Raw genomic sequence first — 72,089 nt, 5'->3', positions numbered from 1 at the left:
CAGGTACTGACAGTTACATACAAAGTAGGATGAGTTAGAATGTACAGGTACTGACAGTTACATACAAAGTAGGACGAGTTAGAATGTACAGGTACTGACAGTTACATACAAAGTAGGATGAGTTAGAATGTACAGGTACTGACAGTTACATACAAAGTAGGATGAGTTAGAATGTACAGGTACTGACAGTTACATACAAAGTAGGACGAGTTAGAATGTACAGGTACTGACAGTTACATACAAAGTAGGACGAGTTAGAATGTACAGGTACTGACAGTTACATACAAAGTAGGACGAGTTAGAATGTACAGGTACTGACAGTTACATACAAAGTAGAATTAAAAAGAATGTACAGGTACTGACAGTTACATACAAAGTAGGACGAGTTAGAATGTACAGGTACTGACAGTTAATACAAAGTAGGACGAGTTAGAATGTACAGGTACTGACAGTTACATACAAAGTAGGACGAGTTAGAATGTACAGGTACTGACAGTTACATACAAAGTAGGACATACTAAGTAGACAGACAAAGTAGGACGAGTTAGAATGTACAGGTACTGACAGTTACATACAAAGTAGGAGTACAGGTACTGACATACAAAGTAGGACGAGTTGAGTATAGGTACTGACAGTTACATACTAAGTAGGACGAGTTAGAATGTACAGGTACTGACAGTTACATACAAAGTAGGATGAGTTAGAATGTACAGGTACTGACAGGTACATACAAAGTAGGATGAGTTAGAATGTCACAAGCTTTAGCGAGTGACAATGAAAATTATTTCACGAGGTACAAAATGGTAGTGAGTTTAATATCCTATTTATTACCCATAATCGATCTTAATTAATACCACTCAACTCGTTTCATTGACGGTCCTGTAAGGTTGTAGTGTGCTAATTGATGACGTCATCGTGTGACGTCAAAAGTGTTACGTCCCACTTGGCGTTCTAGTGGGATGTACCAAGATATTTGTAACCATATGTGTAATAATATGTGGCTATAACTACCACACGCTGTTTCAGTCAACACATACAACATGGATATAAATATTACCACCCTCACCCATAAATTAGAAAAAATGAGGGTTACTATGCTGGTTTCAGATATAATGGAAAGTGTCTTTGACTGCCCTAGTTACACACCCTAATCATCATCCTGTTTTCAGTGGACCCCCCTCCCCATGTTTTAAACACAGTTGTAACTGGCACATTGACACTAGTTCAAACTACAGCAATTTACTGGCCAGATGATACACCATTTTATGACAACAAACACGGTCACATTTATCACCAGTGTCTCACTGCATGGTAGTGGTAACTGATGTTGAAAGTTGGGTGCATTTCGAACTTTGACCCAGTTAAATGCTATTTGGTAGACTCTTACCTTTAGTAACACCAAAATTCTGTAACTTGTATAATTATTATTTTGAGGACTCACAATTACAAATGGTTATGTTCACTCTTTTCTCGACAATTTTCTTTTTTTAAATGTATCTTTTTGTGGAGACATACATATGTAATAGGGGTTATGCAATGCTACATAGCTTTAAAAAAGGAAATAAATAAAATTGCTTTCTTTTCTGATATTTCAACATCTAAATCAAGTCTGATATTTCTTAATGCTTTAAATTTAGAAGTTTGTATTTGCCAATACCATCATTTTGGACGTAGGCAGTTCTGGTTGTCAGCTCATGATTTGTACTTACACCATATGAAGATATATTCTTTACGTACAACTAACAGTGACTTGTGATAAAGTGATATTTTAAAATTATTTTCTAACAGCACGGGCAAGTCTTCCAACATACGATGAGGTTAAACAAAGACCACAGAACCCACCACCGTATGACCGGTTGAGTGAAATGTGCCTTCCGGAAAGTAGTATCAGGTGTCCGTATGAACGGTCGAATGCAGCTAACCTTCCAGAAAGTAGTAGCAGCCATCTAGTCCTTCCTGCAATGCCACCTGAGTATGATCAGAGGGGAACATATCTTCCAGCAAGTTCTGCTAGTTGCCCAGCAACACCTGTTTACCTCCCACCAGCATCCTCTTCTACAGTTGTGTCTAGTCATAGGTAGATTGGTTTTCCTATTTTATTACTTAAAGGTCATCAAAGAATTAAATATTTCTGGTCATAAAAGCCTAACATCCTTACAGTCCATTGGGTCTAGGGTGCCCATTTTTTGTATGTGACCACCATTTCCTTGTTTCACTTATTCAGTTTAAAGTTTTTTTCATTTTGTTTTAACCTATAAAGTCAGTGGTAGAAAAGCATTTTATTTTAAACACTGTTTCTTTCTTTCACTTATCCATTTGAAGTTTTTTCACTTTGTTTTAACCTATAAAGTCAATGGTAGAAAAGCATTTTATTTTAAACACTGTTTCTTTCTTTCACTTATCCAGTTGAAGTTTTTTCACTTTGTTTTAACCTATAAAGTCAATGGTAGAAAAGCTCATTCTCTTGTATGTAACTCCTCAAATTAAAGTGTCAAATCTTTGATAAAAGTTCATGTACACTATTTTAATGAGTTAATGGTAGAATTATATATTCTGTTTTACCCATCAAGTTAATGGTAGAATTATATATTCTGTTTTACCCATCGAGTTAATGGTAGAATTATATATTCTGTTTTACCCATCGCGTCAGTGGTCAGATTACCCGGTAACCATATTATTCTTGTTTACCTCATCATCCTATTATTGGTAGAATTATATTTTTGTTGTTTCCAGTGTTAACATCAGTCTGATTGCTCATAAAGAAAGTGAACCGTCTCTATACACAGACCTGCCACCGCCCTACTCATCAAAGACCAGCATCATCTAGACACATTTCATCTCAGTTTGACGTCTGGTTGTGCAGCCTCCTGCAACTCAGAACAAAGACATCATCTTCATGTTTCATTTGCTACACTCACATCCGTACATCCAGAGTTAGGAGTTAAGAATCTATTGTTAAAAGTTCTTTTCTGTAAAAATCCAGTTTTACAAAATCATGAATTGTGTTCCACTTTGTCCTGTAGAATACTTTGTTGTAAAGTAGCTGTATGCTTAAGCCTTAAATGAAGTCAGATAGTTGTTAGTGATGTTTGCACTTGATTTTCCACCAAAGAGTTTAGGCTAGCTAAGATGGTGATTATTGACTATTGTTTAAAAAGTTCTGGTTTCTTGCTATCAAATCAACTCACAAGAAAAATATATACTTGTGTATTAAGTGTATTGTGCACTGGTATCTAATTTGAATCTAGTATGTGGAGCAACTGTGGATTTCAGTTCATTTTTAACATAATCGTCCACTGAACAATTATTATTATTGTTGGCTTTTTTACAGTTTTTGTATCACTGTTTGCCATTGGTTAAAAAACCTGTTTGAACAAAATGAATTATGTTAAGTAGTCTTCTCCTGGAGTATGAAAACATGGCTACTTTAAGAAGGTGACAGCATAATACAAGTCATAGTGTGTTCTGTGTTACTGGTAGACCTGTCTCAAACGTATCATAGTTGTCATATGAATTGCCGTAGTTCAGGGACTTTACTAATGGCCACTTGATAAAAATTATTGTTATCACCGGCCTCGGTGGTGTCATGGTTAAGCCATCGGACAGCAGTCTGATACTGACTCCCACCCAGAGCGAGTTTTAACGACTCATTGGGTAGGTGTAAGACCACTACACCATCTTCTCTCTCACTAACAAATAACAACTAACCCACTGTCCAGGACAGACAGCCCAGATAGCTGAGGTGACAGTGTGCCTGAACTTCAATTGGATATAAGCATGAAACTAAGTTGAAATGAAATGAAAATTATCAGTTGCAGGACTAATGTTTAGTTTGTATGTTTGACAACAGTTTGTTGCAGAAGTTACTGGAGTACAATTGTGGTGGGAGACTCAATATTGCCACTGGTGATCATCTTACCTGAAACAAACATATTTCAAAATTAACACCTTCTTAAGTTCGAGCCCTGGGTAAATTTCGAAGAATGGTATGGTGGGCTTTATATACAAGTGGCTGCTTTTCACAGGTAGCTACTTGATGTGGTTGGACTGTTGCATAGTGTGACATTTAGAAACAGTCATCAGATACCTGGCTGCTTAAAGCATTATATCTAGTTCACAAAGTTTGTCTGGGTTTTGTTTTGCATAAATTGCATTTTGAATGTCAAGAAAACTAGAAATGCATTGGATTTGTTAAAATTTATAATTTTAAAATCCCAAGCCTTTGAACTTAAATAAAACTTTTGGTCAAGCTTGTGCTTGGTATAGAGAAGAATTGCTTCCAAGAGATGTTTGTTTAATATAACATAATACTATATTAAGCATTAAATATATATGTGTAAATATAGAATGGATATATAACCAGTTCATATCATTGCATTTTAGTGCTATCATTAGTTAGTAATTTATTTAAGTCAGAACAGGCCAACCAGTGGTGAGAGGGTGCCTTTCAAATATTGTATTTAATACTCTATAGGGGTAGGGGGGTAGCTCCTGCCATAGCCCATATGGTATTATGGTGGGTGGATGTATTGTACAGCAGTATGTAACGTTTCTTTTTACTCAAAGGGTTATTTTGATTTATAAATGTTCAATGCTATGGCAATAATATATAATGTAGTTAGATATAGGTACACACATTAACACATACTGAACAGCATTATGTAACATGTTTTCACAAATGGTTATTATTATTATTTTGTTATGAAAATTATTTCATGAGGGACATAAACATGATACGAAATGGTAGTGAGTTTAATGTACTATTTATTACCCATAATCGATCTTAATTTATATCGTTCAACTCGTTTGATTGATGTTCCTGTAAGGTTGTAGTGTGCCAATCGATGACGTCATTGTGTGACGTCACGAAGTGTTACGTCCCACTTGGTGTTCTAGTGGGACGTATCACTTTGATATGTACCTAGATATTTTTAACCATATGGGTAATAAAAATAATAATTATACTGTTTTAAAGCAAAATGAATGATTGTGCAAACAAAATTTGCTTTTGTGTCATTTTTGTATTTTTTATTATTGAATAAATATAACAGCTACAAAACTTTGACAATTTGTGAAAGATTCTAAGTTTGTCTATATTCCTTATAGTGGTTGATCCAGGAGTCATTTGGAAAGAGTACAACTTTAAAAAAAAGGTACATGCAGTTACTTTACTACATAGAGAACAATATGTTAATGACATACATGTAGGTTACTGGCTTTTATGTAGTGAAGATAAGAATGGGAGGCTTGCCTATTTGAGTTCCCCATCTGTCCAGACACAAAACTCCAATAACCTACTTCAGTAACCTGTTATTATTGTTCTTATCCTGCAACTCAACACGAACAGTGAAGAAATCATCCTTATTTCTAACTCCAATAACCTACGTCATTAACCTGTTATTATTGTTCTTATCCTGCAACTCAACACGAACAGTGAAGAAATCATCCTTATTTCTAACTCTCAATATGCTCAAGCTAGTAATTTAACAAGCAAATGTTTTTGCAGTATGACACACAAAATACATGGCTTCACAACACAATGCTTTATTTCAATTGAAATTAACAATGTAAAATTAAATAACTAGTAGAATCAAACTAGTTGAGTCTGTCTTAGCTAAATACTGTGACGAGCGATGTGTTGGATGTAGCAGTTGAGGACTGCTTTAAACAATGATTATATGGAGAATAACCAATTAATGACGTACGATATCGGCCAATCTCATTAAAATTAGCTCCACTGGTTAATTACTATTACCTGTGGATCTAACAGCACCCCGTTGGAGCTCATGTCCAGTTGACCTTTCATTTGACCAATCAAAAACTTACTTGCAACATCATGCCAGTGATTTGAAAAGAATTTGAAAACATTTGGGATTATGCCGAGGGTATACGAAATGATTCAGGTGAATTACGAAGTATGCCGGAAAGTAATTTCAATATAAAATTTGTTTCAAGATGAAAAAAGACCTGTGATGGTATAGCCATAAAATCTATTTACACTAGTATACAATCAAGGGTTTGTTACTTCACTTTTCCACCTGTTTTTTAATGTTTAAATAGACCAATAAGTTCGCCTATTGCATAAATTCTCGCCTGGTATTTTTAGAATTTGTATGCTCCCCAATAACGCTATAATAGGCGAAGTGTAATTGGTCAATATTTAAAATGTTATTTATAGATGAAATGTCACCTGGACATGGGGAGTTCACGTAATGCTGTTAGATCTACTGGTAGACCAGTAGAGCTAATTTTAATCAGATTGGATATCAGGTTTATCCTTTGAAGGTAAGAATGGTAATTTCTCATTCGGCCTGAATAGGATAAAGTCAATATCCTACATTATTAACTAGTTTTTATCTTATCCTGCATTCCATAAAAAATAATATGGGGAAAAGCTATTATTTCAGCTATGTTGTACTATGACCTAGAGATCAAATGAGTGATTTTGTAATGTAGCTATGCTTCTTACGTAACAAGTCATATCCTGCTACTGTATGGATATGACTCTGCTTTATCCTTCATCATATTCTGTCAATATAAAGGATGGTTGCAGCATAAAATCGGATATGTGTTGCCGATTTTGTTTAATATGACCTGATTATTTCACGATGTAGCTCAATGACGGATTGCTCACCGGGGCTGGGACGGGTCATGTGAATGATCACCCTCTTTATGCTTGGGTTGTTCCCCATTAAAGGCCCATGACTGGAATCTCAAAGACCATGGTATGTACTACTGCCCTATCTGTGGGAAAGTGCATGTAACAGATTCCTTGGTGCTTTATCAGGAGTAGTCTATATGACAGCATAAATTCCCTCTCTCTCTTGACCCAGTGTTGACATGGTATGTACTGTCCTGTCTATGGGAAAGTCCATATAAAAGATCCGTGGTGCTTTATCACGAAGAGTAGCCCAAGTGGTGACAGCAGGTTTCTGTTCCCTGTCTGTCGTGACCCAATGTTGAAATAAGCAAACACGTATTTGTATACACCACATAGCCATAGTTCACAGTGAACTAATGTGTTGGTTAAACTCATATTCCTCTCCTTTTCATTGGAGGAATTCATTCATTAGTCTCCTTTTCATTGGAGGAATTCATTCATTAGTCTCCTTTTCATTGGAGGAATTCATTCATTGGTCTCCTTTTCATTGGAGGAATTCATTCATTGGTCTCCTTTTCATTGGAGGAATTCATTCATTAGTCTCCTTTTCATTGGAGGAATTCATTCATTAGTCTCCTTTTCATTGGAGGAATTCATTCATTGGTCTCCTTTTCATTGGAGGAATTCATTCATTGGTCTCCTTTTCATTTGAGGACATATATATTGGCAAACACAAATATCTGATATTCGTTTCAACCAACCAAACACATGGTCAACCATGTAATAAAAAAAGAGCTGTTTTTGTTTATAATAATTTTATTGTCATTTTTACTAAATTGGTCATAAAACTATGTTGAATGTTTTTGTTTTGTTACGGTGCCCAGGAGTGGGTGTCCTCCCCCCTCCCAACCCTCCCTTTGGATCAGCACAGTCCCAACAGTTTGAAGCTTGTTTTAAGTACAATATTGTGAGTGATTTGGAATTTTGTTTATTTGCTTATACAAATTCTTATAACACTAAATGTTACAGATATATCTGGGTGTTTTTTTACTTTATTCATATGAATCCTGCATGTATGACTTTATTAAATTTTTTTACAAAGATTTTGAAAATAGTGATATTAATTGCACATGGTGATGTCATTATTTTAGAAGGCATATTATTACCCACAAAAGGTAATACATTTTGTATAAACTTTGTATTTGTGACTTTTTACAACTAAAATTTGTGATAAAAGTATTACACTATGTATGCACCCTGCTTTTTACAACTAAAATTTGTGATAAAAGTATTACACTATGTATGTACCCTGCTTTTTACAACTAAAATGTGTGATAAAAGTATTACACTATGTATGCACCCTACTTTTTGTGTCTTTTTAATATCTTTACATTCTTAGATGCTTATACTGAAGATAAACTGTGCGATTTTTGTTTTTATTTGTCATACTTTTGATTGTGTTGGTTTACTATGCATATTAAAATATCAGTGGTAAGCATATTGAGAAAGATTTTACATAAGCGTGAAGGTTTTGTACAGTATTCTAGCATTTACTAAGATCTGATTGCTACTCAACAATTACCTCACAGATGTTATCTTAAAGATTGTAACTAATCTAAATAAACAGGGAACAGTGAATTTGTTTTTAGGGGATTTTGATAGAGATAACCAATGGACCACAGGTAATTTTAAAGTAAATTACAATTTGATGTCAGAGAACCAGATCTAGTTATGTCCAGACTGACACTATTTGGTGGACATAACCAGTCTATGATGATTTGATCAATTTAAAGCCAGGTAGCTCCAATAGCAACATTTCAATGTTATCCGCCAGATAGATGCTAACTGTGGAACAAGGACCTGTCTGGTCGTCCAGCAGAAGGGCTTTAAATGTCAGCCCTTGATATACTGTTCACTGTCCCCTCCTTATACATTACTATTATAATTTAGTAAATATTGCCATTATATTGTGTGTATATAGGAAAAGGCCTAGTATGTTGGAAAACTAGTGCCCAAACCTTTTGTAGTGTATTCAGTGTTTGTGCCCAGAATTTTAACCTATAATCCTGAGTGAAAAAAATTCAAATCAGCAAAGGTGTTCTCACATAAGTTTGCTGATGATTGTTTTGGTTCATACCCTGATGAACGTAAAATAAATAACAAACAATCCTTATAATTAAATTTAAAACATACTCACAAATGATAACGTTAAGTTTATATTTTATTTTAAATTATTTTTTGTCCATAAACAATAATGCTGCATAAGACAAAGTAAGATTATAAAATGACATCATCAGATATGACGTTCCCTGACAATATAATTTTTATGTTCATCAAGAAATGAATAAAACTCCCACTGCTGTGGCTGGACCAATGGGATGATGTTATATTGTAATGAATGTAACAGAAATTTAATTATATGTAGTTAATAAATTTTAGAGTGTAATATTAAAATATTTACAATTCCAGTTTCCAAACATTTTAAATAATACGTATATGTATTTATACCTTAAAAATTGTTTCAGTGATATTTGAACAAAAAGCCCCAATCTTCACAAATGAGTTCAGTTGATAACTGCTACAATTATCATTTACACCACATGCAATAAACAAGATGATTAATTCACTAGTAATAGGAGATAATAATCTACCTTTAATAAGTCCACTATTTGAAGTGTATGTAAAAGATATATATATATATATTTTGTAAATGTTTAATTGAGTTGATAAGTGTAACTAAATGTATTGTTGTGTTAAAGTTATTATAGAATAATTTTACTATCTGTATTTCTTATTCAGAGTAACCATTGGTTTTAGATATTTAAAGCAAAAACAATTAATTTTAATTGAACATGCAAAATATTCACATTTATCAATATTTTCTGAAGCACACATCCATACTCCCTTTTGGTACTGTCCCAAACAGTGTTCATTGACTGGTATAGTTTAGGCTTTTGTATGTGCTGTCCTGCCTGTGGGAAAGTGTATATAAAATATCCCTTGCTACTGGTGGGTTTCTTCTAAGACTATATATCACAATTAATAAATGTTTGACATTGAATAGCTGAATGTGCTCTAGTGGTGTCGCTAAACAAAACAAACTTTAACGTTTTTGTTTAAATGGCTGTTGTCAATATATTTCCATACCACGTCCTACATGTAAGATAGTGCTGTGTTTAGAACATATGAAAGCCATAACACTGTATTGGTGTATTTTATTTTTTACTTTTCTATGTTAATTTTATAAAGAATATAAAGTTGGACAATAAATCTGAAAATACTTGGTATGTGTTCTCTTGTTATGATTGTTTAAAGTGAAGCCAGGTCCAATCTGTAGTGTGACGACATTTCTGACTTTCACTTTTCACAGGGAGTTTATTCATGTACAAAAAATACTCGAAAAGAACTTTATTAACCTCAGGCCAAACAAAATAGATATCTGGTCTCTGGTCAGCGTGCTTGTTGATTTTCACTTTCACACGTCAAATTTTTTTAATTTTTTTTCCAGTGGTATGACGTCGATTTTTACCGGGCTTTTCGTACTGTGATGTAAAACTGCATTTGGAGCCAGAATGTCATTGCACATAAAGTAGGACGTGTATATACTATCCTGTCTGTCGGATGGTGCATATAAAAGATCCCATGCTGCTAATCGAAAAGAGTAGCCTATGAAGTGGCGACAGCGGGTTTCGTCTCTCAATATCTGTGTGGTCCTTTACCATATGTCTGACGCCATATAACCATAAATAAAATGTGTTGAGTGCGTCGTTAAATAAAACATTTCCTTCTGATTTCAATTTAAATATGCCCCTTATTTCGGTATCAAATATATCCACCTTTTCTGTGCAACCCATAAATGACTATCACTCTCCAGGACTACATTCCTCATAGTTTTTAGTGTACTCTGACGGTACACCACATTTTGGAGGTGTAGTACTCACCTTAAAGAAATTAGAAAACATATATTTGGACAACGAAATGTGTTGGAATCATTTATTGCAATATTTACGTGATACTGACTTTTATTCTAAATTTTAATTTTATCCTTCTGTGATATTAGTAATTTTTGCACAGGTCTTTACACTGTGTTTTTATGTAACTTTTGAATTTTTATGATGATGCTGATCACTTAATATTTGCATTTACCATAGTCTGACACCCAATAGCCAATGTATTTTTTCAAGGCTGGGGTGTTGTTGAACATTCATTCATTTGTACATTCATTCCTCCTAGTTTTTCATGAGGACTGCCACTCTCCAGGACAGTACATTCCACCTAGTTTGTCACCATGACTACCACTCTCCAGGACAGTACATTCCACCTAGTTTTTCATGATCACTGCCACTTTCCAGGACAGTACATTCCTCCAAGTTTGTCATGATGACTCCTCTCCAGGACAGTACATTCCTGCTAGTTTGTCATGATGACTACCACTTTCCAGGACAGTACATTACTTCTAGTTTGTCATGATGACTGCCACTCTCCAGGACAGTACATTCCTCCAAGTTTGTCATGATGACTACCACTCTCCAGGACAGTATACTACTTCTAGTTTGTCATGATGACTGCCACTCTCCAGGACAGTACATTCCTCCAAGTTTGTCATGATGACTGCCACTCTCCAGGACAGTACATTCCTCCTAGTTTGTTACAAGGACTGCCACTCTATAGGAAAGTACATTCCTCCTAGTTTCATACTTTGACTTAGTACGATTATGAATGTACACCCAGGATTGCCACTTCCCAGGACAAATATATACATCTGTAATAAGCCGAAACCACTCCAGATTCGTTCATGGGTAAGGTTGGGAATGTTGTAGCTATTACCTTGCTACCACGAGGGGCGGGACGTAGCCCAGTGGTAAACTGCTCGCTTGATGCGCGGTCAGTCTGGGATCAATTCCCATCGGTGGGCCCATTGAGCTATTTCTCGTCACAGCCAGTGCACCACAACTGGACATCAAAGGCCGTGGTATGTGCTATCCTGTCTGTGGGATGGTGCATATAAAAGATCCCTTAATGGCTACTAATGGAAAAATGTAACAAGTTTCCTCTCTATGATTAATAAATCTATATGCTCTTGTGGTGTCGTTAAACAAAACAAACTTTTTTGTTACCATGATTAATCTATGGTAATAAAATGTTATTAATTAAACCCCTATTTAAGAGTTTCAACAAACAAATACGCCAACAGTTAATTCTGAATAATAAATTTAAAAGTTCGAAAATGTAAAAATAACTTGTATTGCAATTCGCCATACAGACAAGTACACGACAGAAATACACAATTAGTGAAAACCGATTGTCGTCTGGTGTCTTCCGGGCATTAGTCTGGAATAGTCACAAATGATCCTCGTGTATTTCCGCTTAAATTTTACGAAAAATAGGGATCTATAAAATAATAGGCGGGGCTAAAGGAATGTGTACTTCCGGGTCAGCTAGTGCCCTCAAAACATGGCCGATTGTGGTGGTTGTTTACAAATTGTTCTGCTGTTTATTGCCATGAAAACCATCTTTGCGCAACAGCCGTTAACACCCCAGGTAGACGCAATTTTGTCTGCCGAGTTAGGTAATAACCGAGACGAGTTTGGAGCGTTGATGTTGTATACATACACAAAGCACAAAATCCGTCTTGTGGGTGCAAACTTCACAAATAAAACGGAAATATCCTTCACTACTGCACGTGTGGATGACTTGGCGAGAAAATCAGGTGATTGTGATGACTTGAAGAAAAGCAAATCTTTTTCTGTGGCTGTGCTCATACATTCTGATAATGTTTGTGATTTTGAAATTGAATTGGACGATTTGGACCCAGGAGAAAAATACTATTTTGTTTGTGTAAAAGAATATTTTATAACTACACCAGGAAAAAGTCATCATGCTCGATGGACACACCAGGGTATGGATTCGTGGAAATCGCTTGGGGTGAAACCTAGTGTTTCTGATGAAAGAACTTACTTACTCCCGTTAGCTGTGCAGGTGGTGGTTCTTGTTGTTTTGTTATGTCTCTCAGGACTGTTCAGTGGTCTCAATTTGGGTTTAATGGCACTTGATCAAACCGAATTAAAAATTATTGAAAAATGTGGATCATCTAAAGAGAAAAAATATGCAAAAGTTATTGGACCTCTTCGGAAAAGAGGAAATTTCTTACTGTGTACATTACTGTTGGGAAATGTTTTGGTTAACAACACACTTACAATTCTTTTAGATAACCTCTCCAATGGTGTCATAGCTGTGGTGTGCTCCACAACTGCCATTGTGATATTTGGTGAGATCGTTCCACAAGCCATCTGTTCACGTCACGGACTGGCTGTTGGGGCACGGACCATATGGTTGACTAGATTCTTCATGATCATTACCTTTCCAGTGTCATTTCCAATTAGCATGTTACTTGATAAAATTTTAGGAGAAGAGATAGGGCAAGTCTATAATAAAGAAAAACTCCAAGAACTTATTAGAATGACAGCAGATATTAACATTATTCAAAACGAAGAAGCAAACATCATAACGGGGGCTCTTGAGCTGTCGAACAAGGCATGTGTTGATATCATGACGAATATTGAAGATGTGTACATGTTGGATATCAACACGAACCTGGACTTTGAGACGATGTCGGAGATAATGGAACACGGCTATACACGCATCCCCGTGTATGATGGGGACAAAAGTCGAATCGTCAATCTCCTCAATATCAAAGACCTTGCACTGCTCGATCCAGATGACAACACGCCGCTGATGACGGTCTGCAAGTTTTACGACCACCGTCCGCTGTTTGTTGATGATGATGCAAAGTTGGATTTTATGTTGCAAGAATTCCTGCACGGTACATATTTTTCACATGTTCACTACAATGGCTTAGGACCCATTCAAAATAATCAACATTTTAAGAAGCATTGAAACCATACGTTAGCTTGAGGAGTGGGTTGATGTTAGCCTGCCTTTTCTAAAACAAATCATATTAAGGGCTCACCTCATTGCCAGATTAGCCAATTGCTAATTCATATATACCAATTGCTGATTTTATACAAGGCTTGGATTTAGCTCAGTCTGTTGAGTGCTTGCTCGAGGTGCTTGTGTCGCAGGATCGAACCACTGCTGTGGATCCTATGGGGTTTTCTTGTTCCAGCCAGTGTACCACAACTGGTCAAATGCCATGTTATGTATTTTTCTGTCTGTGGGAAAGTGCATATATATATATAAAAGATTTCTTGCTGCATTAAAGGAGAGGACAATTAAGGCATTTGGCCTGGTATGCATATTTAACGATATATAATGCACATTATTGCTTAATATCAACACGTATAATCGTATAGTTAATTAATAAAACGGTTAAATGTGACGGCTATTATATATAACGGGTGCAGCCATTTTGTACCATCTCAGTGAGTACGCCCTCTGGCGAGCTGGTGGTTACGTAATGCTTAACGCGTCACGTCAGGAATGAGCCTTAGAACTAGAGAAACACAATCTACCTGGTTTTTGCGGGATGATAAATAGTCATACATTGCAATGTTCTGTAATAATACACATCCCAGTAAGCCAGTAATAAGTATATCCAGTACTATATATATTATTATTCAATACAAAATAAAATACCATTGTCAAAGCGGCTACACAACAAGTCGAAACAATTAACAATGTTTTGCCCATGCATTAACCTACGTACTGAAATGATACACAGAGTGCTTTCTTAGTTAATGGGTCTATGCTGTTAGTTGCTTCTACCTATAATTCCTGATTGGCAGGTGTGTATTTGATTGGTAACCAGATGAGCCAGTTAATTGACGCTGTCTAGACACAAAAATACATACCGGTATTGTGGAATATTACCTGTCGCCCCTAAAATTGTAATGGACATGGTTTATTACTGTATTGATTAAGTAGACTTTTCCATCTAAAACCACAGAACTGACCAATTACGTAGTCCCAAAGAAAAAAAAATCATCACTTGGGTATCGTGGGTTGTCGTTTTTGCTCCAACGTAGCATATCAATAGGCCTAATAGTGTACATTTTTCCTTTGGATTATTAAACAGAGAAAAATACTATAACCCCATTTTGTTCCGTTAATGCAACTTGAAATATATTTAGTTAAATAGTTTATTATATTATTGCGTCATTTATGCTGTTTTACAAGTCAGGTTGATCAAAGAGAAGCGCCTTGTCGAAAATTACTGCTTTTGTTTACACTGTACATACAGGAGATGGTCAGGAGCTGACGTCACTTCGCCCCAAGCTATCCCACCGGACGTCACAAAAACGAAACAAAATGGCTGCCCCCAGTTAGCAGGAATAATCATGTTTTTTTATTAACTCTAAAATTACGCGTTTTTAATTTGCTAAAGTGTCAGTATGTGTTGGTGGTCCGGGTATGCATCTTTCCAACACATACGGCTCTTGTTGGAGTTGACCCTACCTTTAAGAAAAATGTAGCGGGTTTCCTCTAATGACTACATGTCAGAATTACCAAATGTTTGACAAAACAAACTTTTACTTTAATTTTTATACAAAGTGCCTAAAACATTTAGTCTTTGATTAATAAAATATTCTTTAAATTAACCACATTTTAATAATGTTCAAGGAATTATTCTTCATATCTGAAACTTGGCTAAGCAAAAATGTGTTCCAATGTACTGAATATTGCTTGTAAAGTCAACATAATTAGGCCTGATTTGAGCAGATGTAGATAACTAGGAACAGCCCCTTAAGACATAAGGTTTAAACATATTATGTTTATTATTAATATTAAGTATTCATGATAATTAATAATTATATTCTTCGTAAATTTACATTTAAATGTTACATTTTTCTTTGAATTCTTTGAATTCTTATTTGTTTGGATGACCGTATAAAAAAGATGTCAAAGGCACAATTTATTGAAACTAAATGATACATTTCTAATGGATAAAATTAGCTAAGATACATGTATGTAATTAAAACGGCTGAGTACTTTGCTAAAACATTGGGTACACTGGCATATATATATATATATATGTTATACAATGTAGGTGTATAATTTAAACTGAATGTACCTGTATGTATACCATACATGTATTTTTGCTAGTTATGAGAGTGTCGTTGATTTGAAAGTGTGTAGCCCCAGGGCACAATATTTCACGCGAACCGCCGTTCTGTTTGCGTGTCGGTTACGCAAAATTAAATTTACGCGAAGCGCAAATTGGTTACGTCATGACCTGTAAACGTTCAGAAACTAAAACTTGCAAACTTCACGATTACAGGAAGTTTATTCATCCAGACATACTACTACTAGTACTAGTATTCCGACAAATGTTTTAGGCTGAATTTTAGATACTTGATGCGCAGAAAACCAGTAAACTACATTATATTGCATCATTTGTATCTTGCGACCAGTCTAAACTTTTTTTTAAAGTTTTAAAGAAATGTGCTCAGACCGCTAGGGACGGCTAAATTATCTCCTGCTATTTTATCTCTTAAAGGTATATATGTAGATATAATATTGGATTGGCTATAATTTTGCATATATATTAAAAACAGTTTTAACGTAAACAGGAATCCAAAAGTGTCACAAAAATTGAAAAATACTCTAACATCGCAAAATGAGCTTTAAAAAACCCAAAACATTTGGAATGTCACTGTAGTATAGACGTACCATCGATAAAGTGAAAGTAGCATAGCCAAAGAGATAACAAAAAAGAAAAAACAAAAGCCTCCGAAAAGGCTCAGATCTACAGGCGTCCTGATTTTCAACTTTTTCACAGGGGGACGCCCCCCGAATATCTCCGCTCGGGCACGCCTTTGGCGTGCGTAATGCTACGAAAATTTCTGGCTACGCCCCTATATTTTATTTCAGTACTGGGGCTGATATTCAGTTCTTTTATAATATTGTTAACTTTAGCAAGCATTAAAGGTAGGGTCAACTCAAACAAGAGTCTTATGTGTTGGAAAGATGCATACCCGGACCACCAACACATACTGACACTTTAACAAATGAAAAACGCGTAATTTTAGAATTAATAAAAAAAAGAAGAAGATTATTCCTGCTAACTGGGGGCAGCCATTTTGTTTCATTTTTGAGATGTCCGGTAGTATAGCTTGGGGCGAAGTGACGTCAGCTCCGTCCATCTGCTCTATACACAGTGTAAACAAACGCTCTAATTTACTACAAGGTGCTTCGCTTTCATCAACCTGACTTGTAAAACAACATGAATGACTTGATTGTATAATAAACTATTTAACTAAATATATTTCAATTTGCATCAGTAAAACGAAATCAAGTTATAGTATTTTTCTTTTTTGAAAAATCAAAAAAGAAAAGAGAAAAAAAGCATATTATTAGGCCTATTGGTAGGGTACGTTCGAGCAAAAATGACCACTCAAGATACTCAAGTGATACTTTTCTTTTCTTTAAGACGACATAATTGGTCAGTTTTGTGATTTTAGATGGAAAAGTCTACTTAAGCAATGGTTTTACAGAATTACTTACAGTAATAACGCAGGGCGGCTGGTAATGTCCATTACGAATAGAGGGGTATCCGTGCGGTTATAACACAATACCCTGTGATCTTAAAAGAGACATGCCTTTTTAGTGCGTCTAGACACAGTGTTTGGGGACTGTCTAAATATACACCTGCCAATCAGGAACCACAGGTACTGGCCACGGAAAAAAAAGACCAATTAACTAAGAAAACACTCCGATTATTATTTCAGTACATGGGTTAATTTATTACAAAACAATAGTTATTTCAACACTTTGACAATGGTGGTTTATTTTGTAGTGAAAAATAATATATAATTGTTATTGGCTTACTGGGATGGCTATTATTACAGAAGTTGCTGAGAACATTGCGATGCATCTGCAAAAATCAGGTATGTTTTGTTTCTTCAGTTCGAAGACTAATTCCTGACGTGACACGTTAGGTATTACGTAACCACCAGCTCGCCAGAGGGCGTATTCATTAGGATGGTACAAAATGGCTGCGCCCATTATATATAATAGCCGTAACATTTAACCGTTTTATTAATTAACTATAAGATTATACTTGTTGATATTAAGCAATAATGTGCATTATATATCGTTGAATATGCATACCAGGCCAAATGCCTTAATTGTCCACTCCTTTAAAGCCATTTTATTTTTGGTCAAATGTTTGCTTTTGTATTTGTTTTAACTTTATGTTTCAGCTAAAAACTATGTATTTAAAATATAATTTCAACGTAATTTTGAGGTAACCGATCAGGTAACCCACGGGTTTCGCAAATATAATTCACGTAACCGAACAATTGGTTACCTAGGTAAAAACCACGTGAACCGACTTCCGGTTCCCTCAGATTTGGAAATATTGTCCCCTGTAGCCCTGTTGACCAGTATAAAGTGCTGTGCTGGTTAGTAAGTACTGACTCTTAATAAGGAGCTGGGCAAAAGAATACCGGCTCCGAGTATACAGTTGCACTGCTCCTAGGGGAAGCTGGACAAAAGAAAACCAGCCCCAATCTACACAATTGCACGGGTCTCCCCTGGATTGTCATGCCACGACCAGAAGCGGTCAGGCCCTTTTTAAGGGCCCTATGGGCAACCTAGGGAGACACCACAGCATCATAGAGGTCTAATTAACGAGCTACTCTCGATTCACTAATGTCAACCTTGGGAGACACCACGGCATCATAGAGGTCTAATTAACGAGCTACTCTCGATGCACTAATGTCAACCTAGGGAGACACCACGGCATCATAGAGGTCTAATTAACGAGCTACTCTCGATGCACTAATGTCAACCTAGGGAGACACCACGGCATCATAGAGGTCTAATTAACGAGCTACTCTCGATGCACTAATGTCAACCTAGGGAGACACCACGGCATCATAGAGGTCTAATTAACGAGCTACTCTCGATGCACTAATGTCAACCTAGGGAGACACCACGGCATCATAGAGGTCTAATTAACGAGCTACTCTCGATGCACTAATGTCAACCTAGGGAGACACCACAGCATCATAGAGGTCTAATTAACGAGCTACTCTCGATGCACTAATGTCAACCTAGGGAGACACCACAGCATCATAGAGGTCTAATTAACGAGCTACTCTCGATGCACTAATGTCAACCTAGGGAGACACCACAGCATCACAGAGGTCTAATTAACGAGCTACTCTCGATGCACTAATGTCAACCTAGGGAGACACCACAGCATCATAGAGGTCTAATTAACGAGCTACTCTCGATGCACTAATGTCAACCTAGGGAGACACCACAGCATCATAGAGGTCTAATTAACGAGCTACTCTCGATGCACTAATGTCAACCTAGGGAGACACCACAGCATCATAGAGGTCTAATTAACGAGCTACTCTCGATGCACTAATGTCAACCTAGGGAGACACCACAGCATCATAGAGGTCTAATTAACGAGCTACTCTCGATGCACTAATGTCAACCTAGGGAGACACCACAGCATCATAGAGGTCTAATTAACGAGCTACTCTCGATGCACTAATGTCAACCTGTGGAGACACCACAGCATCGTAGAGGTCTAATTAACGAGCTACTCTCGATTCACTGATGTCAAAACCTATACTAGCTCTGGAACTTTCTTTTTGACCAACCGTTCAAAATGGCGCCCAATTTCCTCAACCAAATTTGTGCACTTTTTCTCTTTACATAATACTTTGCGCCATTCAAAATTCCATAGCACCATCACCCCCACCCCCGCCTGCTACCGACCTTAGTCGGGCTGCTGGTGCTCCCTTGCACCTGCCAGTGCAGGTGGTCCCTCTTCCCCCCCCCCCCCCCCCCCCCCCCCCCACCTCTCCTGTCCTGAACGGAAGAGCCGGCCGGCTCTTGCGCCCAGGACTACAACAGCTTGTTCTGAATGTGCACTTAAAGCCCTATGACCTGACCTGACCTGTAAGTACTACCCATGTAGTACTCAGTACAACAATAGCCACTGGGAAGTTCCATGTCACATCACATACATGTTTAAATACAGGACTTCAATTGGCCACCATTTGGAGTGCTACAAGAGCTAGTTGTGAATGTGCATATTAAAACCTGTGACCTGACCACCAACTGTTTAGTTGCAAATGAGACCATACTTTTACACCTTAGCCTAAATAAATTGCTTTAGTTGCATACATTAAGTAGTACATTTGATAATTGATAACTAGCCGGGACCATGGGCAAGTGGATTTGTCAAACCCTGTAACATCAGTGTGCAATTTTGGTTAAAAAAAATTAAGTGTCATAAGGACATTCTGTAGAGCCCGCCGCCAACCCAGTGAGCCCTGCTGTGTGTTTCCAGTAGAACAGAAGATTCACTAAAAGTTTTGCATGAAACCATGGAAAAGATCCCTATTCAAGACTGTGGTTTCCCAGGATTTTGAGATATATGTTGACTGTGTCATTTCGATGAATCAGTGTAATTTGTACAAATACATTTTACGACTCATGTGGGCTCGTATGCTAGACAAGCTAGAGAGTCCTATATGATTTTTGTGAACCTTGGGCTCCCGAACTCTCCTCAAAATTACACACTGAACATGTAGTATTTATTTAAATGCATGGTCTTGTCCCCAAGTTCTGGATTACTACGTAAAAGCTACTAGTAACATTCTTAATCAAAACTGCAACATAAGATGAAAAAGGTGGGGTGTTTTCCTGGCTATTCAGTTTCAAAAAGTGAGATGTTTTGGGGGTTTTATTCACGGTTTTACCTGATATATAACACGAGTTTCCTAGGAATTAATTGCCCATGTACATGTAGTTTTCAGTGTGATGAATTATTAATATACAATGTATATATCTATATTTTTTTAATTATGCACACTGTGCTCCTACATTAATATTTTATTTCTCAGTCATTTTACTTTAGGTGCACTGTGCGTCTAGCTCAGAACGAAGTAGCTCAGTTGGTTCATTGCTTTGACTCAAATACTTGAGAGTCCTCACTTCAAATATCCCTAGTGGATTTATCTCTTACTTTTGGAACTGATTGATAATGAGGCTGGGTGTGTTGTATGCATAACTTAACATACAAGATAACTCAGTCTGGACGTGCAACAGTTCAATTGCCTATGGCCAACAGCGCTTGATGGACATAGCTTCAGTTGAGTGGAGAGCATATACATGTATATGTACGGTAGTACTATACGTAGTGTTGGTGAAAAACTGTCCTATCAGGAGCTACATGTATCTAGTAGAAACATCCCTATTCATTCAGTCAATAGAGCACACGACCCATACATAGTTTCTAGTCTGTCAATAGAGCACACGACCCATACATAGTTTCTAGTCTGTCAATAGAGCACACGACTCATACATAGTTTCTAGTCTGTCAATAGAGCACACGACCCATACATAGTTTCTAGTCTGTCAATAGAGCACACGACCCATACATAGTTTCTAGTCTGTCAATAGAGCACACGACCCATACATAGTTTCTAGTCTGTCAATAGAGCACACGACCCATACATAGTTTCTAGTCTGTCAATAGAGCACACGACCCATACATAGTTTCTAGTCTGTCAATAGAGCACACGACCCATACATAGTTTCTAGTCTGTCAATAGAGCACACGACCCATACATAGTTTCTAGTCTGTCAATAGAGCACACGACCCATACATAGTTTCTAGTCTGTCAATAGAGCACACGACCCATACATAGTTTCTAGTCTGTCAATAGAGCACACGACCCATACATAGTTTCTAGTCTGTCAATAGAGCACACGACCCATACATAGTTTCTAGTCTGTCAATAGAGCACACGACCCATACATAGTTTCTAGTCTGTCAATAGAGCACACGACCCATACATAGTTTCTAGTCTGTCAATAGAGCACACGACCCATACATAGTTTCTAGTCTGTCAATAGAGCACACGACCCATACATAGTTTCTAGTCTGTCAATAGAGCACACGACCCATACATAGTTTCTAGTCTGTCAATAGAGCACACGACCCATACATAGTTTCTAGTCTGTCAATAGAGCACACGACCCATACATAGTTTCTAGTCTGTCAATAGAGCACACACGACCCGTACATAGTTTCTAGTCTGTCAATAGAGCACACGACCCGTACATAGTTTCTAGTCTGTCAATAGAGCACACACGACCCATACATAGTTTCTAGTCTGTCAATAGAGCACACACGACCCATACATAGTTTCTAGTCTGTCAATAGAGCACACGACCCATACATAGTTTCTAGTCTGTCAATAGAGCACACGACCCATACATAGTTTCTAGTCTGTCAATAGAGCACACACGACCCATACATAGTTTCTAGTCTGTCAATAGAGCACACGACCCGTACATAGTTTCTAGTCTGTCAATAGAGCACACGACCCGTACATAGTTTCTAGTCTGTCAATAGAGCACACGACTCATACATAGTTTCTAGTCTCCAAAGTTGGGCTTCATTTGTACCATTTGTATTTGTTTGATGTGTAAATGTACTTGTATTTTGTGACACATTTCTCACTGAACCTAGTGCACAGATGTACATTGATTAGAATGGTTGATAAGATATTCCACCTGACTCCCTCTGTGGGTTTGGCTTTATTGATTTGCAGATCTAGCTGTGTGCTGCTGGGCCATATGTAACATATTGACTATATTGGATACCTCACAGTGTGCTCTGGAATTGACCATTCCTCCACCAGAGTGTGTGTTAGTGTGTTCCTGTTACAACAGATGATCACCTTATTTTCACACTAATCAATTTAGGAACATTTGCAAAATGATCTGGAAGTTAAGGGAGAATTTAGAGGGAGGAATTTCAGTATGGAAATCCAAGTCCTGAAGTGACTTAGTGGGGTTCCAGTAAAAAAAGAAGGGTTTAAATTGTTGAGAGAGAGAGAGAGAAAGAGAAAGTCAGAGAGAGAGAGAGAGAGAGTGTGTGTGTGTATTTAAGATAGGCTATAACCCAGTGGTAAAGCACTTGTCTGATGCGTAGTCAGTCTATGGTTGATCCCCGTTGATGTGCCCATTGAATTAGTTCTCATTAAAGTCGATGTACCATAACTGGTATATATCACAACGGAGGCAGTTTTACTTTTTGAATGCATCAGATAATGATATAAATTGTATGTTTCTCTGTAATTTGAAAGAAACAGTCATATTTGATCCGATATATGTTCCCCCAAAGATTCACTTGACTAAGATATACACTATACATTTTTGCATCACTAGTGTGAAATGGTAAATACCGGTACATAATGTTTACACATTTAATAACCTAACAAGTTATATTATTCAGTATCTTTCGAGATAAGCGTGCAAAATGCTGGAATGAATGCATGTAGTCAAGAACAGGACCCAATTCCCTTTCATTATTATATTATTACAATTTTAAAAAAAATATGAGACATCAAAATAATTTGAAAGTGACAAAAGGAGTTTATGTCCAATTATGGAGCCATTGAACAATTGCATAAAGTAAGATCTGACTATTTTTAAGCCTGCCCCAATTATGTTTTGTAATGATGACAATATTCACACATCTAAACTTGTGTAACAATTGTCTGCCACCCACTTCCTTCTTTTCCTGTCACTGGCATTAATAATACCAAATTATAAATTTAATATTAAATTTTCTGTTTTAATTCCAGTTATCTTTTTCTTTTCTGAATTTTATAAAGATAAAACTCTAGTCCCACTAGAGACTGTGCTTCCCCTCCAGATATTGTCCCAATGTCACAGGCCTATCGGCTATGGGCCTGTATCTTTAATATTTTTGGTGATAAATAGATGTATATAGAACAATCTTATTTTTAGAAACAAAACTGGCTGTGTTTTATTTTATGAAATTTTTTTTAATTTTCTTTTTTATAAAGTGCATAACTCTTGATCATACCCTCTCCTTACCCCATGACATTGTTTTTTTAACTCCCCTCCTAACTGTCTGTATGTTTTAATACTGAATACTGTTCATAATTGTTTTGGTGTCCAACTCAAGATTATAGCCAGTCACACAAAATATTCTCACGGACCAGTGGATTATTCTCACTGATTGCTATCAATTCTCACTTGCGTGTGACTTTATTTCATGAGTGGAAAATTATCTCTGACAGTTGGTTTAGTTTTCAAGACATTTTTTATTTCTCTGAGGGGTGGATAGATGTTTTATTATCATGACCAGTGTTTTATTCTCAGACATATCAGTGAGAGTGATTATTCACAGAATGTTTTATAATCTCTGACCAGTGGTTTATCTCAGACAATTTTATTCTAAACATTGCATTCTCTATGCTATTTTTATTTGGCAATAAAAGTGTGTACAGATTGGCGTGCTGCAAAAGATTGACACAATTTATTTAACTTTGGCTTAAGCAAGCCAATTGACTATATAAAAATCAATACTATTAGCTGGCTGGATCAATACTACTATTGTTAGGTGTTTAGTGAGACCCCAGTACGGTCCCGGATCGCCGACTCAGCTGATATTTATATAGCACCACCTCTCACTGGACGTGTGGGGCCAAATAGCCATTTGTCAGGGCTGGTTAATTCCCCTTTAGTTATTGTCAGTACTGGTGCTATGTGTGTTACTTGAATACAGAAAACAGATCACTTCCAAACATATGTGAAAAGTGTCACTTGTATTCTAGTGCTTTATTTTCTAGGTTGTTATTTACTTATCAAAGTTTTGTTTCAGATTAAACAAACCAGGAGTGTAAATTTGCACTTGTGAAAACGATAATTTTAAAAATAGCCATTGTTTGAGGAGAATGATAGGGATGACTGACATGATTCAGTGTCTCAATGTTACTGTAGATCCTGAAATTAATGCGTCCCTAACTTAATGCCAGTGACGGTCGACATGATTCAGTGTTTCAATGTTACTGTAGATCCTGAAATTAACACGTCCCTAACTTAATGCCAGTGACGGTCGACATGATTCAGTGTGTGGAATGATACTGTGTGATCCTGACATTAACATGTCCCTAACATAATGCCAGTGACGGTGATGATTCAGTGAAACAATGGTACTGTAGATACTGTGTGTAACGAGTCCCTAACTTAAACAGTGACGGTGACATGGGTCAGTGTCTGAGACATGATACTGTAGATCCTGACATTAACGCGTCCCTAACACATGAAAGTGACGGTCGACATGGATTCAGTGTGTGTGGGTGAGACATGAAACAGGTGTGGATTAACGCGTCCCTAACTGGGTGAGACATAAAACAGTGGTTCAGTGTCTCAATGATACTGTAGATCCTGAAATGAAAAGCGTCCCTAACTTATTGGGTGTGTGACGGTCGACATAAATTCAGGTGTCTCAATGTTACTGTAGATCCTGAAATTAATTGTCCCTAACTTAATGCCAGTGAAGGTCGACATGATTCAGTGTCTCAATGTTACTGTAATCCTGAAAGATAATGCGTCCCTAACTTAATGCCAGTGACGATCGACATGATTCAGTGTCTCGACCTGTTACTGTAGATCCTGACTAATTAACGCGTCCCTAAGGTAATGCCAGTGACGGTCGACATCGATTCACTGTCTCAATGATACTGTAGATCCTGAAATTAAAGCGTCTCAAAACTTAATGAAGTGACGATCGACATGATTCAGTGTCTCAATGTTACTGTAGATCCTGAAATTCATGCGTCCCTAACTTGATGCAATGGACGATCTTACATGATTCAGTTTATTCTCAATGTTACTGTAGATCCTGAAATTAATGCTGTCCAGTAACTTAATGCCAGTGACGATCGACATGATTAGTGTCTCAATGTCACTGACCAGTGGATCCTGAAATTAATGCGTCCCTAACTTAATGCCAGACACGGTCGACATGATTCACTGTCTCAATGATACTGTTTATCTCTGAAATTAAAGCGTCCCTAACTTAATGCAAGTGACGATCGACATGATTCAGTGTCTCAATGTTACTGTAGATCCTGAAATTAATGCGTCCCTAACTTAATGCCAGTGACGATCGACATGATTCAGTGTCTCAATGTTACTGTATTCTGAAATTAACGCGTTATTAACTTAATGACCAGTGACGGTCGACATGATTCAGTGTCTCAATGATACTGTAGATCCTGAAATAACACGTCCCTAACTTAATGCCAGTGACGGTCGACATGATTCAGTGTCTCAATGATACTGTAGATCCTGAATTTTAACGCGTCCCTAACATAATGCCAGTGACGGTCGACATGATTCAGTGTCTCAATGTTACTGTAGATACTGAAATTAATTGCGTCCCTAACTGAATGCCAGTGACGGTCGACATGATTCAGTGTCTCAATGATACTGTAGATCCTGACACCACGCGTCCCTAACATAATGCCAGTGACGGTCGACATGATTCCATTTCTCAATGTTACTGTAGATTGAAATTAACGCGTCCCTTTATGCCAGTGACAGTCGACGTGGTTCAGTGTCTCAATGATACTGTAGATCCTGAAATTAAAGCGTCCCTAACTTAATGCATAGTGACGTGTCGACTTGATTCAGTGTGCAATATACTGTAGATCCTGAAATTAATGCGTCCCTAACTTAATGCCAGTGACGATCGACAGGATGTCAGTGTCTCAATGTGAAACTGTAGATCCTGAAAATAATGCGTGTTTGAACTTAATGCCAGTGACGATCGACATGATTCAGTGTCTCAATGTTACTGTAGATCCTGAAATTAACGCGTCCCTAACTTAATGCCAGTGACGGTCGACATGATTCACTGTCTCAATGATACTGTAGATCCTGAAATTAACACGTCCCTAACTTAATGCCAGTGACGGTCGACATGATTCAGTGTCTCAATGATACTGTAGATCCTGACATTAACGCGTCCCTAACATAATGCCAGTGACGGTCGACATGATTCAGTGTCTCAATGTTACTGTAGATACTGAAATTAACGCGTCCCTAACTTAATGCCAGTGACGGTCGACGTGGTTCACTGTCTCAATGATACTGTAGATCCTGAAATTAAAGCGTCCCTAACTTAATGCAAGTGACGATCGACATGATTCAGTGTCTCAATGTTACTGTAGATCCTGAAATTAATGCGTCCCTAACTTAATGCCAGTGACGATCGACATGATTCAGTGTCTCAATGTTACTGTAGATCCTGAAATTAACGCGTCCCTAACTTAATGCCAGTGACGGTCGACATGATTCAGTGTCTCAATGATACTGTAGATCCTGAAATTAACACGTCCCTAACTTAATGCCAGTGACGGTCGACATGATTCAGTGTCTCAATGTTACTGTAGATCCTGAAATTAACGCGTCCCTAACTTAATGCCAGTGACGGTTGACAAACTAAAATGCGATATGAAATTAATTTGAAATTTTAACTTTCCTAACACTACATGTCTGCGTACTTTCGGTTAAATCCAAGTTACAGGTGTTTTCAATGAGATAAATTCAGTATTAGCACACATGTACTATTACAACTGGTTGCCAACAAAGTTGCAGGGAACTTGAACAGTAAAGACAAAGAAACGGTCGACTGCAATGTTATTGTGCTAAAACCTATTTACCTGTGATGGATTGTATCGTCTTTTGACAGGTTGACCAAAGACCCTGCAATTGTCACACATGGCTGGCAGCTTGCTGGGCTATTTGACAATTAGTCTGTCTCCTCTACGATGAATTGTGCTCCAGTTGTTTTATAAATGTATCAGAAATTTATTCACGTTTTCTTTTAATAACGTGTGACACCTAACTTGCTGGACTACAGTGAATTGTTTTCCAGTTATGTTTTATAAATATATTATTATTTTTTATTATTTTTATTTTTTTAATAACGTGGACACATACAAAACAGAAATAAATGCATGATATTGTTAATGCGAATAACATGAACTCTAATTTTTCGCATTAATATTATGATCACATTAATTTCAGGATCTACAGTACTCATTTATTATATACATATGTCATTTAATGTTATTTATTTCCAAAGCAAAAAATCCAGAAATAATTTTTTATACCGCAGCAGCAGTGTTTCTGCCAGGAAGAAATATTTGGGTATGGCGGTAGCCTATGGAATTGAATATTTACAATGGGTATGCTGGATGCACCTGCTGTCTCCCAGAAAGAAAATGGGTTAGGTTTAGGGTTAGGTTTAGAGTTAGGGTTAAGACAGTCATACAGTAATGATAAGTGTCATTAATTTTATCAAAAGGTTAACTTAAAAAAATAAAATCTGCAGAATGTTTGTGTATGGTGCCATACCCGTTTTACCGTCTGCGAGAAACCGTGGCAGGTACATTGTACAGGTATATTTTATTATTATGTATATTATACAGCAGTGATTGTGGGTCAGATATTGTCATCATCTGTTGATCCATCCTGCCTCTACCCCTCCCCTGCCCCCGCTCCCATGTGATTAACGTGTGTATTCCGCAGATATCTCTCACAGTGATTATTCAGTGACTCTATTGAAGGAAGATATGTTTAACGACTCACTCAGACGTTGTTATGGTGATGTGTTATAGGCCCTATACATGTCTAGTTAAGTGCCATACAGACAGTGAAGGAAAACACACTACCGCCACTCCATGTGCATCACAGGATCGAACCACCTCAGTGGATCCATTCAACTGATGGGTATTTTTTTCATTCCAACTAGAGCACCACATCTGGTCAACGGCTGTGGTATGTACTTTCCTGTCCTTTGGAAAGCTAGTGCATATAAAAGATCCCTTGCTGTTAATGGAAAAATGTAGTAGATTTCCTCTGATGACGAGTCAAAATTACCAAATATTTAACATTCTATAGCCGATGATTAATTAATCAATATTCTCTAAGACATAGCCCACGGGCTGATTAAACAGTGTGATACAGTTTAATTAAACTAACCTTCCTTTCTTGTTTTGTCTCCACACTCAGGCAACTCTCACATGGCGATCGTGCAGCGGCTGTGTAACGATGGTGACTGTGACCCCTACTATGATATCCTTGGCGTCATCACGCTTGAGGACGTCATTGAGGAAATCATTCAGACAGAAATCGTCGACGAGACAGATGTTCTGAGTAAGTTTGTATTTAATAAGTATCAGGTAAAAGTATTCATGACATGGTGTTTGAGGGATAGCACTGCTTTGGCAGCCAAACAGCGGCATACACGTGTACCGGGTAGGTGACACATTTAGAACATTCCACGGAATAGTCCCTTAAATTCTTTATTTTATTTTGCTGGAATCGGAACCGATTAATTGTTAGGTTATGCAGTGTTGACAGTATGTGTAAAAATAGGGTTGATTTTTTGTCTAGAACTGAATGACATATCATGTATGATGCCTCTATAATGAGGTTTAATCAGAGTTGCTTCCCTTTGCGGGTCCCTTGAAGCATAGAACAGTAGTAGAGTGCTGGCCTGACATGCAAATTGTTTAATAAAGCACGATTCACATGACTTAGTCCTTACCACTACACCCATCTAGGTGAGTATTCCACGACGGGTATGTCATTCATACACTGGAGAGACCTTACTGTGTTGAGAACAGGCAAACAAATCTTGTTGCACCCAAATTAGTAAGATGTGAAGCCCTGGAAATAACCACATATTAGACACCAAATACAGATGTAGCTCTAATTTAGTATACTGAGTAACTGGATCTTTTTATGGACAGCCAGGGAACAAAAAACCACACATTGAAAATATCAACAAATTCTATCGGATATATTCATTGTGACTAGTATAAAACTGTCAATTTATCAGGATATATATGTCTTCTATCATATTTTTCTATGTGTAGATACAAAACCAGTCTAGAGAGCAACCATGATCACTTGCCATCTTGAACATGTCACTGCTGTCTCGCTAATAGTGTAATATGTTATTAGCCAGTTGCAATTAAGTGCTCTATTGTTTAACTTTAAGCTGCAGTCATAGGGCCTATCTTGCAACTGCAAGCTGATAAAATATTAATCAGTATTAAAGAGACATTCCTGAGTTTGCTGCATTGTAAGATGTTTTCGACTGATAAAATATTTCTACGATTAAACTTACAGATTAAATATATTTTCATGTTTAGAATATCAGTGTCTGCATATTCAATGTGTTTCTGGTCATCTTAATATTTGTAAGCCCAAACTGGATTTTGTCTTCAAATAATTTCGTACATACGAAAAAACTATATTTGAGGAAATAAGATGAAATTTAACCTAGTACAAATATTAGAACGATCAGAAAATGTTTGATATGTAATTACAATCGTTAAAAAGTTTCTGTTAGTCAATAACATCTTAAAACGTGCAGCAAACTCGGGAATGTCCCTTTAACAAGCATTTCTATATTTGTTGTAAAATTAGAACATTTTTTTCTCATACCATTACCAGCAGGGATGGGAAAAAATAAAATTGTCAATCGGTCCCACTTGATGTCGTCACTACCGGGGGGGGGGGGGGGGGGGGGGGAGGAATTAAAAAAAAAAAAACATTTAAAAAAACGATATTTGCCAAATAGTTTTAAAAAAAAATCATAGTGATATTTGTATAGTTTTATCTTGAATCATGAACGCGAAACGATAAACATGAAAACATAAAAAAAAAAATATTAATCACATATGATCAGTGAAAACCCCCACAAATTGTATATATTTTACATAATAGAATAAATAATATAAAAAAGGAATAAAAGTTATGAATTTTAATTCCCATATATGTATAAAAAGTAAGAGTATTCAGTACTGTATCATGCAAATTAATAAAAGATGGCACTGTTGAAGCATTTGACAGCCTGAGCTAGCACATGTTTAGACAAAGAAAGTAATAACGTCACCACTGATTGGATGAAATTTGACCTCTACTGGCTCTTGAGATAACAGTACATGTAGCTGTTCTGCTCACTCCCACGTGTTAAAAAAAAGGTGGAAACCTTTTGTTAATTTTAAAATCCTTTATAATTATTGGATACACTACATTGAACAGTCAACAATAAATACATTTATAGATTATTTCATTACATTTTATGCTATTTTAAGCAGTTTGTATTGCACAAAAGCCTCTTGCTTCGGACTAGGACACTCGACCCGACAGAGCTCCGTACACAGGTGTTGACAGATGTTGATTGTAACCAGTTGCAAATTCTGGGTCCTTTGTTTTAATTGGAGTGTAATACCTTGATGGCTCTCTAAACCAAGAATGGTGCTATCGTTAATGTTTGTGTAATCTCTTGACCGACTCAGCGACTTTGACAAATGTCTAGCCTAGTGGCAGTCCATTGACACTACTGTAGGTCCGACTGCAGTGACTGGCGATATACTTTGGCAGACTTTAAAATCACAAACGTCTGAAACACCAGCCATATTGACCACTATTTATTTATTATTTTAAATCATGCACGAGATACCGATGTCTGGGCTGGCCGGTCCACTTGACCGATAGGAATTTGTTTCAATAATAGAAATGGACAGGTGCTTCGGACCGACAAGAATGACAAAAGTGGGACTGGCAAACACGTGTTTTTAAAAAATAATTTCGGTCTCAGAGATCGAGAATCGGTCCCAGACCGGGAAAAAAGGGCTTTTCCCCACCCCTGATTACCAGTATACTGGTCTACTGTTGATTGTATAGGGAATAGGATAATCAATATTTTTACAAACCAGATTTACTAAAACACAAAAATAAAAACACTCTTATTTTATATATCGCAGACCTCAAAATGACTTTAGTCCCAAAACAAATTAGTTTTTTAGATGAGAATATTTTCTGGTTATATGGTCTGCAAAGATGTCTTTCTTTTCCTTTTGTTCATATAGTTCTCTTTTGTTCATATAGTTCTCTTTGTTCATATAGTTCTGGGTTTCATCTGCTTGATTTTGACAACTAGATGATTGATAACAAATGTAATATAACTAACACAAATAAAGTACTTTTTGGAATATACCAGGTATTAAGTCTTATCAAGGGTCCACGGCAATAACTTATGATGTCCAAACAGAGTCAGTATTATAACGGTTGTGTATGTCACGGTCACAAAGACATACTAAATTAAAAACCTATTATTATGATAGGCCATTAAAATATATGTTGGTAAACTATGCTTTCTTAGGTGTAAATTTTCCATGATTGCAGATGAAAAAATATCATCTTAGTAAAAATGTGACATCACACGTTATTCCTGTGGACTGTTCATATGTATTCAGGTAATAGTTTCTTTGACCGTTAAGTAGATCGACTGTCTGTACACCTTGATCTTGGCTTAATGACCAGGTTATTGAATGACTAATTGCCAACGTTTAATTTCATAACCGTGTCTAGTGTGTCCCTGCTATTTTGTACCCGACACTTCTGTGATTTCAGCCGATAATCGGAAGAAGAAACCTCGCAAGCGACTGAAGCAGGATTACAGCGTGTTCAACCCGGACGAGGAAAGTGGGGCAAACATTTCTCCACAGCTAGCGCTGGCAGCTCTCCAGTTCTTGTCTACAGGTTGTTATATTTACATAGCAAAGGCTGTGGTATGTGCTATCCTGTCTGGGAAGGTCCATACAAAAATGAATTCCTGCTGATAGGAAATGTAGTTTTCTCTGCAGACTGGTGAGACAAGCCACTGTTTATGTCCAGCACCAGCACATGACCAGTTTGATGTTCTTGTCTTCATTTAAGAATTGAACGTGAAATATTTTGAGTTTCATGCTAGTATGAAACGCAAAACTGCTTTACACACTGTATGAATGGCGTAGCGCGTTAGCGCGAAGCCATTCATACTAAAAATATTTCACGTTCAATTCTTATAATTCCAAACACATAACCATGTTATTAATGTAAAGCTCTTTAAAATAAAAAGTGAACTCTATTTTCCGACTATTTACTATTTTATTAACACGAAATTCATACTCAACATTAGCGGAATCCCTATGGTGGTTCGGCTTTTTCCGTCAATAGCCGAATGAGAGAATGACAATGTTACAAATCATTAATACAGTTCATATTAATTTTTTGCATTAAATGTCAATACCAACTAAAAACATTTTGAATTCACTAGAAACATATAACGTAAGTAATTTTAATAACTTTTAACCTGTAATAAAAATGTCTGAAGCGACCTATTTTGTATGCTATAATTTATATGTGAAGCGGTTTGTGTATGAATATTTAACTACGAACTGTGGATGGGCGCCATTTTTTGATTACTGTCCAGATTTACCAATTATGACGTAGAAATTACAGTTATAAAATTTTGAGTGTGTGATAATTCCATGTGTTGATAGATTTGACATGGAGAAAGTGGTTTCAATGTTTCCGGAAATGGATGAAACAGGTGTGTCGCGACTTTCTGTGTTTACTGGCCTTGTAATAGAGGTATTTCACATTCCTATTGCGCATGCGCGCGAAGAGTAACGTCCCTTGACAAAATAGACTGAAACTAGTCTATTTACAAATTGGGGGGCGTGACAGACAGGTTGTTATGGGCAACTTGAGTAGCTTCGTAGGAGACTTTTAAACTTTGACAACTAACATGTACATATTTCGAATTAGATGGTATAATGGCCGTAGAAAACGGTCTGCTGAAATTTACAGCGGAATGGTTCAAATTAAAAAGCAGTGCAACAACTTGGACAAAGTCTCTGCGACTTGTATCCGAGGGTTTTGATAACGCCAGATTAAAAGACAATCTCGTAAAATGTATAAACAAAACATTTGACAGATTCCATAGGTTATGGCATCGACAGGTTATGGCATCGATCGATATATATATTTGAGAGAGAGAGAGAGAGAATGAATGAATGAATGAATGAATGTTTAACGACACCCCAGCACGAAAAATACATCGGCTATTGGGTGTCAAATTATGGTAATGCAAATAAATAAAGTGATGATCAACATCAATATAAAAATTCAAGGTTTAAACAAAAACAGTGTAAAGAACTGTGCAAAAATACAAATATCACAGAATTTTACGGACACCGAATTTTACTCTAAACTTCAATTTGTGCTGTATTGGCCATTCTCAAAGAGAATGTTACACCCCTGCACCACGGTGAGGTTACAGCACGCGCAGGGGTGAGAGAGAGAGAGAGAGAGAGAGAGAGAGAGTATATATATAAACATACACACACACACACACACATATATATATATATATATATATATATATATATATATATATATATACAGTCAAACCTGTCTTAAGCGGCCACACAAGGGAGTAGATAAACGTGGCCGCTTAAGACAGGTTGCCGCTGAGTACAGGTTGCCACATATATAGTCTTTAAAACATTTGTTGTTGTTTCTTGTTTTACCGTCTGTACTGCTAATTAACGGATGTGTGCTTCATAGTTGACTATAAATCAACTTTTGACATGTTGTCTCCTTCAAAAATAATGCAAATAGAATATATTAAATTAACCGTTTTCCACAAGTTTGTTTTCTTTTTCCATTTAATTATTTAATTCCCACTTCATGCGATGTATTGTTATAGTAAGTGAATCTACAAATGTCAAGCGTAACCTGCCCAGAGGCAATTAGATGCATGTCAGATTCATACTTCCTTAATTGATACACAGTGGACATGTCGGGACTGAATGGGTACTATTATTCCTGAAGGTGTGAAGATCGGTTATTTGCTGCACCTATCGCTGTTGTTAAAATATCCCTTTTATATAAGAGTAAAACTTTACTGTGGCCGCTTAATGCAGGTATTTTAGCGATTTGGGATCAGATTTAGGTGGCCGCTGGCCGCGTTAGACAGGTGACCGCTTATTACAGGTGCATTTACATTATAAATCGTTTGGGAGGAAAAAAGTGGCCGCTTAAGGCAAGTGACCGCCGAATACAGGTGGCCGCTAGGACAGGTTTGACTGTATATATATATATATATATCAGAAGGTGTTTTGTTGCATTTTTCTTAGTGTCTATCTAATTGGGAAAAGTTAAAAAAAAAAAGAAGATTTTTATGCTGTTACATGTATATCCATAAAGTGGGAATTTAAAAAAGGGGATTTGGGGGGGGGGGGGTTGAAGGTAGGTGCCGTTCTGTTTACCCATACACACGTTTTTATACAGTGTCAACATGAACGCATTGAGTATTATACAAAATATATTTATTTTCTTTACTGTTAATGTGTTTTCCACCATATCTAAGTATATAAAATACTAGACGGACCTGTGTAGGAACGTCCTGTACAGAGCCGTCATCACTCTATATATATTTATATATCATTATTATTATTATTATTTAAGGAGTGTCTGTTATTTCTTTTACGTTCATCGGGGTATGAACAAAATAAATCATCCGTAAATTTTGTGAATCGGCGAAGCCGTTCTCACATAAGTTTGCGGATGATTTTTTTGTTCATACCTAGATGAACGTAAAGTAATAACAGACAATACTTATAATTAAATTTGAAACATACTGAGTAATAATAACATTAAAAGTTCATATATATATATATATATATATATATATATATATTCTGTTATTGTCCGAAATATACATATATTTTCTGTATATACAAAATAGATATTTATTTTATTTTATTTACTGTTTACTACCATATCTAAGTAGAGAATACTAAACCGCCCTGTATAGGAACGTTCTGTACAGAGCTGTTCTGACTACATATATTTTTTATATATTTACACACGCACACGTTATATATTTTATTGAGTATAATCCGAAATATACATATATTGTCTTTATATACAAAATATATATTTATTTTCTTTACTGTTAATGTGTTTTCCACCATATCTAAGTATACTAGACCGCCCTGTGTAGGAACGTCCTGTACAGAACCGGTAAGGTTTTGGTCCCTTATGCGTTCACTGGCTTCCCTCCTACAAAATGTGCCGAACAAACCCTCGTACTTAGAGTAACATTAAAATCGTTTTCTACGTGAAACGATTACCCACAATCGTTTCCGATATCCATTGGCTGGATATCGATGGAAGGATAACGAATTTCCCGGACATATGCGGTTGGAACAGTTAATAATTGAACAATGGTCGTGGCCTCCCATTGCTTTTGCCCCCCAATTTGCAGATAGGTCTATTTTGGCGAGATCTCGCGAAATCTCGTGGTTTGCGTCCTCGAGTAACTCTGCAACGGGCACATGCGCAGTGGAATGTGAAATACCTCTATTGTGGAAGTGGCAACAGGATGGTTTTGGCATGTGTGACTTCAAGTGGTTCGACACAAGTATTCGTGAGATTTGACAGTGCCATGCTCATGTTTAGTTTTTGGAAAGTGGAACATTCTCTGTTGTAGCTTCGAATTGAAGCTTCGTTCCTGTGTCCCGACATGTACATGATATGCCTAGTTTCAAAACCCGACTCGTTTAAAGATTGCATCGCAGTGGCGCGCAAACTTAGAAACTATGTGTTGTGTACGTCATACTACAATGCCGTTGAATGCGCGTTACTGCTAATGGTTGGCATGAACTGACTGAATTTTGTTTTTGAAATCGCTTTTGTAAAATACCAAATTCCATTGGAATTATATACTTTTTTTGGATCGGCAAAATAGATTTTTAGCTGTGGGATTTTGAATTCACTATAAACATATAACGTAAGTAATTTCAATAACTTAACCTTTAATAAAAATGTCTGAAGCGACCTATTTTGTATGGTATAATTTATATGTGAAGATGTTTAGAAGTTTGACAGCAGACGATTACTGTTTGATGTCTAAAAATAGAATCAAGGAAATTCCTCGGGGATTCCTTTGTTGACATAATTCATAAAGTAATTCCGGCTATATAGCCAAAAATAGTGCTAAACTGAGATTCATGGTGCTATGAATGCCAGTTTTTATCATCACGTGATACGAATTTGACCAATCCAAGGGTTTATAATAAAGGGATTTTTAGAGATTGGAATTATTATGTAGAGTTTATGTGCGTAATAGATTCATGACCAGTTTGATGTTCTTATCTTCATTATGTAGAGTTTATGTGCGTAATAGATTCATGACCAGTTTGATGTTCTTGTCTTCATTATGTAGAGTTTATGTGCGTAATAGATTCATTTGAATGTTCTTATCTCAAGCAAATGTAAACATAGCAAAATATGGCAACTTGGAACTTGGTAGTGCATCTTTGATAAACATCAAATTAGTATTTTGAGTACTCAACCCGAGTTACATGTTATTAATATGAATGTTCTTGTGTCTTTATGACTTTTTATTTAGCATTATTATATTTAATAATATGTATGAGATGTGATTTGAATAGACTTGTTTATTTATGGGGTATTTATGATGGCTGTTTTTATTTTTGTATTTTTGTTTTTTGTTATATCTATTAATTTCCATATATTTACCTTTCTAACACACAATAGCCGATCTGTATGTTTGTGCTGGGGTGTCGTTAAACATATCATTCATTCATTCATCTATGAATTAAAACTTTAATAATTGATGTACATGTAAGTGAGACTTGTTAATTTTTGTAACTGGTTTTTAATCTATTTCTCCAGCTGTTGAGCCTTTCAGTGAGGAGTACATATCGCGGAGCGTGCTGAAGCGTTTGATCCGACAGAACATCGTCGTGTCACTACAGCCGACGGACACGCCCAACGACAAGAACTACATCTACAAGGATGGTGTGGAGGCAGACTACTTCGTTCTGATCCTACAAGGTACACACACTACTTCGTACTCATCCTACAAGGTACACTCACTACTTTGTGCTGATCCTACAAGGTACATTCACTACTTTGTACTCATCCTACAAGGTACATTCACTACTTCGTACTCATCCTACAAGGTACACACACTACTTCATACTGATCCTACAAGGTACACACACTACTTTGTGCTGATCCTACACGGTACACACACTACTTCGTACTCATCCTACAAGGTACACACACTACTTCGTACTCATCCTACATGGTACACTCACTACTTTGTGCTGATCCTACACGGTACACACACTACTTCGTACTCATCCTACAAGGTACACACACTACTTCGTACTCATCCTACACGGTACACTCACATACTTTGTGCTGATCCTACAAGGTACACACACTACTTCGTACTCATCCTACAAGGTACACGCACTACTTCGTACTGATCCTACAAGGTACACTCACTACTTTGTGCTGATCCTACAAGGTACACACATTACTTCGTACTCATCCTACAAGGTACACTCACTACTTTGTGCTGATCCTACAAGGTACATTCACTACTTTGTACTCATCCTACAAGGTACATTCACTACTTCGTACTCATCCTACAAGGTACACACACTACTTCATACTGATCCTACAAGGTACACACACTACTTTGTGCTGATCCTACACGGTACACACACTACTTCGTACTCATCCTACAAGGTACACACACTACTTCGTACTCATCCTACATGGTACACTCACTACTTTGTGCTGATCCTACACGGTACACACACTACTTCGTACTCATCCTACAAGGTACACACACTACTTCGTACTCATCCTACACGGTACACTCACATACTTTGTGCTGATCCTACAAGGTACACACACTACTTCGTACTCATCCTACAAGGTACACGCACTACTTCGTACTGATCCTACAAGGTACACTCACTACTTTGTGCTGATCCTACAAGGTACACACATTACTTCGTACTCATCCTACAAGGTACACACATTACTTCGTACTTATCCTACAAGGTACACTCACTACTTCGTACTCATCCTACAAGGTACACACATTACTTCGTACTTATCCTACAAGGTACACTCACTACTTCGTACTCATCCTACAAGGTACATACATTACTTCGTACTTATCCTACAAGGTACATTCACTACTTCGTACTCATCCTACAAGGTACACACATTACTTCGTACTTATCCTACAAGGTACACTCACTACTTCGTACTCATCCTACAAGGTACACACATTACTTCGTACTTATCCTACAAGGTACACTCACTACTTGTACTCATCCTACAAGGTACATGCACTGGCAAAATATTGATATTAGTACTTACAACGAGGAGAGTGAATATACACCTGGACCATCGCCTTGATGTTACTTTTGGCAAAGACTGTTTATTGTCATAATGTTACAACATGTTCATTATATAAAATATATTTGATTATTTACATGTACCTACCACTTTTGTTGTGTTATTAAGAAGAATGTTTTGTTACTAAGGATGACTAACTGTGATTTCTGGATGACTTTTGTTGTGTTATTAAGAAGAATGTTTTGTTACTTGGGATGACAAACTCTGATTTCTCGATGACTTTTGTTGTGTTATTAAGAAGAATGTTTTGTTACTTGGGATGACAAACTGTGATTTCTCGATGACTTTTGTTGTGTTATTAAGAAGAATGTTTTGTTACTAGGGATGACAAACTCTGATTTCTCGATGACTTTTGTTGTGTTATTAAGAAGAATGTTTTGTTACTAGGGATGACAAACTCTGATTTCTCGATGACTTTTGTTGTGTTATTAAGAAGAATGTTTTGTTACTTGGGATGACAAACTGTGATTTCTCGATGACTTTTGTTGTGTTATTAAGAAGAATGTTTTGTTACTAGGGATGACAAACTCTGATTTCTCGATGACTTTTGTTGTGTTATAAGAAGAATGTTTTGTTACTAGGGATGACAAACTCTGATTTCTCGATGACTTTTGTTGTGTTATTAAGAAGAATGTTTTGTTACTTGGGATGACAAACTGTGATTTCTCGATGACTTTTGTTGTGTTATTAAGAAGAATGTTTTTTTACTTGGGATGACAAACTGTGATTTCTCGATGACTTTTGTTGTGTTATTAAGAAGAATGTTTTGTTACTAGGGATGACAAACTCTGATTTCTCGATGACTTTTGTTGTGTTATTAAGAAGAATGTTTTTTTACTTGGGATGACAAACTGTGATTTCTCGATGACTTTTGTTGTGTTATTAAGAAGAATGTTTTGTTACTTGGGATGACAAACTGATTTCTCGATGACTTTTGTTGTGTTATTAAGAAGAATGTTTTGTTACTTGGGATGACAAACTGTGATTTCTCGATGACTTTTGTTGTGTTATTAAGAAGAATGTTTTGTTACTTGGGATGACAAACTGTGATTTTTGACTTTTGTTGTGTTATTAAGAAGAATGTTTTGTTACTTGGGATGACAAACTGATTTCTCGATGACTTTTGTTGTGTTATTAAGAAGAATGTTTTGTTACTAGGGATGACAAACTCTGATTTCTCGATGACTTTTGTTGTGTTATTAAGAAGAATGTTTTGTTACTTGGGATGACAAACTGATTTCTCGATGACTTTTGTTGTGTTATTAAGAAGAATGTTTTGTTACTTGGGATGACAAACTGTGATTTCTCGATGACTTTTGTTGTGTTATTAAGAAGAATGTTTTGTTACTAGGGATGACAAACTCTGATTTCTGGATGACTTTTGTTGTGTTATTAAGAAGAATGTTTTGTTACTAGGGATGACAAACTCTGATTTCTGGATGACTTTTGTTGTGTTATTAAGAAGAATGTTTTGTTACTAGGGATGACAAACTCTGATTTCTGGATGACTTTTGTTGTGTTATTAAGAAGAATGTTTTGTTACTTGGGATGACAAACTCTGATTTCTCGATGACTTTTCAAGACCTTGCAGATCTTTTTTTTCTTTCTTGCCTCAATACTTATTTCAATTGAGTAACTTTTCGTAAAATTTCCAGGTGGACATTACTGCTTTTTGGGGGGTTTTGTACAGTATGAAAGTAATAAATGTATGATTCATTACTGACAAAGGATTAATATTAGGTGTTATGAGCTTATTAGTAGGGGTGCAACGATACGGTCAAAACCGTATTGCGATATATTGCGATATAAGAAACCGTATTGCAATATGTATTGCAATATAGTTGATATTATTTAAATTTAATATTTATGGGGTTTTTTTTTTAAATGAAAGCAGAATGCATAAACTTATTAATGATCTTTATTAGTTTGAGCTGTCAGGCTAAACCCATCATCACAAACATGAAACACGTCAGCGTTTCTTTGATGGTCAATTGCTAAATAATTGTTGCACGCGTTTTTCGTGAATAAAACTTAACATAGCTAGTTTAAGTAATACTAAGTATATAAATCGAAATATTTGTAATATTGATTCCATCATAGACCTAAATGATTATATAAACCACGACATTTATTAGTAGCATAATGTTCTTCTTGGTCATTTTAATTTTTTAACAAAATACTAGTCTACTAGAACACCGGTATGACGATGTCAAACTCTTTTTAAATTGTCACATTTGGAAATCCTTGCTATCGGGCTTTTCCGTTGCTGCTCACTTGACACGGAAATGTACATATTGAATCGCAATATTTCGGCAGATCGACCGAACCAGAGGTTATTGGTCGAGGTGTTTTGAACGTTCGGCCGAAGTATTCTGAGTTCAGGGAAAAACAGCTAAGTGCGATTCTCACTTATTGGTTTATTTCTTTGAATATGATAGCCGTAGCCGTATTCCATTGTGAATGAACAATGAATGATAATGTGTAAGTAACAAAACATTTATTTGTAATTATCGTTAACTGGTTATTTTTATTGGACTTTTAACACGTTTTGTTTAGAAGTTAGAACCAAGTATAACCATATGCCAATAAGTAAGCCGACGACGCTTGACGTGGTTGTTACATTTCCTGTCATCACCAATTAATAAAATGATGGGTGTTTTCGTTTGTTTGTTTGTTTGTTTGCCTATTTCAAGTCAAATAAGATACACGGAAAAAGAGCGTGTAAAAATCGCGATACGCAAAACTACCGGGGTTCGTATCGAGCTGATCAATTATCGCGGTATACAGGTTTATCGTTGCAGCACTACTTATTAGTTTGAAACTTGAAGAAGCAAATACATCTTGCTAAGAAGGTACATGTAGGGACAGTTGTTTCTTTTGTATCAAGTTACTTTGAAACATGCTCTCCTGTGAGGGACAGTGTATTAATGGATAGTCTGATCACTTCGGGGTGCAGTCAGTACGTGGATGTACTATTTATATTATAAACCCATTGGTCAGATTATCATTCGTTATTTTTGGTAACACATACTAATAACACCTATATGTCACATAATGTGTGTTAACAATGACTGACTGTTCGTAGGTGATGACCTGGTCCCGATCTTAGGCAGCTAAACACTTACGGTAAGCTCAGGCTCATGTGTAGTATTCTCTGTATGTATGTCTTTGTTGCAGGCTCTGCCGAGGTGTTGGTGGGAAAGGAGAAGATGTTGTTTGTTGGAGGACCCTTCAGCTACTTCGGCGTCAACGTCCTTAAAAGTAAAATGTTATCTCTTTTGTTACCTGTATAATAAAATGATGAACTATGGGCAGTATGGTTTAAATCTATTTTACTGTGTACGTTGTATTCCCAATAACTAATATAAAGTGTTATTCCTACATTTGCTTTTAAGTAAGTGCAGCAAAATGTCTTACAGAATACATGTACCTACAGAATACATTCTAAACTGGTATCTGAACACAAGGCCGTCTGATACGTGACATGATTTTAATGTTTTCATTATGTACACTATACAGCAAATCACACAAATTAAGCCACTATTCAAGAAAAAATCATAAGAACTATGTTACATTTAAGAGAGATAAGTCTTGGTCATTTCTCTTTGTAGGAAAAAAGAAATTTTAATGCAAGATTTTCAGTAATGTTTATGAAATTGAAGTAGCCTTTATTGGAAATAAAAACATACGTTATGTCATCTACTGATATCTGACTACATTTGGCAGAATGGGTTTTGTCTGGTTTTAACTTTACTTTAGTATAAATTAACCTTTACTGATGTAGACCAGTCTTGTGAATGGCAATCCTCCTACAGGCTCGTTCAGAAGGATAAACCGTCCTGGGGAGTACCGGTCCTGTTAATGAAGCATCCAACACTGATTCATGTCTTGTACAGGGATACAATTTTTTGAATTGAATAACTGTTCTATTGTCATTCTGATTTAACCATTTCTTTTCCATCTGGGTTTTTTAATATAATGTTTAAGTGAAAATATGTTTACCGTATTTTCCTGTGTAGTATGCGCACTTTTCCCCCAGAAAATACAGGTTAAAAATGGGTGTGTGCACTATACATAGCAATAGAAAAAATATCTTTTAAAAATGTCCAGCGATCACCCATAAAAAATTGCTGATTGGTAGTTTACGGTACTTTACAGGTTATTGACAGTGTTCATTACAACGAAACGCCAAAACCCTCTTAAAAATCGCTTTTCACTTGTGATGGTTGTAATAAATGTGAAATAAATCTACAAAAGTATCCATACCTCGCCAAAAAGTGCACAAAAATGACAAGACTGGACCGTAAATATTTTTAATTTCCATGAGATTTAATTCGGCCATTTCCGGCAAACCGGAAATATACCACACTATTATAAATTTATAAATCTTGCGCATTCACGTTAGCCATGAGAACGAAATGTAATATGCTATATTTTTGTTTTCATATATTTATTAGTCATTTACAGTGTATGGGGTATATAACTTTGTTTTGATTTATGCACGTGTGAGTCTGTGACATGTAAGTACGCAAGTACTAGCCTATGTTTAATGTGACATGTAGGTCTATGTACTCAAATACCTAACTTAAGTTTGTTTCTTGGTTTCTTGAATATACCGCTTCTTTCGCTTTTCGTTAATTTTGGTGACAGGGAAAGCGGTACATCTTGCATTCACTGTCAATTTTGTGGTTTAAAAAAACGGTGCGCATTATATTGTGGTTCATGGTTATTTTCTTGGAATAAACGTTCAAAGTGGGGGGTGCGCATTATACACTGGTGCGCCTAATACATGGAAAAATACGATATTCCTTTCCATTTTTAATTGTAATGTTTTCAAAGTGAGAAATAATGTTACTACCGTACAGTGTAAAAACATGTGTTTGTAAAGTGTAGACATCACTGAGTCAGCCCTATCTCCACTAGGTCATGGGAAATAATGTTATTAAAACAAAATGTAAAACATTTGTTGTATTTGCAGACATCACTGAGGCAGCCCTGTCTCCACTAGGTCATGGGAAATAATGTTATTAAAACAAAGTGTAAAAGATCTCTTGTATTTGCAGACATCACCGAGGCAGCCCTGTCTCCACTAGGTCATGGGAAATAATGTTATTAAAACAAAGTGTAAAAGATCTGTTGTATTTGCAGACATCACCGAGTCGGCCCTGTCTCCACTCTGTCACGGAGCTAACGACACAGTGTACATGAAGCTAGAACCATACAAACCGGACTTCACCCTGCAGGCGACCACCTTCGTCCAGTTCCTGCGCATCCGACGTGTGCACTACATTGTGGCACGGAGGACCACGGTGATGGTGCACAAACAGGAGGAGCGTGAAGACGGGAAGCTGGAGGAACACTTCCAGAAGGAGTGGTGTCGCGCGACCTCCATCGTTGTCGGTAACGCAGGTACTGGCGTCGTCGACGGGCCCAGCGACAGGCAGCAGCACAAGACTGACGGTGACCAGACTGCATCTCACAGCGACTTCTTCATCGCCCAGAACAGGGAGAACACTGCATCCAAGACGGACAGTCTCGATGACAGAACGAAAGATGCCAATTCACACTGTGCAAGCACTGGCGTTAAGAAAGATGTAAAATTACACTGTGCCAGTGTTGATGACACCATGATGCAAGACATAACTTCACACAGTGCCAGCGCGGATGACAGGACAAACGATGTAACTAAGCACAGTGCTGGTAATGATCCTGTGAGGAAGGTTTGTGGGGTAGATGGTGCACAGATTGAGGTGGTTGTGCCCGATGTGATAGTGGTTTCTCCGAACCACAGCGAAGGTGAGAATGCCGATGAACAGACGCCACTTGTACACGGAGATGGGAATGAAGCGTTGGTCACCGATAAACCTGTCAGCTAGCACTAGGAAAGGAGTGTAGGCAGTATATCGTCATTGAATTTATGGGTAAATATCTCATCAGTACAGTGTATGAATAGATATCTTAGAGCCATAAGTCTCCTATAATAATGATCCTAAATATAGAAGCATGAAGTCATCCATGAAATGTAGGAATAAATCTTTAGGAGCCACGAATCACCCATAAAGAGGATGAACAAATACCAAGGACTCGTGAATTCCCTTTTAACTGTATGAACAAATATCTAGGAATCAAGAATCACCTGTTAATAGTATGAACAAATATCTAGGAATCAAGAATCACCTGTTAATAGTATGAACAAATATCTAGGAATCAAGAATCACCTGTTAATAGTATGAACAAATATCTAGGAATCAAGAATCACCTGTAAACAGTTTGAACAAATATCTAGGAATCAAGAATCACCTGTTAATAGTAGGAACAAATCTAGGTATCAAGAATCGCCTGTTAACAGTATGAACAATACCTAGGAATCATGAGTCGCCTGTTAACAGTATGAACAATACCTAGGAATCAGAGTCGTCTGTTAATAGTATGATCAATAAGTTGCCCATAAACAGTAGAAGCTGTGAGTCACCCAACAAGAATTTAAACAAATATTTAGGAGTCATGCATAGAAAAGTACCTAGTAGCTGTGAGTCGTTGTAATAAATATATAATATGAACAAACATCTAGGAGCCATGATTCACGTTAATGTATTTGTAACAACATTGAGGAGCAGTTTATCACCCATATAATGTGGGGATAACATCTAGGAGCCATGATTCACGTTAATGTATTTGTAACAAAATTGAGGAGCAGTTTATCACCCATATAATGTGGGGATAACATCTAGGAGCCATGATTCACGTTAATGTATTTGTAACAACATTGAGGAGCAGTTTATCACCCATATAATGTGGGGATATAAGAGTGATAATCCACCCATAAATCTATAAATGATAAGAACTATGTATGAGGTGTGTGTGTTTAATAATGTATACAGCAGCCAGGAGTCTCGTATAATAAGCAACCAATAACACGTACAAGAACCATCATGCTGGTCATGGGTCGCCCAATATGTGTAGGAGCCAGTATGTGTTAGAGCTCATTGTGTGTAGGAGCCAACATATTGGAGAACAGTTGCCTCAGGTGTGTGTGTGTGTGTCAGTCACGGAATATTGTTAATTAATGACTGGACCACTAAAAATAACTTGCACAGTTGTAAATTATTTTGCAGATATATACATCTTTGTTATGTTTTCAGGTTTGCTTTTAGTTCTTTGTTAACTCGAGAGATTTGGTTGCTTGGTCCATAATGTTTCGGACATGCATTTCTTAGGCCTGTGAAATGACAAATGTATTTTCATTTTCTCTCTTTGTTTGTCTATTACTATGTCTTTGTTTCACATATGATTTTTTTCACACTTTTTTCACAGTTCCACTAAGATCTATGTTTAAAATTCTGTTTCAGAATTCATTAAAGTGAAGTTTACGTTTCATAGCAGGATTTATCGGGGCATTCTGTGGTACCTGACATAGGTCCCTTCCCAAAAACAAGTAACACAGTGCTGATAAAAATTATTTTAATATTGGTGGATTGCATCATTCAGAGGTATACAAAACATCCCAGTTATGATTAAATTGAGCTAAGTTCCACAATACAATCAGACGTGGGATACCATCAGACGTGGAGTACCATCAGCTATTTGATACCATCGGACGTGGAGTACCATCAGATACGGGATACCATCAGACGTGGAGTACCATCAGCTATTTGATACCATCAGACGTGGGATACCATCAGCTATTTGATACCATCAGACGTGAGATACCATCAGACGTGGGGTACCATCAGACGCGGGATACCATCAGACGTGGTGGTGGGATCCTGACAAAACATCCTTAATAAATCCCTGCATGTTAAAGATCCTGTTTTGTTCTCAACTCGGAATCTGTTTGAATGATAGATTTTACATGTGAAACCATGTTCAACATGACTGAGTGTTTATTGTAAACCTTGTTTAATGACCGGACAGAGGTCGGACCTAGAGTTCTTGCTAGCAATAACCATAAACTGTTATTTAGTGATTGTTGTTTTGTTTAGATAGCTGAGTTATGCACAAAATTAGTCCATCCCCTTAATCTTTTGGCAGTGGTCTGCAGTTTACCAATGTTATCCCTCAATCATACATGGAAGATGTTGATTATTCCCCCTTGCATGCTCTCCCCACCCACCGAGTCCATTGTCCGACTCAGATTCTCTGTGTAGCCTAAGACTTGTAAAAGAAGAATCACTACAAGTAAGGCTTCAAGGGCTGTTCTTAATTAGCAACATTATGATGAGCATACACCCTTCTCAACCCCACACCCCTTCTTAAAAGCATACATAAAATTGTAGATTTTTTGTCATGAATGTTTTTAATCAACATTAATAACTAAGAGCTGTTCCTGGATTGATCACATATGGGGGGAGGGGGTGCAGGAAGAGACTAATTGTTTTATGCCTAGTGGGTCTGCTGTACATTGATATCTCTAGGCACGTATCTCTCGTTAATGAACTGGATGTAGCTCGGATGGTAGAGTGCTTGCCTCAGGTGCTGGGGTTGAAAGGCTGCATCCCCTGTTCTCTGCTGACTGAGCTTTCTCCCTCCACAACCGCTGCTCCATGATTGCTGTATCAAAGGCTGTGGTATGTGCTGTCTTGTCTGTGGAAAAATACATATAAAATAACCTTTTGCTGGTAATGAAAAAATGTTGGGTGTTTCCTCTGATGACTACGAGTCATAATTACCAAATGTTTGACATCCAATAGCTGCTGATTCACTATTCAATATGGTCTAATTTTAAACTTGTTTAAATGGCATTTTATTTTTTGATGGGCATACCAAAACATTTCTTCCTGACCCCCTCATGTCATCAGTTCTAAAACAGCCATATTAATAAAATAGAAATTTAATTATTTATTACTGAATCGGTGAAGACCTTACTATAAGGAGTGAGGCTGGTTATTTGATTGTTGAGGGATTCTCGTGTTTTATACGATATGTTGTGACAGCCATCTTCTGTGAGGCGAGCCCATTTTACAAACAGCAGGATTCATTGCTAGATTTTAGTTAGTTCCCTACTGGTCCAACAGAAGGCGACTGTAGGTTTCATCTCCATGCTTCTGTCTGTCTGTCTGTTTGCCCCACATATGGTTTTCAGTGTTTGTTTCATCTCCATGCTTCTGTCTGTCTGTCTGTTTGCCCCACATATGGTTTTCAGTGTTTCACAAAGCTTCAACATAATAAGCTAAAATGCTGTGTATAGCTTTATCATGTACAGTTACAAACCAAGTTTGATGTTCATGAGGATTTAACTATTTTTGACAAGAATTATGACCAGTTTACTTTTCACTTTCATGGGAATTTATTCAAGGGCCATAACTGTCACAAATGGAATTTATCCATGTTTGACACAGTTATGGCCCTTGAATTTAGCATATTTGTTTGGCCCAGTAGGGGACATGTATTGCTTTAGCATTACTCTCATAATGCTTGTTGTTTTTGTGTACATTTACTATTTTGGTGCAAGGTTTGTGCTAATTATTTTAACCATTATGTGTATTGCAAGGCATTAAGGTACTTAAGATTAAATGTAGAGAAATATTCATAGTAGTTACTTCCCTTCCTGTATTGTATTAAAATTGGGTTTCATCAGTGTATGACATCAACTTTTTACTTCACAATTATTGACAATTTCACGAGTGTACAAACCATATACTGTGGGGATAGTACTAACTAAAAATACACTTTGCAGAATCATAATTTTTTGTCTATAATTTTAAGATGGGCGGGGATAGCAAAAACGGTATTGCTATGTTTGATAATTATGAATGATCTTTTTTTGTTATTAGCTATTGTTTGAACTACTTTTTAATACAAGTAGCTAGTATTTTCTTAAAAATAATTTATATATGCATTATTAAGTTAAAGTTAGTTATTCATTCATCTAAATTCCAACTAGGTTTGGCTCGTGTTTGTCTATCAGAACGTTTACTCAGTCTGATTAGAATATTTCCATATATACTGAACAAAAAAAGAAACTTCCGATTTGTACATATAGTATTTGTTGTGTTAAAGAAATCATTGTGTAATGAAATTATATAGGTAGTATTAGCCTTGAGCTGTATTATCAGGATTCATGAATTTTATCGATTATTTTTGCACTGTTGATCGTCGACAACGTGAAATTCAATTTGCACATGCATACATGGTTCGACATGTCCCGTGTAGTATTCGGTCAATTTGTTTTACTTGTCTTACTGACATTGTTGTTAAGTGAACGAAAACGCTTCAAAATTTGTAAAAAAATTAAAGTTTTTTACATTGTAGCATTTTTAGTATGCCAAGAATACCCAATAATTTACGCGAACGGGTGATTGGCATGCTTGATGCTGGCATGTCGACAGAAGACGTTGCAAGGCATGTTGGGAGTTTTACTCGAGCGATACGAAATCTTCGCATAAGATTTTGAACGACAGGAAGCACCAACGACTTGCGTCGGATGCGTTTTAACACAACGTCATCGTCTAAATCGTCTTAATTGGGCACATGTACACACTCGTTGGATACGGCGACGCTGGAATACCGTTCCTTTTTCGGATGAATTCCGATTTTCTTTACAACGTGGTGATGGCAGGGTGCGCGTCTACCGTTGGAGAAATGAACGCTATGCTGACTGTTGTGTTATTGAACGAGATCGTTTCGGGGGTGGGGGTTCTGTCATGGTCTGGGCAGCCATTGCCCATGGTTATCCTTCACCACTAGTCGTCAATGATGGCAATTTAAATGCTCAACGTTACCGCGATGACATTCTCGCTCATCACGTCATTCTTCTGTTCCATAACAACGCCAACATCTCGATTTTTCAGCATGATAATGCCATCTCTCATACAGCTAGAGACACTGTAAATTTTCTTAGGACAAATAACATTGATTTCATTGATGACTGGCCCACTAAAAGTCCGGATCTCAACCCCATCGAGCATGCCTGGGATAGTCTGGACAGATGATTGAGGCGTCGTCCCAACCCACCCGCTAATGTCAACGAACTTCATCAAGCGCTCATTCAGGAATGGAACAATATTCCACAGGCAGAAATCAACACTTTAGTCAATTCTATGCGCCTGCGATGCACTGCAGTGGTCAATTCAAGAGGTGGTCATACCAGTTATTAAGTGGGTGTTTTTATTTTTAACCCCTACCACACTTGGTCAAAATTTCTCCCAGTTTCTGTTAACCTATGGCCATGATTTTTGCACCAAACGATGCATCATGGAACACTCTTTAAACACATATATAACAATTATTCTCCCGGTTTGTTTTCATCAAGTTATGTTCAAGCAAAGTTAGCGGAAGTTTCTTATTTTGTTCAGTATATATGACTTGTTACTGTGGTAATATTCTCCATAGTCAGCCCTAGTGTACTTTCTTTGAGAATAGATTATCTTCTTCCTAGTTTAGTGTTAGATGAATTACACATTATTCTATATACACATTTCCATTACTTTTCAATCTTTCCATTATTCTTGGAAAATATTTCTTATCATACTCAGTCTTGATAGTATATTTCTTATAATGAAATTACTAATTCTTTCTAATATATTTCATCAGGACAGATTACTCATTCTAAGTAGATATTTCCACTTTGCTAGTTACGTGTTCAAGCCTCTTGCAGTGAACGAGTGATTCGTTTTGTAGTGCCTACTTCACTGACTGGAGAACTGTAACTTAAATAAAATTAAAACTCAGGAAAGGACAACATTAAAGCGATATTTAGGTGAAGGCTTTTGGGCTGCTATGTCTGTTCAATGATATTTAAATGTACACTATTGCTCAATATGAACATACGTGTTGGTATATTACTTCAATAAAACAGTAAATATGTAAAGACTATATAATTCCCTGAGCCCGCCCTCTGATGAGCAAATAGTTACCTACTACTTTAACACATGGGCGTCATTTGCAAGGAAAAAGTGGGGGGGGGGGACAATTGGGTTCTACCAATATTTCGTGCGACTAATCGCGAGTGCCCTAGGCGTGAAGCGACTCTAGGGGGGTCTGGGAGCATGCCCCCCAGAAAAGTTTGAAAAATGAAGGTCATTGTGGCTGTCTGAGAACATTATTTAGAGTAGTGCACCACCATGTACACTTATGTGATTTTTGTCATCCCAAAAAGTGGGGGGGACATCAGATATTCTGTCCCCGCCACTGCTAAAAGTGGCGGGGACATGTCCCCCCTGTCCCCCACCAAATGACGCCCATGCTTTAACATGCCACTTCAGGTGTCACCTGGTACTCAGTAGATTAGATTGCCAGTGATTACCTGGTAGGGGTGCCGCCATCTCAACAAACAAACATTACCAGTGATTACCTGGTAGGGGTGCCGTCATCTCAACAAACAAACATTACCAGTGATTACCTGGTAGGGGTGCCGCCATCTCAACAAACAAACATTACCAGTGATTACCTGGTAGGGGTGCCGCCATCTCAACAAACAAACATTACCAGTGATTACCTGGTAGGGGTGCCGCCATCTCAACAAACAAACATTACCAGTGATTACCTGGTAGGGGTGCCGCCATCTCAACAAACAAACATTACCAGTGATTACCTGGTAGGGGTGCCGCCATCTCAACAAACAAACATTACCAGTGATTACCTGGTAGGGGTGCCGCCATCTCAACAAACAAACATTACCAGTGATTACCTGGTAGGGGTGCCCCCATCTCAACAAACAAAGATTACCAGTGATTACCTGCCGCTATCTCAACAAACAAACATTACCAGTGATTACCTGGTAGGGGTGCCCCCATCTCAACAAACAAAGATTACCAGTGATTACCTGGTAGGGGTGCCGCCATCTCAACAAACAAACATTACCAGTGATTACCTGGTAGGGGTGCCGCCATCTCAACAAACAAACATTACCAGTGATTACCTGGTAGGGGTGCCGCCATCTCAACAAACAAACATTACCAGTGATTACCTGGTAGGGGTGCCCCCATCTCAACAAACAAAGATTACCAGTGATTACCTGCCGCTATCTCAACAAACAAACATTACCAGTGATTACCTGGTAGGGGTGCCCCCATCTCAACAAACAAAGATTACCAGTGATTACCTGGTAGGGGTGCCGCCATCTCAACAAACAAACATTACCAGTGATTACCTGGTAGGGGTGCCGCCATCTCAACAAACAAACATTACCAGTGATTACCTGGTAGGGGTGCCGCCATCTCAACAAACAAACATTACCAGTGATTACCTGGTAGGGTGCCGCCATCTCAACAAACAAACATTACCAGTGATTACCTGGTAGGGGTGCCGCCATCTCAACAAACAAACATTACCAGTGATTACCTGGTAGGGGTGCCGCCATCTCAACAAACAAACATTACCAGTGATTACCTGGTAGGGGTGCCCCCATCTCAACAAACAAAGATTACCAGTGATTACCTGCCGCTATCTCAACAACAAACATTACCAGTGATTACCTGGTAGGGGTGCCCCCATCTCAACAAACAAAGATTACCAGTGATTACCTGGTAGGGGTGCCGCCATCTCAACAAACAAACATTACCAGTGATTACCTGGTAGGGGTGCCGCCATCTCAACAAAGAAACATTACCAGTGATTACCTGGTAGGGGTGCCGCCATCTCAACAAACAAACATTACCAGTGATTACCTGGTAGGGGTGCCCCCATCTCAACAAACAAAGATTACCAGTGATTACCTGCCGCTATCTCAACAAACAAACATTACCAGTGATTACCTGGTAGGGGTGCCCCCATCTCAACAAACAAAGATTACCAGTGATTACCTGGTAGGGGTGCCGCCATCTCAACAAACAAACATTACCAGTGATTACCTGGTAGGGGTGCCGCCATCTCAACAAACAAACATTACCAGTGATTACCTGGTAGGGGTGCCGCCATCTCAACAAACAAACATTACCAGTGATTACCTGGTAGGGGTGCCCCCATCTCAACAAACAAAGATTACCAGTGATTACCTGGTAGGGGTGCCGCCATCTCAACAAACAAAGATTACCAGTGATTACCTGGTAGGGGTGCCGCCATCTCAACAAACAAACATTACCAGTGATTACCTGGTAGGGGTGCCGCCATCTCAACAACAAACATTACATATTATTAACATCACAGGGTATAGGGATGCATTTGTTTTACCAGTCTGATGACAAGTCCTAATATTAGTCTTTGTTTAATGGTATGGACAGCATGTAATGGATGACAACCCATGTCACCTTAATGGCATTTTTGTTTCAACCAAAGTTGGTTCATACAGCCGAGTTGTTAGCAGTAGTGTATACCTTTGTATATGTAGTTGGGCTTATTGGTTCCTCATTTCACTTTGTCACCAAACAGGACATCAAAAAATGTCGCATCGTTTACAGTTACCAGTCAAGTGTTGTCTAGTTGGACTTTTCTTTATTTATAACAATGTATATTATGTATATGCAAAGTAGTGTGTGCCTGTGTGCATGTGTGTGTACATGTTCAAACATGTTTACACATAAATATGCTGTTTTGTTGTATAAGCTTAGAGCAGCATGTTTGCAAGTGCATGCAGATAGATATTTATGCAGATTTACGTACTATTAATTGCAATATGTGATACTAGCTGTCATTTGTTTACACTCTAGCAAATCCTGCAACATATGGCACAGCAGATTGTAAAAGTGCATTGACATTATTTCTAAAAAAAAATTCAATCGTTTCTTATTTATTTTTTAATCTTTGTAATGTTTATTTTTTAAAATATGCATGCTGGATGCAGTATTTAAATCACCATGGTAACAGTCAGTACACACGTGGCTATTGCACTGTATTTATATCTCTATAGATGTCTTTGTATCTGTATTTCTCTCTTTCTCTGCCTACTTCTATTTCTCCCTATGTCTGTTTCTCATTCCATCCCCCTCCCCCCCTCCCCTCTCTCTCTCTCTCTCTCTCTCTCTCTCTCTCTCTCTCTCTCTCTCTCTCTCTCTCTCTCTCATGTTCCCGCCCCTCCGGCTATCCCCATATATATATAGGAATACAATTTTTTTCACCCACATCACCTTCCCATCCTTCCTCAAATGGTTGCCAATTAAAACGTGTATTTGAGAGATGTGGCTGAATAAGAAGATGTAGCTGTTTGTAATCTAACTAACCGACACAACTGGTGCATACCATTATCATGTCTCATACAGCCCATCATTCACTATGGAGTCCACCAACCGATGTGATCAACTCATCAACTTGCTCATTCTCCTCACTGTTCAAGTGATGGTGTGAGCATATCCTCAAACTCAATCTGAGACTGTCCCGTCTTCTACACCGCTCACACGAGTACACTGTATCCATGTTCAGAAAATCTACCTGCTTCATCAATTGTCCATAGAGGACATGAAACTCATAATTCTTGCATGGAAGTGTATGTCATGGTGTGTACATCATGGTTTGTTGAGTACAACAATTGCAAGCAGTCTAGCACATGCAGGTACAACTGTATGCCAGGAATGGAATATCAGCCTACCACCTACCATGCTATTAAGTCTGTCTGGAATTGGCAAGTTGATGAGTTGAACAGTCAGTTGCTAAACTTTGGCTGACAAAACTGTCCATAGGCAATGGTGGGATTACTACAATCAGTATTCATATTGCTGTTGTTTTTGTGTGTGTGCTTTTTTCTTAATTTATTTGTCCAGTCGGTGATATGTGTTTACCGTACTTGTTTGTGTATATACACATAACAATAAGCTAGTTAAGCCTTCACTTACATTAATGATCACCTGCTTTAAGAGAGCACCGTGCTATTCTCCACAAGTAGCTATCTAATATAGTACATATGGACTGAGCTCAGTTTGTCTAGATGTCTCTAACTAACACAGCCCTTATAAGTACACCAACTAACAGCAGTTCCCATTGGCAGTATAGCTGACTGTACTGTCCATGTGCTTTTGGTCAGCCTCATAGTTGTAATAGCCGACTACTGTCCATGTGCTGTTGGTCAGCCTCATGGTTGTAGTAGCTCAAACTTCACTTTATTTCCTAATGATTAATATACAGTTCTTCTTAGGACAAAAAAAATACAAATATTAGGACATGCAAAACACATTGCGTTTATACACGCTGGTATTTTTCATGTGGCCTATGCCTAGCGGCTAGAGCTCATTTACTACAGCAGTATTTAGTCTCTATGATACATATTTTGCTTTGTTGTAGTTATGATTTCAGTGTAGTGCTCACCCTGTTATAGTTGTAGTGATAGTTTTACTTAGTGGCCTGTTCTGTATCACGGAGCAAATTGGCGCTCTGTTGTATCAATCATAGTAGAAAATAAAAAAAATTCTGATTTCAACACACTTTTTTTAGTGTGAGATGCAAAATTTATTAATGGCATAAGAAATTAAAATAGAGTGTGTAAAAATTTTAAATTGTTACTTGTGTAATTATTGTTGTTTGATGTCATGAAACTGTATGCAAGAATTAGTCCTGATTGTTTTTTGTTTTGTTTTTTAATGCATTTTACGATACATTGATACAATAATAATAGGAAGAGACATTGTTTTATTCCATGCAAGTAGTCTACCACATATAACAGAACATCATTGTACATTTGTAATATATACGTGTGTGTGTGTGTGTGTGTGTGCATGCCTCTATCTCTCTCTCTCTCTGTGTGTGTGTGTGTGTGTGCATGTCTCTCTCTCTCTCTCTCTCTCTCTCTCTCTCTCTCTCTCTCTCTCTCTCTCTCTCTCTCTCTCTCTCTCTCTCTCTCTCTCTGTGTGTGTGTGTGTGTGTATTGTGTGTGTATCAAGAAGGATATATGTTACATTATGCAGTAGTATAAAGCACCATTACACTTGTAGCATGTACGTGTGATGTAATGTGTGTTTCCATTTCTTATAAATAGGAAAGTTTATATTGACCTTATTGCACATGCAGCATTCATGTTATTTCTACTGTTGTGGAGTCTATAATACATATATAAACTATCTATAAACTATAATACACACTGCTTTCTATAATTATGCACTATTTATTAAATAGTATGTTATTATGACTTTATATGTTTGATATTATTACATACATAGTTTGTTGTGTTTGTATTTGATCATGTCAGTGTAGTGGAGACCATAAACACTATAACTGTTGTACTCACATGAACAGATCTTGCCACTGTGTACTCACGTGAACAGTTCTTGTCACTGTGTACTCATGTGGACAGTCTTGTCACTGTGTACTCATGTGAACAGTTCTTGTCACTGTGTACTCACGTGGACAGTTCTTGTCACTGTTTACTCACATTTGACAGTCTTGTCACTGTGTACTCACGTGGACAGTCTTGTCACTGTGTACTCATGTGAACAGTTCTTGTCACTGTGTACTCACGTGGACAGTTCTTGTCATTGTTTACTCATGTTTGACAGTCTTGTCACTGTGTACTCACGTGAACAGGTCTTGTCACTGTGTCTCACGTGGACAGTTCTTGTCACTGTTTACTCACGTTTGACAGTATTGTTACTGTGTACTCACGTGAACAGTTCTTGTCACTGTGTACTCACGTGGACAGTTCTTGTCACTGTTTACTCACGTTTGACAGTTCTTGTCACTGTTTACTCATGTTTGACATTCTTGTTACTGTGTACTCACATGAACAGTTCTTGTCACTGTGTACTCATGTGGACAGTCTTGTCACTGTGTACTCATGTGAACAGTTCTTGTCACTGTGTACTCACGTGGACAGTTCTTGTCACTGTTTACTCACATTTGACAGTCTTGTCACTGTGTACTCACGTGGACAGTCTTGTCACTGTGTACTCATGTGAACAGTTCTTGTCACTGTGTACTCACGTGGACAGTTCTTGTCATTGTTTACTCATGTTTGACAGTCTTGTCACTGTGTACTCACGTGAACAGGTCTTGTCACTGTGTCTCACGTGGACAGTTCTTGTCACTGTTTACTCACGTTTGACAGTATTGTTACTGTGTACTCACGTGAACAGTTCTTGTCACTGTGTACTCACGTGGACAGTTCTTGTCACTGTTTACTCACGTTTGACAGTTCTTGTCACTGTTTACTCATGTTTGACATTCTTGTTACTGTGTACTCACATGAACAGTTCTTGTCACTGTGTACTCACGTGAACAGTTCTTGTCACTGTTTACTCACGTTTGACAGTCCTGTCACTGTGTACTCACGTGAACAGTTCTTGTCACTGTGTACTCACGTGGACAGTCTTGTCACTGTGTACTCACGTGGACAGTCTTGTCACTGTGTACTCACGTGAACAGGTCTTGTCACTGTGTACTCACGAGGACAGTTCTTGTCACTGTGTACTCATGTTAACAGGTCTTGTCACCAGTTATTTGTAGTCTTGATCATTTGAAAAAATTTTCTTCTTCTTCATATGTGATTTATAAAGTTAAATTTGCTGTGGTATTAAAGGCTGGTACACAACTACCATGTAACATACTTGGTAAAAAGAAACGAAACGACACAAACTAGTAACTACTGGTACCAGTAAGAATATATGCTAATCATATGAACTTGATTTTAGATTATAATTTAAATGTTCTGGTTTAAATTATATTACATTTTTTAAATAAATACTTTTAATTTAGTTTCATTTTTTGTTTGTTTATTGTTATAGAACAAACTAAAAAAGAAAGATCATTTAAGTTAATTTGTTTGTATATTTCTTTTTGTTAAAGTTATATGTCACTCCCTTATTCCTCCCCACCAAAAAAAGAAAAGAAAAAAGAAAAGATTTTTAACAGTTGTCATCAATACACTTGCGTAGATCAATGGTGTTTTGTTTATCAAATTCTACACAGCTTGAGTTTAGAGTGGAAGCTTTATATGCGCTCTATAACTGGCCACAGATCACAGTTATATTCCCATTTGATTGGCCACAGATCACAGTTATATTCCCATTTGATTGGCCAAAATCCAGATATATATCTGCACAAGCAGTCTGTGGGTGTGTTGTTTGACTGTGGTTATTGTATGACAATGACCGACTTTTATTCTCATAAACCGTAAGCTTACAGTGAAGAGAAGAATGAAATACAAATAAAAAGTGCACATGCGTGGTTGATCTAACTCGGAGGACATACTTTCTCGCATAGGTTTTACTAACTGATATAATTCCTTTAAAACAAATATACCTTTGCTGTTGAACAATTCATTATATGCTAACATAATTAGGATGTTTCCTATATTTGTCTGGTATATTTTTTCTCACACTTAATAATATAGAATCTGTACATTTAAATATATCAAGAAATGCGTCTCCAGTCTCGTTAAGATTACATATATGACATTCTATTTTCTCTAAGAATCATCTTCCTGTTTCGATTGGAAGTTTCGTATATTATATGTTCTAACTTTGCAAAGTACATTTGCATTCTTTTGGGACAGCTTAGTAAGATAACTTTCGAAATTCAATACATTTTTAAACAGTTTATAATTATTACCCTTAGGATACATTTCAATTTAATTTTTCCATTTTTGCCTATTGATATTAATAAAAGTGCGATAGTCACTTTTTAATGCTAAATATATACATAGTGTAATTAATTGTGGTCTGTGGCCAGCAATAGGGCACAACTCAGGAGACATTTTGTATGTTAAAGTGGGAAGGGGTGGGTGGGTAGTTTTGTAGTTTAGAACTCTCCCACAATGATCACATTAACAGAATTTTTTTTTTTTAAATGATGACCAGTAATTTATTATTACTTTATTTTGTTGATTTTTTAAATTGACAAGAACAAAAACATTTGTTGTAATTTTTAATCAGGAACAGTAAATCATTGTGAACATTTGATTTGTTGTTTCATAATTAGCCGTGAATTACTTGTGGATAACATTATACAGGTATATATGCCTTTCAGGAAATTTATTTTATTGCGTTTTGTGATAACCTACATAATAATGCAAGTTGCTTTGTTGAATTATAATTTGATGTAATTACAGTGAATTTTGTTTTGTTTTTGAATAATAAATCTTTATATATATATATGTTTCGAATTTTTGTTAAATGATGTACACCGTAAAACTGTAATTTTTTCTTTCAATAATTGATCTATGGAATGCCATACCATTAGAAATTCAAAATAGTGACCGAATGTCATCTACACCGTTCATACCACGTATAAAGCGGTTCTGTGCTTCACACTTGCATGGGCGTCAAACATGATCACTGATATTCTTGGTATCCAGTTACGTCTAATTCATTCTATTCGTCTGTTCAGGACGGGTTATGGTTAGCCGTTGAAAGTCACATTGGGTGAAAGCTGGTGTCAGGATGCGAACTCAGTACCTACCAGCCTAAAGTCTTGTTGGCCTAACTACACCAGTGCAGTACAATATAGACTGCATGTTGTGCAACCACAGTTTATCAACTCGAAGATTTCTGGAATAGCAAGACCAACAGCAGATGACAGTGCATCTGGTATAAGGGTCTTTGTGGCTTTATCCTCATTCCATTTCTACTCATTAGTGTCTAATGTTGTATTGTAGCCTCTGAGACTCTGTGCTGTCAAAGATTGCAGGCTTCGAGATTCAGTGGTGTCAAAGGTTGCAGTCTCTGAGACGCACTGTATTTTGTATTTGGGTGGGGGGGGGGGGGGGACCTGTGTAGTGGGATATGACACAGGAACCTTTTTAATGTTGTTAATAAGCAAAAAGGTATCCCCCCCCCCCCCGGCTACGCCACTGCTCAGTGGTGTGAAAGATATTCCTGCATGCTGAAGTACGTGATCTGAATACAACTGAATATGTCCCTGTTGAAAGGTAAAATAAAGAAACTAAACATACCAGAGGTTGAAGAAAAATGCAGTGTTACCTATGTGTATTTGTGTTCACTTTCAATTACCCGTTCTCTGATTTTGACTCCTTGCAGAAACGTGTCTGTAGCCAAGACGTTAAGTTGTCAAGCGAACAAGCCCTTTCCATTAGGCCAGCCATGAAGACAATTTACCATCCCTTATCGACAGGAACTCCTGCCGACCCAAACACAATACTGATGGCAATTGTGAATGCTTAAGAGCTGACGAATATCTGTGATATTACTTGTGACACACTTGACAAATGATCGACACTTATTGTACAAGGTTGCTACAGGGATCAAATGAGTAACAACTGGCAGACGTAATAATGGGGAAACAAATGCCGATAATGTCAGAAGGCGGTGCCGCTAATATAAAAGTCGTATGTGATGACACAGATGTCTTCATGTTATTCCTGCATTTTTATCATAAGCTTGGTCTGAACTGCCATCTATAGTTAACAATGGGACCCACCTGTTCCGACAAAGCCCTGGTTGATCCAACAGCATCTGCAAGAAGCACGCTAACGTTGCCACACAGTTTCTGGTAATGCATTGTCTTCTTGATGTGATACTGTCACTCAGCTGCTTGGTACTGGCAGAGTAACTACCATCAAGACCGTCCGTGCCAAGCATATTCTCCAAAATATTGGCGACCTACATGCTGCCATGCCAGACGTGATCACCAAAGCGGCCACATTCATAGTCAAATGCTATACTATATAGATGCACCAGTGATAATAATGGAGACATGTCCGAAGTTCAAACTGAAGTATTTGGCAAAAATAATTTTGACCTAAGCACCTGGCTAAAACTATCGTTCTGCCAATAAGCTAGGTATATATGGTGTCTCTCCTCAGCCAGGTAGCTATCGGCCAGTCAGGCGAACAGCAAGAGAATGTGTGCTAACAAGACTTGTCCGATGAAATGTTACAATCAAGTCTGAATGAGGCCGTTTTTAGGACGGATCATGGCCATACTTTTAGAGTTGTTTAAGGCTGCTGATAGTTTGAAGCGCTACACTTCGTAATAGGAGCAAGCTACATGAAAATCACGGAAACTGGATGACATTACCGTAATTGGTGATCAAGACCATATCTCTGCACAATGCCGAGTCCAGTATGGTGTTTTCTCTATACATTTGACAAGGCATGGTAGACTAATCACTATTGGGACATTTCTACCATTTTCAGGGCACTCTTTTTCATTAAAGACAATTTCGTTTTTTTAATTAATTGACAAATAAAAATTAAATTAATGTGCTTGCTTTAATAAATGAATGGAAAAATATATAACGCATATTTTATTAATTAATAACACCTTTTTGAATGTTTTATAAAGACAATTTTAGAATTAATTAAATGCTTGTTTAATCTTAAGGCAGCATGGCACTGATTAATGCAATATGGTGCTAGACTACTGAGACATGGTGCCGCACCATGTTAAAACAAGTTAGGAAAAACACTAGAATGGACATTTGGCAAAATAATGGTTGTTGATTCCATGGATCTCTATCTTGTCTGTAGGAGAACAACCACTTCCGAGAAGTAATTTTGACAGCCACCAAAAGGACTGCCAATCCCAGACTAGTTTACTAAATTAAAACTAGCACAAGACAGAGCTTATTGGAATAAATACAAAACAGTAATGATATGAGGTGTTTGCGAAAGTATCCTGCCCCACCGGTGGCACCCATCATGAGTACTGCCACCACAGCTGTAAAATCTGTCAAGCTGTTTAATGGGATCTCACTGACCCAGGATAACACCTATATCAGTGTGAAGTACTTTAGAATGTCGTTACAGGCACTGTATGCTTAAGTTTTTCAGACATTTTCAGTAACAGTATTTTTGACGGACAGAAGAAAAAGCAAAATCCATGGCTACACTGCCTTGTAATATTTTATACAAAATATTTGTTGATAAAACAACGTTTCTTAACAAATTGCTATCAAACTGTATACTAGTAGATTAAATCTCATTGTTAATGACGGGTGATGATACAAAGCTGGGACAGCCGAGGTGGGGGAACGTGTTACTAGTAATAGGCAATGCAGTACACGGACACTAAAGGTAGAATTTTAGAATTTATTAAGACACTTTTTATTCGTACAGCGATTATTTGAAAAAAAAGTTTTTCGATATATGTTTTTTAACCTTTATAATGTGAGCTTTAACGTTATTCTCGTTTTACGCAAATGGACTATAGTTGCGAGTGAAAGCCTATGCCCACAATGGACCATCGGGGTATAAGTTCGTTAATACCTATAGCCTCCTACTAAGCTTCTAAACAAAAACGTTTATAGCTACTATTATAGCGACGGAAGTTGTTTTTGCTGAAACTATCTGAAGTAGGCTATAATATTTTCCATACGCGTGTGTATAGTTTCTATCTCACGACCCGATAGGTTAAATTTACTGAAGCCTTGATATCTCAGTTTGCACGATCTACCGTGTTGCAACAGTCGACGTGTACCAATGGAATACCTGCCATTTTAGCACACAGGCCTGTGATAAAGATGTCTTCGATTTTTACATACGGCACTTTGGTACTGACTGCCAACAAGTCTGCTGCAGTCGCCAGGGTCATCGCGTAAGCCCCGCCCTGACTGTATGGCGGGTAGGAGTCGGCACTGTTCTTGTCAAACTCCACTTGGGATTGCCACCGTTAACAGGACGAATAACAGGCGCGATCTTTTGAATGGAACCCAATATAAACTTGGATTGTGCAGGCTTGTCTTGGAGCGTGTCAGTGAGGACGCGAGTGTTGACGTAAACATCGTCATCACATTTCACCAAATACTTGGCACTGGGGCAGTACGTTAGAGTCCAGTCCAACATGGCCACACTCTTCAGAGTTAGGTTGTCGTACGTGTCGACAATGATCGCTTGAACGACATTGCGATGCTCCGTTTGTTCAGGACCTTGGCATTGTGTCTAGCAATGGCCGCCTATGACGCCCACGTTTGTCGTATCACATCTCTCGCCTGTTTGTTGTGTATGACGCTAATTACGAACACGAGGATTTTCGTGGAGCTGTCGCATGTATTTACCTCATTGGTGTTGTACCGGAAGTAAAAACGAAGATGACCATGATAAGCACCGAGGTTGGAATTGCTAAGCATTTTACTTTCAGATGGAAGTCTAGTGTTGTGATTTATCTCCAGGTGTCCAAAGTGATCGGAAAGCGGATCTTGAGAAATACTACGCCCTCTCGTTTCCCTTGCATTTGATGTGACGTCATAAAGGTTTTTCATGTTTTTTGTCTCACTGTTGTGGAAGTTGTAAATTCTCCCAGAAAACCAAACAATGGATATTATCACCAAAAGGATTGGGAAACAGAAGCAAAATCTACCATCTGCTTTTATCCTGTAAGAAAAACAAAAAGAGAGTTAATTTGTTAGTGTGTTATGTTACATACACAGGGCGGGACGTAGCCCAGCGGTAAAGCGCTCGCCTGATGCACGGTCGGTCTAGGATCTATCCCCGTCGGTGAAACCACTGGGCTATTTCTCGTTGGAACCAGTGCACCACGACTAGTATATCAAAGGCCGTCGTAGGTGCTGTCCTGTATGTGGGATGTATATAAAAGATCCCTTGCTACTAATGGAAACAAGTAAGCCATTGTTTTCATCTTAAATACTAGTTTTATTATCGATTTAAGCAATTTAATATAATGATTATTAATCCAAAGTGTACACATCTCTAAAATAAACCTCGCTATGCCAAACGTCGTACCGAGGAGAGACAAGCGTGAACATTCAATGGACAAAATTAACATTTGTTTTGTTTAACGACACCACTGGAGCACATTAATCATCGGCTATTGGATTTCAGACATTTGGTAATTATGACTCGTAGTCATCAGAGGAAACCCGCTACATTTTTCAATTAGCAGCAAGGGATCTTTTATATGCACCTTCCCACAGACAGGAAAGCACATACCACGGCATTTGACCAGCTGTGGTGCACTGGTTGGAACAAGGAAAAACCCAATCAGGTTCAATGAATATTTGTAAAGTTTTCTTCCTTCTCATTAGTCATTCAGATTTAACAAACCATGGAACTAATACATTAAATAATATGTATAAATGCATAAGTGGGGAGAATATGTGACAATGTGGGTTTTCACTTGGAGGTCTTCTAATCGGGAGAGGTTTTCACAAAAGGAGAATTGACAGTGATGGGTTCTAATCGGTTACATCCAATTGGCTAGATAAAAATTGTCTTAAAAAGTAGTTTTACTTGGCAATCCAAATGAAAGTCTGCTACTGAATCACTTACTTGTAATAATTAAACGACATATATACCACTGCAAATTTGCTCAAATGAAGCCAAATTTTGAGGAAGTTGTTACTAGAAAATAATTTTACAGAAATATCGAAAAATATAGTTGCTCCGAAAATGAAGATCGCTTCACGGACAAATGGGGCATTTTACAATTAATTAATTTTATAGGTGTTTTTTTTATTTTGCTATTACAAAACTAGAACACAAATATAGACCCTAGAAAGCCTTCCTATTTTTTATGTTATAACTATTTACTTCTGACTAGTGTCTATCCTTCATGAATTTGTATTTGTTACATTGTAATTTATAAAGGGTTGCATTGCATAAAGGGTTGTACAAAATAATGTGTTCTAAAATTGTTTATTTAAAATGGTACCAATTATTATACTCAAGCCACGTGAGTATAAAGCAACTGTAAATGTGGCAATTAGTTTTCATGGAATAAACTATTTAAAAAACCCATACTCGAGGTTAATGAATACCTTTATATTAGATTTAGGGATTTGGAGGTCTAATAAAGATGAAGATGGTGTCATCAATATTAGCATACCATTTTATGTTTATAATTTTTAGTATAATATTTAGTATAGCTTTGACTTTGAATTATTTAACATGCCTATATACCACTAGGTTTCAGGCATGTCTCTCTCGGGTTCTGTCCCTGGATAGCTAGGGGCACAACTTTGGGCAGTAATCGAGTATTTAAGCACATTTAATGAAAACATAGTGAAACAATGGACCGCCTTGTCTAGTGCCCGTTAAAAATGTAAAACAATTAATTTAGCATCATTCTTGATTATGGGCTTTTATATTAATGCATGTTTTATATTCATATGCCAGATTTCAACTTCAATAATAATCCAATACCTACGTAGTAATGCAGGCAAAATGAAAAAACAGTAAAGCACATACAGTTTATCATATTCAATATCAACTTTTTAAAATTCTCAATACGTTCTCGACTGACTAGATTAAAAATAACTCGACAGGTGCTAGCAATATGGTTCTTACTTTAGCATGTTTCCGACACTGGTCGCTGTACAGTACGTTTTAAGTCGGCGAGGAATGACTTATCCTTGTTGCATTAATAAAAGAGGTTTGTTTAAAGAAAACTAAATATTTAGTCGCTCTCTCTATGTTGTATTATAGGGTTTCGTCTGTAGAGGCAACATACATGTATGTTCCCAAAATGACAATGGTTTTTTGTTTGTTTGGGTTTTTGTTTTGTTTTTGTTTGTTTTGTTTTGCTTTTGGGGGTGGGGGGGTGGAGGGGTTGAAGGATCGATCATCCTCACTGGACCCGCTAGGTTACTTCATGCTTCAACCAGTAATTCATAACTGGTGCATCAAAGGGCGAGGTGTGTGCTATCCTGTATCTGCGGACAAAACACCCCTTGCTTCGATTCGGTAAGAGTATCCTCTATGGTGGCAGATAATTCTGAGAACATGTGACGACATAACCATGTGTTTGACATCCAGCAGCTGCCAGTTAGTAATCGTCTTCTTCACTGCCAGCTTCCCTTACAATCTGCATGTCATTTACATTTAAAATAGCACTTACACAAACGCACCCCCCCAAAAAAAAAAAACCCCAACCCAAAACCCCCCACAACAACAAATTAACAAATACACACACGTGCGTGCACACCCACATGCATTCGTAAAGAATGTTTCAACCTGTGGAGCTAATTAATAAACACAAAATTATTATAATTATACGATTCATACATTTTGTTTCTAAAATAGGTGCACTGCCAGCCCAAATGACTAAACGGTTGATAACAGTACATTGTCGCCGGGCGACAAAACAGTCCGATGACGATAAAATGGTCAGACATGTCTGATAATTTTGTCGCCGGCGACAAAATGGTCTGTAACAACGTCGATACGCTAGGACCTATTTGAACTGGATCACATCCATCTATTCAACATGTGCTATTTCCTCCACGATCTCATCAGTGTAATCATCTTACATCTGGCGACTGAGCCAATCACTGTACATGTAAACACGTGTGTGTATATATATATATATATATATATATATATATATATATATATATATATATATATATATATTATATATAGATGTCACGAGTCAGTAATTTTGTAAAGGATTTAATAAGACGTTTAACTTTAACAAAATTTAATTTAAAAAATTATACATACATAAATTCAATATTACTAAATCCCCACCCTTTCCCAACTAAATATAAGTTCCTCGCTGTTCTTCATCTGTATCTCTAATACTTCCTCTGGTGTCTCTAGTATGAATACCCACACACCACCCAACACACAATCCCCAAGCCAGGCAAGAAACCGCCCGATTCCGCCTAGTAGCAGCCCGCCACACCGCTCCAACCACCACGTCCGCCAATACACCAAAAGGCCAAGCTCAGAAAAAGCCCGCCACTTCACCACCACCGCCACGCCGGGTCATCAGTCGTAAGGGTAATTCATCATAAAGTCATCGGTCCCCTAGGCTTGGCTGTAAAGACACCAGTTACTCTCTGCCAGAGTGGTCTGCCCTTGTTTCGCCGCCCCTTGGTACCCGGTCGCTCTCCATCACTTACCCTCTGCCCATGCTACAATCCAATATAAATAACTCTTGTTTAATTTTTTTTTTTTATTATTAATTCCCAAACTCATAACACTATTTCAATAACCCCTACAACAATATACTTCTCATGCTACATAATACAATATACATACGAGATACACTATGCGGTACAGCATATAAGGATATAACATATACTACTATAAAGATACAATGATACAATATAAGATACATAAAGATACAACATATAATACTGCACGATCCACTAATACAATACAAGGTACTCACGTCTCACGTCTCACGTCTCACATCACAAGATGACATTCACAAGACCATTCCTGCCTGCATTAGGTGGACGCACCTTTACATGACACATTAATCTTTATACACAATAAATAACGTCTTGCTCTCTCTGGTCTAAATGTGAAAATGTCCCTTCTATAATTCCACCTCTCTCTTTTATTAACAACTTCTCAAATACCAAGCTAAACATTTTACTCACTGGCAATCACGAAACAATTCTGCGGTCTTAATAGCTATATACTCACTCTGTTCCCTTGGTCAAGACTTCGCAGTTGACCGACTATAGCCTGCTTTCATTTATGCATTTATACTACTGGACAATAAAACCGCAACTCTTGCCAAGTAATCAATAACTGTGATAAAGGCTATACTCGCTCACAAAATAATCAAGACAAGACAAGAATTTTATTCTCATAAACTGCACCAAGTGCAGTATGAAGAAAATATAAACAAAATAAGTTACAAAGTGTTTTCTGTAGTGGTAATATTAACCCGGAAGACTGACCCTCTCAATGACAATTGGCAAATATTTACATATTTTACATAAAAGTGATTTTTTAATTGTAGAAAATAACTGGTAAAAGGTAATTGCACTTGCTCTATTGGTATAGTAACTAGGTATATACACATTTCGATCAGTAGTTAAGGCGTACATTTAAAAATATAGTGAAACTCATCACCAACATCAGTGTTGCACAAGTGACATATTCTGTTTTCTCTCTCAATATTAAACCATTTACCGGTTTCAATAGGAAGTCTGACATTACCAGTTCTAAATTTACAAAGAATTCTAGCATTTTTTGTGAGTGTTTCAATAAATAATTTTCTAATTTAAATTCATGCTTGAACATTCTGTAGTTAATACCTTTTGATGAGTCAAATTTATCACTGTTCCATTTTTACCACAAAACATCCACCTGTGTACATGAATATATATTACATAAACCACATTCATCTAATATACGTTTTATAAAGAATAACCAAGTACATGGTATAGCATTAACGTTATGGTTATATGATGCCAACATGTATAATATACCACACAATTTAGATTTTCTACTATTAACAACATTTGCCCAGTATGTAATCATTCGAACTTTAACACTAATAGACAGTGGGTATCTACCTAATTCACCATAAATCATAAAGCTTGGTGTCGACTTAATAACACATAATATATATTTGCAGAACTTGAGGTGTAATCGTTCAATGATATCTAAATTACTGAAGCCCCATATTTCACATCCATATAATAATATAGGTTTTACAATCCTGTCGAACAAGTCTAATTGACAATCGATTGATAAATTGAAATGTCTGCATTTTTGTAATACAGCAAACATAGACTTTGAGGCTCGATTGATTAGATCTTTCTTAATATTTGTGAATGACTCAGATTTACTCAACACAAGCCCAAGGTATTTAACTTCAGTTACGATTTCTAAGTTATTATTATTATATGTAAATTGATTCTTTTTGTTTTTGAGTTGCTTCTTGAAAATGTTTTTAGTCTTGGCTGCATTAACTTTAAGTTTCACAGTATACTTGAAAACAATCTAGTTGATGTTGTAGGTCAACTGCTGTTTCAGTTAGTCGTACAGTATCATCAGCATATAGTAACACAAATAATTTAATATATAAATTAAGATCTTTCTCAAGTGGATTTGATACTAATTCGATACCTTTGCTATTTTTTGTAGCTAATGTTTTTTCTAAATCATATAAATAAAATGAAAATTAAAAAGGTGACAAACTTTCTCCTTGTCGTACACCAATATTACATGGAAAATATTCAGATTTACAGCCATTGTGTACAATTCTAGATTTGATACCGTCATACATATTAAATATTATTCTGAAACATTTTCCATTTATATCACAACTTAATAATTTTTGCCATAAACCAATACGCCATAGAGAGTCAAATGCTTTTTCAAAGTCAATAAAAGCACAGTACATATTTTTTATTTGTTCCTTTTAGTAATTCTAATAATGTATATAACCAAAAATAGTATCAATTGTAGAGTAACCTTGTCGGAAACCAAACTGATTTGTTTGTAGTAATTCAACTTGATCAGAGAATACCGTAAGTCTATTATTAATTACAGATGTAAATAATTTTCCGAAACAACTTAGCAATGAAATAGGTCGGTAATTTCTCGGATCAAGCTGATCACCTTTTTGCTTATATATAGCGATTATATTTCCTTCAAGCCAAGCAGTAGGAATTATTCCAGTATCAAATATAATGTTAAACAATGTAACATAAAATGGTAACAAAATATCACATGTTGAAATAATGTATTCATTGATGATCAGGTCATTCCCAGATGATTTGTTGTTTTTCATTTTCATTATGCAATATTTTATTTCTTCACCTGTGATAGGCCTGTTAAGTTCATTATTTGTATAATCCATATTTGGCATACATTCTTCGTTAACACCGTCATTAGAATTCAGTTTCTTAAAATAATCATACAATGTATTGATATCAATACTGTTCTTGTTCTCATTGGTATTTTTATTAGAATTTAATATTTTCCAGTAATCTTTTGGATTAGATGATCTTAATCTTTTTAATTTATTCTTCATGCTAATTCTGTAAGATCTTAAGCTTTTGTCTAGTACTTTCTTATATTTACATTCTGTTTTTGTTACTTCATTTAAAAAAATAACAGAACCATATTTCTTATATAATCATTTAGCTTTGTGATAATTCTGTCTAGCAGATTTACAATCTTTTATGAACCATGGTTTACATTTAGTATGTTTACCTGATTTTTTCTGTTTGGATTTTGTAGCACCAAATGTATTTTTTGCAGCCGTTAACAATAATTTACTGAGTTTATCAAATAATCCATCGATAAATGTAACATTAATAGTATTAAACTCAGTATTACATAACTGATCATAAAGTTCATGCACTGTATCAATATTAATATTGCCACAAAAATCGTCTATTTTGCTGTTATCCCACTTCTGTGGTTTATCAGACATATGTATCTCATCATTATCAGTATCATTATCAGTTTGTAAAGTCTGATGAGACTTTAGCTTAATGGATAGTGGGCAATGAACATCAGAAAATAATTTTGAGAATTCTAGTATACAAAAGTCGTCAACCAGACCTAATAAACTACTAGTACCAATACAGTAATCTACAACACTGGAGTTTTTACAAGTAAATTTACCAAATGTTTTGTCTTCACCGACACGACCATTAAGAATGTACAGATTATTAAATTTACACAAATCTATAAGTAAATTTCCATAATTATTCTTTTTCGTGTCCATACTTTTTCTTTTAAGATTAATGTGAAGTATTTCTAATTTGTATGCGTCAGAAAGTGGTTCAGTATCTTTACCATCTTTATCATTGAATATGAAATCATCATTTGAAATACGGCTATTAAAATCACTAGTTAAAAAATTTATTTCGTATTCGGCTAACATAGTTAAAAGTTCATTTTCTTTTTGATAAAATGCATCTGGTGATGAGTAAATAGAGTTCTCAGGCGGGGCCTTTCATTTCAAACCATAATATAAAATCACTTTCCGAAATTACAGTTTTTACATATGATACAAGGTTATTTTTAACGAAAAGTGCAATGCCGCCCGATCGTCTATTAGCCATGGGTACTTTATTTTGCATATGTATCAACTGAAAACCCGATATTTCTATTTGATCACAGTCCTCTGTTTTAGTTTCAACAAAACATAAAACATCATATTTATTTACAAGTTCAATAAACTCTGGATAACTTGCTTTTTACTCAAGCCGCATACATTTAAGGACAGTACGTTAACAGTGTGTTCACCGCATTGTTCATTACACGCGAGAGAATCTGTGTTACACTGAATGTTTCCAAGTGCACTAGTCCGAGCTGAACTGTGTCTTCCGTGGTTGTCCTAGCGTCGGCTTGGCGACTTGTTCTGCTGAGTTGAGTTCGTGGTAGTACGGGGTGGCGTGGTTCGTTTCTCTGTTCTGAGTCCCTGTGTTTGTTGGTCCTGTCCACCTGTTCGTGCGTTGTGTTTCGTGCGTCTTTTTTATACAATGTTCCGTCTATATACAGTTTGTCATACACTAATGACTCCCTTTTCCCGGCCCTTTTTGCCTGTTTATAGTAGGGATATAATTCTTTCCTTCTGTCATTTATCTCTTTAGGAAATTGTTCATTCACACCAAACGTTTTCCCTTTCAGTTTTGTGGAGGAAGCTTTTCGGACCATTTCACGATCTTTAAATTTAGAAAATTTGGCCACAATAAGTCTGGGTCCGGAGTAACCTCTTTTCCCAAACCTATGTACGTGTTCAAAACCTATCGGCTGCTCTATCTCCATATCTTTTTGAATAAATGTTATTAACAACTGCTCTGTGTTTTCATCTGGTCCCGTTTCAGGAATGCCTGTAAAAATCAAGTTTTCACGCATCGATCGTGACTGCAGATCAAGATGTCTTTCTTTTAACTCGTCATAATTCACTCGCATTTCAGCAATTTCACTGTCTAACGTTTTTGTAATGCCCTCGATCTGTTTTGTTTTGTCATATGTCTCTTTGATAGTTTTTTGTAGCTCAGTGTTGTCTTTCATTGTTTGTTCAAACTTCTCAATCGCAGCAACTTGTTTTTATGAACTTATAACTATTCATTACATCATACAATAAAATTACTTCCAGGGTGACATGTGACAATATACATGTATTAAAAGTCCATGGGCCCGGTAACACAAATCACTCGTAACACTTACACCAGACGTTGTACGCCACACATAATGTATGGTGTACGTCCTGACGTGAGTGTTACGAGTGATTTATCTTACCGGGCCCAGGCTCATGGCACATTATTAATGCACCATATATATATATGTTTTGTTTTTTAAACAATATTTATTCATTTAAAATAAATGAAATGGATCGGCAAACAGGCTGTAGGCCTATGTAAATGCCTCTCCACGATATAATTTGACTTAATACATTAATTGAAATAAATGATGAACATGAAGGATAACATAACATATATAACATTTCAGCCATTGCATACAAACTACAAATACTTTGTTAGATATAGAACTCGCATTCGTAAATACACATGAGCTACGTGTGTAAACCATATATAATAAAAAATTTAAGCGAAACATGCAAATGGTGCACCAGACTAATATAATAATATAATAACTAGGTAATGTATAATTATAAAGTGAATCGCTTTGTTAAAGTAATAAAATTGTGCACAGATTGTACTATCTTTAGGTTCAATTCAGAAGGATAATCCTTTTTTTCCAAAAAGCACTTCTTTAATGTCGAAGCCTCTGTTATAAAAGAACATGGTTGGGCGAATATGATCATACAAAGGACAACAGAACAGAAAGTGGACTGTATCTTCAAAAGGATGGCCACAACGACAATAAGGATTATCATAAATGTGTCTTAAAAATATGTGGGTATTTAGATCACTGCAATATATGTATATACAATATACAATATATACAATATACAATATATATATATATATATATATATATATATATATATATATATATATATATATATATTGTAATGGCCCCAACTAAGGTGTGGATTACAAGTGAATTAAATTACAACTAATTATGGTAGTAATATTTATAGGCACTGTTCCGTTGTTTAGTGCATCCATCAAAAATACGTTA

At 36.9% G+C, this 72,089-nt stretch overlaps 2 protein-coding genes across 2 annotated transcripts; one reads left to right on the top strand and one right to left on the bottom strand.

Annotated features, from left to right (window-relative positions):
* Positions 1 to 12,064: 12,064 nt before the first annotated feature.
* LOC121384523 (metal transporter CNNM4-like) lies at positions 12,065 to 48,557 on the top strand. The gene is made up of 6 exons (XM_041514951.1): positions 12,065 to 13,424; positions 28,436 to 28,579; positions 31,853 to 31,981; positions 36,971 to 37,132; positions 41,699 to 41,782; positions 43,670 to 48,557. The coding sequence occupies exons 1-6, from the start codon at positions 12,104 to 12,106 to the stop codon at positions 44,395 to 44,397; spliced, it is 2,568 nt and encodes an 855-aa protein (XP_041370885.1). The 5' UTR covers positions 12,065 to 12,103; the 3' UTR covers positions 44,398 to 48,557.
* Positions 48,558 to 70,214: 21,657 nt separating this feature from the next.
* On the bottom strand, positions 70,215 to 71,015 carry LOC121383892. Its single transcript, XM_041513988.1, has one exon. The coding sequence runs from the start codon at positions 71,013 to 71,015 to the stop codon at positions 70,215 to 70,217; it is 801 nt and encodes a 266-aa protein (XP_041369922.1).
* Between the last annotated feature and the right edge of the window lie 1,074 nt (positions 71,016 to 72,089).

Source organism: Gigantopelta aegis, chromosome 10 (genome assembly GCF_016097555.1).
Source record: "Gigantopelta aegis isolate Gae_Host chromosome 10, Gae_host_genome, whole genome shotgun sequence".
Taxonomy (NCBI): domain Eukaryota; kingdom Metazoa; phylum Mollusca; class Gastropoda; order Neomphalida; family Peltospiridae; genus Gigantopelta; species Gigantopelta aegis.
The sequence above is the reverse complement of the archived record's forward strand: the minus strand, read 5'-3'. Positions and strand labels throughout refer to the sequence as shown.

Excerpts from the sequence above, each read along its gene's own strand:
- LOC121384523 (XM_041514951.1), top strand. The coding sequence starts at position 12,104 with ATGAAAACCATCTTTGCGCAACAGCCGTTAACACCCCAGGTAGACGCA. Across the intron at positions 37,133-41,698 it reads CTTCGTTCTGATCCTACAAG|GCTCTGCCGAGGTGTTGGTG; the intron begins GTACACACACTA and ends TCTTTGTTGCAG. Across the intron at positions 41,783-43,669 it reads CGGCGTCAACGTCCTTAAAA|ACATCACCGAGTCGGCCCTG; the intron begins GTAAAATGTTAT and ends TTGTATTTGCAG.
- LOC121383892 (XM_041513988.1), bottom strand. The coding sequence starts at position 71,015 with ATGAAAGACAACACTGAGCTACAAAAAACTATCAAAGAGACATATGAC.